This window comes from Rhododendron vialii, chromosome 13a (assembly GCF_030253575.1).
Source record: "Rhododendron vialii isolate Sample 1 chromosome 13a, ASM3025357v1".
Taxonomy (NCBI): Eukaryota; Viridiplantae; Streptophyta; class Magnoliopsida; order Ericales; family Ericaceae; genus Rhododendron; species Rhododendron vialii.
In genome coordinates, this window is record NC_080569.1 from 27,863,420 (window position 1) to 27,932,500 (window position 69,081).

General features: G+C 37.2%; 5 protein-coding genes across 9 annotated transcripts; 4 read left to right on the top strand and 1 right to left on the bottom strand.

Annotated features, from left to right (window-relative positions):
• Positions 1–3,207: 3,207 nt before the first annotated feature.
• LOC131313309 (protein IQ-DOMAIN 9) lies at positions 3,208–9,903 on the top strand. 2 transcript variants are annotated; one of them, XM_058341545.1, is made up of 6 exons: positions 3,208–3,454; positions 5,193–5,305; positions 6,349–6,459; positions 7,741–7,968; positions 9,062–9,175; positions 9,259–9,903. In XM_058341545.1, the coding sequence occupies exons 2-6, from the start codon at positions 5,231–5,233 to the stop codon at positions 9,601–9,603; spliced, it is 873 nt and encodes a 290-aa protein (XP_058197528.1). In that variant the 5' UTR covers positions 3,208–3,454; positions 5,193–5,230; the 3' UTR covers positions 9,604–9,903. The 2 variants fall into 2 exon arrangements, with proteins under 2 accessions (XP_058197528.1, XP_058197530.1); XM_058341547.1 differs by lacking the exon at positions 3,208–3,454 and adding an exon at positions 4,605–4,711.
• Positions 9,904–17,002: 7,099 nt separating this feature from the next.
• Positions 17,003–22,398, top strand: LOC131313310 (nudix hydrolase 15, mitochondrial-like). Of its 3 annotated transcripts, none has more exons than XM_058341548.1 (5): positions 17,003–17,664; positions 18,370–18,512; positions 21,293–21,412; positions 21,525–21,710; positions 22,060–22,398. In XM_058341548.1, exons 1-5 carry the CDS (start codon positions 17,154–17,156, stop codon positions 22,150–22,152), a joined length of 1,053 nt encoding a protein of 350 aa, XP_058197531.1. In that variant the 5' UTR covers positions 17,003–17,153; the 3' UTR covers positions 22,153–22,398. The 3 variants fall into 3 exon arrangements, with proteins under 3 accessions (XP_058197531.1, XP_058197533.1, XP_058197532.1); XM_058341550.1 differs by lacking the exon at positions 22,060–22,398 and adding an exon at positions 21,914–21,992 and having other exon boundaries at positions 17,139–17,664; XM_058341549.1 differs by lacking the exon at positions 22,060–22,398 and adding an exon at positions 21,923–21,992 and having other exon boundaries at positions 17,139–17,664.
• Positions 22,399–28,092: 5,694 nt separating this feature from the next.
• Positions 28,093–37,962, top strand: LOC131313311 (nudix hydrolase 15, mitochondrial-like). Its single transcript, XM_058341551.1, has 4 exons — positions 28,093–28,452; positions 35,068–35,210; positions 37,354–37,473; positions 37,563–37,962. Exons 1-4 carry the CDS (start codon positions 28,197–28,199, stop codon positions 37,734–37,736), a joined length of 693 nt encoding a protein of 230 aa, XP_058197534.1. The 5' UTR covers positions 28,093–28,196; the 3' UTR covers positions 37,737–37,962.
• Positions 37,963–42,709: 4,747 nt separating this feature from the next.
• On the top strand, positions 42,710–45,864 carry LOC131313313 (nudix hydrolase 15, mitochondrial-like). Of its 2 annotated transcripts, XM_058341555.1 has the most exons (4): positions 42,710–43,047; positions 43,657–43,799; positions 45,223–45,342; positions 45,433–45,864. In XM_058341555.1, the coding sequence occupies exons 1-4, from the start codon at positions 42,792–42,794 to the stop codon at positions 45,634–45,636; spliced, it is 723 nt and encodes a 240-aa protein (XP_058197538.1). In that variant the 5' UTR covers positions 42,710–42,791; the 3' UTR covers positions 45,637–45,864. The 2 variants fall into 2 exon arrangements, with proteins under 2 accessions (XP_058197538.1, XP_058197537.1); XM_058341554.1 differs by having other exon boundaries at positions 45,223–45,864.
• Positions 45,865–46,139: 275 nt separating this feature from the next.
• On the bottom strand, positions 46,140–48,458 carry LOC131313312 (fatty alcohol:caffeoyl-CoA acyltransferase). Its single transcript, XM_058341552.1, has 2 exons — positions 47,538–48,458; positions 46,140–46,844 (listed from the first exon to the last, which is right to left on the bottom strand). The coding sequence occupies exons 1-2, from the start codon at positions 48,347–48,349 to the stop codon at positions 46,310–46,312; spliced, it is 1,347 nt and encodes a 448-aa protein (XP_058197535.1). The 5' UTR covers positions 48,350–48,458; the 3' UTR covers positions 46,140–46,309.
• Between the last annotated feature and the right edge of the window lie 20,623 nt (positions 48,459–69,081).

Consider the following 69,081-nt stretch of genomic DNA (forward strand, 5'->3'; position numbering starts at 1 on the left):
TCCTAGGCGTATTGCACATTAGATAGGAGTGTAACTTCGTTTACTTTTCACAGTAGAGATATTGTTTCCAGATTTTTTATTTATTTTTTGACAAGGCAACCAAATATTCGCGCATATATAGTCGTTTTTCGAATTAATTTCTTTTCTTTTTTTTTTATAGAAGTGGCCCTTGCAAGTCACTTGGGTGAAAAAACTTCTTAAAACTTCAATATGTGAGCTTTTGAAAATTTCCAAAAAATTTTAAACTGTTAACCATTTTGAAGTCACATTTATAAACTTAACTGGTTTCTACGCACATCCACACAATCCTGCTCTTGGTTGGACCTCGCATATAGCAATAAAAAAGTGTGAACTATATTTTTTGCTATCACTATAAAAATACATTTGGATTTGGCACCTGCAAAGTGAGTAATTCTACATCCGCCAGTTGATGAGTCTGATGGGGTTTGAACTCTCGCCTTGTTAAAGAGTACAAGGATACTACCACTTGGTTGCCACTGAGCAACTTGCGAATTTAATTTCTACTTCCGGACGGATGAAATTGTGCTAACATTTTTTTAGGAGAGAGGTGTTAATTCAATGATGTCGTGAAATAAGCATCCATTCAAAGGGTACTTCTGTGACATAAGAAAACGAACAAAATTACCAATCCTCGTCGTAATATGGACTTCCATTCCAATTTTGTCCCCCTGTATGGAAATGGGCTGGCCCATTAGAGAGAAACTTATTCATGACTTCGCACAATCTCGGTCGTTCATTTCTATAATCAATAGTTGAGATCCGCTTTTCAATTTTGACCGGTAACAATTAATTTTTACCGGTCAAAATTGATTTACAATCCAGAGCGTCCTAAACACTTTTGAACGCGCACAATTAAGCGCCGTAAACTTTATTTAGTATTTACGGATTGCTCGTAAAGAAGTTTTTCTGGGCCCATTAACCTGAGTTATGACCCATTTTGTTTCTACGTACCCAGTACCCAAGTTCTTAGTTCTCTCATCAACGGGAAAGGAACTTGGGAGCAAAAGTAGTTTTGCAATAATGATTTGACCCCTAAACCACTGCCCCAGCAAGGTCCATCCCAACTAACACAATGATTCATTCAAAATTATTGCAAATACGAAACCCCATTTGGCTTAAACTAATCCCACATGCATGTATTGTCCATAGTATTATTGCAATTAAAGTACTAGTATTTGACTTGGAAGGTGAGAGAGGAAAGGCATCGCCATCCAACATCGTCCATCGTTTGTTATGATGTCGCTAGCTGTAGCATCGGTTGTTGAATACACTTCGGCACTCTACGGGGCCGCATATGCTCTGGAACCGTCGGTTAAGGCCTTTCATTCAGGAGGAGGGTCATAGGAGAGAGAAAAGTATAGAGAGAGAGAAAGTGATTTTCTACATATAGAAAGAGAGAGTCTTTTTGAGGGTGAAGCTGTGAATAATTGTTCACGGAGTCAATTGCGACCCTTTTAAAATTGTTTTGGACTGTCCGAATGTTAATAAAAAATTTCTGGGAAAGAGTTAAACTTCATTAAAATCCAGACCGTTCACAATATTTTTAAACGGTTGCGATTGGTTACTGCTGTAAAAAACTTGTTAACGACTGAACCATGAAAAAGTTATATACGTAGAAAACAACTTAACAAAGACTTGTATAGTTGTCTGTGCAGAGAAACAAGATCCTCTCAACTGTTTCTTGGTATTTTATGCGACGTAAAATTTGTCATCATCCGAGGTATTATTTTTTTATGGGTTTTGACGTGTTTTATTCGTGCCAAAATAAATAGATTAACCGGACGTTGATCTTCACTTGAATGAAGCATATTTTTTGTTAAAAGAACGGACCGTGATACTCTGACTATTTATCTTTAGATAATAATTAATAAGATTAGCCTTGTCTGCAGTTTACATTTGTACCATAGAGGTGGAGTGTTCACAACGGTCGGATAATGTTTTTAATGGTCGAGATTTTAAAAAAATTTCCGGGCAAAAGTAAAATAAATTTCCAGGAAAAAGTCCCAGAAAAGTTTTTTAAAAGTTTGGACCGTTAGATGTAAAGATGAGCGACTGTAATTGGACTGCAAGGACTCTCTGTAATCTAACTGCAGAGAAACCGCTTCCTAATAATACATAATCAAGTCTTTTCTATATTCAATATATTTGATTTACAATGCTTTCATCCCATCATCTTGCTACTTCAGAACTGTTCAGCAAACACGTGGATTGTGCAATTAACACATTAAAACCTACAAAATACGGAGTAAACAATTCGAATTGTCAAATAAGAGTGTCATAGGTCTCATTTTGCAAGAAATAAGGAATCATCATATGACGAAAATCTCGACCCTTAGGTAAACTTTGGGGTTCACCCGAGTTTGATTGATCTCGATCATTTATTGGATTGGTGCGTTCGTTAAAAAAAAATTAACTTTATCTGTTAATATATTTGATAATTTATGTATTTTTTTTAAGGAAAATAGACTACTCCTATGTATTAGCGTAAACTATGATGAAAATCATGAAAGAATAGACTACTCTAGTGTCGGATCAAATTCATCTTTTGCATTTTGTTATTTATCCATTCAAACATAGTATAAAACAAGAATTCGGTTTGTCTCCACTCCAGAGGGCATTTTGCGGGATCGTATCTATTTAAAAGTATTTTTAATGTATAAGAAAAAGATAAGAAAACGATAAATATCTTAGCTGTAGCTTGTAGGAAACTTATTTTACCTATAATATAAAATTCATTCACGAATTTGAACCATTAATCATCAAGATTAGCAGTTGTAATTGAACTGCATTCGCTTCTCTGCGTTGATCGCAGAGAATGCAAAGAATTCGGGTCGTAAAAAATAGTTTACTTATAAAAAAAAAAAACAGAACCTAAGATGTACTTTGAAAATCCAGATACTTCTAAAAGGGTTGGAAGTTGAGAGACAGAATTCTATATGTCGAAAATCGTAGTGTCTTTATGCAAAGGAATTTTTCGACAATTGAATTTAAAATATAAAAAAAAAAACACATACAGAAAACTCCTCATTAAAGAGGCACAAAAAATTTCGGAACGGAAAAGATGGGACTCCGAAAGTTGGAACATCAAGCGAATTGGATAAGTTTTACATTTTTATGGTAGCATCTCATTCTTAAACAAATTGATACTCCCATTTGCTCCTTCCCTTTTTCCCTTCTGATAAAAAAAATGGCCGGTGATACTCTGATGGGGCCACCTGAAATCTCCACCCCCACCTTTTGTTTGTTTTTTTGTCTCACCACCTTCGAGTATTTCTTGTCTTTCACTCATACACTCCTTTTACAACTTCCATCTCCTCTCTCTTCTGCACTACCACCTTGATTCTCTCTCTTCTTCAAACTTGGAGATTATACAATTCCCCACCCCTCCTCCCCCCAAGGGTTTCTACAAACCCCATGTGCAGGTTCCTCCAAGGTATGACCTTTCTACCCCTTTCTTGATCTTGTTATTCATGTTCTGTCCTACTGTGATTCTTGGGTCAACCCATGGTTGATTAGAACTTGGAAATTATAGATTGGATCTGGGTGTTGACTTTAACAAAATTTTAATTTGCTCGAACTGATGAGACGAGGCTCCCCTTTCCCCCCCCACCCCTGTGATTTTAGCATACAGGTATCGAAATGTAGTTGAATTTTCCTGGAAATCCTTTTCTGTTTTTTTGTATTTCATGCTCTCCATATGTATTCTTTAGTTCTTGAATATCTTTATTTTCAATTTTGTAAGTGATGCATTGATAATATTGGGAAACCCGGATAAGTAATTCTGTGGCTTATACCAGTAAATGCATTGAGTTTCCTCTTGGTCATGATTTCATCTGTAACATTAGAGACTGAAACATTGTATCACTTGTAGCTGTTCATGCATTTGGATGTTTTGGAACTTGAATGAAAACCTTTTTTTTTTTCTTTGTTTGCATAGCTTCATATGAGTGGTTCAAGATGAATGTATTTGGCTTTCGTACAATTAGGCTCGGTGGATATGTTGACGGGCTATGTTTCTATTATGAGGAGAATCCTAATTTGAGCCTTAGTTTAGGAGCAGAGTGATTAGATCCTCTTTCTATGCAGTCAACCGAATTTTGGATTTAACTACTTCATATCATAATTGAACGGGTGCCGTTGGATCTTAATGAGCCCTCTATTGATTTTTGAATGGAGTGATATGAGGTCAGGCAATTAGAATGGTCTTTCTGATCTTTATGCACGGTTAAGCTCCTAAAAATTTTGATTGCATTCCTTGGCCTTTTATCTGTGCTTCAATTTCTCTTCCTCGTTGAGTTGGTCTTGTTATCACATTTGTCTTGTTTTTCTATGTTATGGTAATGGAACTGGTTAGTGTCTTTCATTGTGTATGGTTGACAATGTGTCCCCTAGTTCAGTCGCCTGATTAGCTTTGATTTAAGAATGGACTAAGTAAAACTCTGCTACTTTTGTATTTCCCATTAGTTTGATGGTGGTGGTATCGTAGTGCTGGGGAAGATATGAAATGGAAAGTAATGGCAGGTTAACGTGGGCGGGTAAATCTGTAGATTTATGGGTACCTAAATTACTTCAATTAATTTCAGTAAATCTGCTAGATCAGAGAAATGGACGGCATTATTTTTGTGAAAGGAGATGTCTTGCTGACAACCTCAAGCCTGAGTTGGCCTTGGAATTTAACTTCTATATGCAGGTGTATAACTGATTTTATCTGTTAACATTAGTGGTCACTGGTCTCAGCCAAATTCTGCCATTTTATGGGGTTTGTAGTTTTTTTTTTTTGTCACTCATAGAGCATGCCAATCTGATTTTTGTGAACGATGAATAGTGACCTCTGTTGTTTGAGCATTCTGGTTTCTATTGGTTAGATGTTTGTCTATGTTTGAATGTCATCATTTTGCAATTCTAACTTCTAATTTCATTTTCTTCTTTGCCTTCTCGATCGTTACTTGATACAATTCTCCTCGTTCTAGTACTTATAAGGTGGAGTATGATTTAGTTGTGTCGGAGTTGCTAATCTCTTCTTCCAACTTCGCATGGTATAATAATGATAGCTGAACATTTAGAAGTTAGAACATACCATCATGTTGGTGCCTGAACAACAACACTGTTTGCTGATGGGATCCTTAGTCACGAGGCTGATTATCAACTACTATATTGAATTTCTTATGCAGGGTTTTGTTAATTAAAAATTAGCAATTCAAAATCAGTAATGGGTTCTGGAGATTGGTTTAAGAAAGTAATTCGCTTAAAGAAAGCAAAGGGTGACAGATCAAAGCAATTAAAGGTATGCTGCTCCTTCAATGGTGTTATATTTGCCTAATCTAGTTAAAACCGTGTCTTTGTCTCATCTTCTCTTTTTTTGATTTGCAGTTTTTAACTCCCTTCTTGTTCTTCTTCTTTTCTAAGATCGTCTTGGTTTTTATTCCCCTAATTTGTTTTGCAACTAAGATTTTTTACTAGTTTGTCCTACAAAAAAAGGTTTATGAGGTTTCCACTGCTTTTTGGTGATCATTGGGGACAAGGAAATAGAAAAGTAGGCTTCTCAGTTGCCCTTGAATTCAGGTCCATAATGCAGGTTGCATTCATTTCTTTTCTTTGTTTTGGTGAAACAATGTGACATAGATTTCATAGGTGGGGCATTTCAGTTGGCACTTTGCGGAAAATAGTTTCTCAGGAATATGATAGAACCTATTAATCCATTAGCTATACCTACTGGTAAATGTTGGAATTCTCAAATTGATTAAACATTTTTTTGTATCCATTCATCAAATGTTGTTCGGGTTTATGTCCAAAAATTTGCCTGTACACTGATGCTCTAACACACACAATCATATTCATTGTTGAGCTTCGGCTACTATCTCATGTCAGTGCCACTGTTGGGAAGTACACGCACTCACACATTTGCATATACATACAAACGCATTTTATGTATAAATAAATCTGGATAAATTTTATGGAGAGATAACAGGTTCTAATATCAAGTGATTGTGAAACTACTGTTCTCTGATGAATACTTCTAGTAAAGCTGAAGACCAAGCTATTGTTACGGCACTTTACGAGTCTTTCCAAGTATAGGAAACTCCATTTCAAGTCCATACAGTAGCTTGCCATAGTTAGCGATTTTCTCACTATTCATCAACACTAACTCCCTACTGATTGATAATATTTCTTGAGGTACCAAGTGAAGAGCAAGAACAATTTCTTGTAATGTTTTCATAGCATATCCTTCTTTTCAAGGCAACAATTAGGCACCTATTCTTTGTAACTGTTATGCCATTAAGGATTGCTTTTTCAGAGTTTTTCTTATCTGTTTCTTTTCTGAGACAGGGGTCTACTGAGTTTTCCAATGGTGCTTGTAATGGAAAACCAAGATTTCTTGGTATGTCTGTTGAAGACATAGCAGCTACTCGGATTCAGACTGCATTCAGGGCCTATAAGGTATAGAAACTTACCAAGTTACTAGCCAGGGATTATTTTTACCAAGTCTTCCACATGTCTATCTTCCACTATTAATCCTGATATTGGCTTGAACAATCTCTGTTGCAACCTTCCAATGGGGACTTGTAAGGTTGAATTCCGGTGGGGCTACAGATTGTATTCTTGTCTTTAGATTCAGAATTATCACCTCTTATGATTTTGTTTCAGAATTCAATTCCTATTTCAGAGATTTCTTTTTCCTTTTCTCAGAGTTCAATGGGTCATTTTGTATTGGGGAAATGATTATTCAATCTAGAACATGTAGTTCTGAATTTCTGATTGATATCTTCACAGAAACATGCATGCAAGCATTGTGCTTGATTGTAACTATCTTATGCGGACTCTTAAAAAAATGTGTAAGGTACCTTAGTGAAATAGACGACATTAGGTTAGGATGAACATATGTTTGGCATGTAGCCAACAAGCATGTCTGGCATTACTGTAGCTTACGTTAAACGAACTCTTTTTTGCTGTAGCTTACATTAAACAGACTCTTGTCACATGTCTTCTTCATGCTTAACGCTACGTGTCACTTTCAAGGAACATTTTTACATATTGTTGAATGAAAGAATAAACAATAAGAAGATGAAAATTTGTTATAGCTCACCATCCTTTGACTTGGGACTAAAAGATTAACTACCTACTTATGCGCATATCCACAGCCAACAGGGCCAATGCAAACATCAGACACGAAGTAACAGAAACTTTCACTCCATTGCAAACATCAGACACGTGATAAACTACTACATTGTAATGTCTGGTATATGGGTGCTGTTCTAAGATCTTAAGTAATTTTTTTGGACTTGCTAGAATGGGCTATCTGATAAATCAGTTCACTGAAAGTTTGTTCTTGTTGAACTTAATTTGTAGTTTTGTTGCATCATAATTAAGCTAATTGAACCAGTAGCTAGTAATATTAGTGGAAGACCAGAACAAAGATGACAGGTGGATACATCCTATGCCTAGCCCTTTTTATCCATAGAATATGAATCATTGTAGCTATTCTTGTTCAGTTGCAATTGAAGATTTGCAAGGGAAACAGTTCTTGTTTTTCGAAAGATGTTATGTATTAGAAGGTACTTATAATTCTCAATTTTATGTAGCAATAGATCAAAAATGTTTGCTTGGGTACAATTGCGACATCTTAATTTTCAAATATCTTGGGACAATGTTAGATTTTTAATTTGACAATTCAAACAAAAAGTTGCAAATTCCTTGTTGACTTTTTTTTTTTAACCTCAGGCTAGGAAGAATCTGCGTCATTTGAAAGGGAAAGTGAGATTGCAGATACTGATCCAAAGCCATTCTGTAAGCAAACAAGCTTCATCTACACTGATCCATCTCCATTCATGGAGCAGGATACAATCTGAGATTAGAGCTCGCAGACTTGCAATGGTTACTGAAGACCGGATCAGACAGAAGAAATTAGAGAGTCAATTAAAGCTCGAGGCAAAACTTCACGACCTGGAGGTATGACATCCTATTATCGTCATATCATAGTCAATGATATTATTCTGCCGTCCTTTTTGCTAACCTGGAAATTACACATCATGAATCATTCTACCTCACCTTGAAAAATTCTCAAGTTTAAGCGGGTGAAAGTTCTTCATTCGGGATGTTATGGGAACACTTTTTGTAAATCTAGTCACTGATCTTATGATACATGAAGTCAACTATTTATCACCTTTGGCAATTCTAATCAAGAGGCTACATCAATAGCTGAAACTTGTTTTCGGGTAGGGTAGGCTTGGAGTCAGAAGTCCTCTCTTTCCCAACCAAATGAGCACTTTTGCAAAATTCACCTTCCCTCGGTCAAAACAAGACTTGCAGATAACAATCAGACCTTACTAGGGACTGGGACCAGACTATAGAGCCTAATTCAAAAAAATGCGTAGCACTCATTGTAAAGCATGATAGATTTGAAAGCTTTTGGAATCCCAAAGTCAGTTCCCAACGGGGTTTGATCATGACTACTGGGTTTTACCAAAACTCCATAATGTCTTGCTGGGAAATTTTTTCGTTTATCCCTCACTATACGATATTGTTTCTAACTGCCAAGTTTGTAATTTTTGCCGATCAAACAAAAAAAATTGCCAAGTTTGGTAATGAAATGGGATTCCGTAGTATGGATTCCCCATTTCATATGCTTCACCAAAGTGAAGCAAAATTTCCACTGCGTTTTTATTTGCTGTTCCACTCAACCACAAAAAGTTAGTGAATGGATCAATGGATCCAGTTAGCACGAGTTTCTTGAGTTGTTAAAGTTTTATGATTTTTGAATCATTTTTTGGTTCCTTTATTCTGAATGTTAATCTTCCTTCAGTCTTGAAGTTCTTAAAGTTGGATATGTTTTATTCATCGGATATGATGTAGAGAAATTAGATACCGAAGCCTGACTTGTGTTTATGATATATCCGAGATCCGTAACTTGGTCCATCAATTATCCCTAGAAGTCCTAAGATAAGTCCACTTGATGCGCAAGGTTTAAGTTTAAACATGTTCAGTACCTCTCTCTCTCTCTCTCTCTCTCTCTCTCTCTCTCTCTCTCATGAATTCCTGGCAGGTGGAGTGGTGTGGTGGCTCTGAAACAATGGAGGAAACCCTTGCACGGATACATCAGCGGGAAGAAGCAGCAGTTAAACGGGAGAGGACTTTGGCATATGCTTTCTCCCATCAGGTATGTCATTACCAAACAACTATACATCACTCTCATGAATTCCACTTGCTCATATCAACTGAAAACCTATATATTTATTGCAGTGGAGGGCAAACTCCGGTTTGAACCTTGGGCCTCCTGAACTTGGCAAAGCTAACTGGGGTTGGAGTTGGATGGAAAGGTGGATTGCAGCTCGACCATGGGAAAGCCGTGTTCCTGCCCAAAAAAGCCCTGTGAAACCAATTAGTCGGACTCCAAGCAAGGCTTGTAAAAACACAACTACACCTTCTATTAAACCACCAGCTTCATCAGCTAAAATTATTTCGCCAAATGGGAAGGGACCCACAAAGGCCCGGAGATTGTCTTACCCGGCTGCTGAGAAACTATCTCCCCAATCCAACGTTAAAGAGGAACCTGCAAAGGTTGAAACAGGGCAGGAGATCTCTTAGTGCCAAATGGACGCAACATTTGAAAGACAAATCTTTGAGTTTCAGCTGTTTATGGAGAGAAGTTGATGACAAGGCCATTCTTTGATTACGCGGGTTTTTTTTATGTGACTATTTATATGGAGTGGTGTGAAATTATTGTGATTTGCCATGGATTACAGAATAAAAGGAGACTGGGTTGGAGAGTTACTCAACCTGCTCGTCGTTCTTTTTTTTTTTACCACTTCTTGGATATGTATATGCTTTTTGTGACAGAATCCATTCATAATGTAAATAGAGAAGCTCTCTTTCTTCTTTTTTTCACTGGTATATGTACACTGTGTTTTCTATGGCTTTGATTCAGCTGAATCAGCTGCATGCATGCTTGAATATAATGGATTAATGGATCAAGATTTCTTGGGTCGGTTTTGGGTCGTGACTAGTTTTGGGATTTCTGACGTCATTTTCGTGTAAAACAACCCCGATCTGGAGGCTTTCAACCAACAAGAATAGTTATTTGAGGATGTGGCAATAGTGATCACTAAAATATAGCCATTCAAAAAGCGCTGGTAATAATACCTTCTGTAAGGGCGAGCCTTAGTTAATTGGAAGGATTATACTGAAATATAGCCGTTCAAAGTGCTGGCAATAATACGAGTCATATTGGTTGACCGAAAGCTCAAAGCGCTGGTAATAATACGAGTCGTATTAGTAGACCGAAAGCTCAAGAAATCAGCGAAAATTTGGGATTTTGAACTTCACAACCCTGATGTGGCGATTTTTCTGGTTTAGGAGGCTGTCAAACCGTGATTAAGTGCAATGTATGATATGTATCGTTGTCGTACCTCAAAAGTAAGGTTGATCCCAAATCTTAATTCATGGTTTTTTCCAGCTATATATGCCAGTTCTCACTATGAACCAAGAAGAATTCTTCGGAAAAATTTGGAATCTGTTTCCTCGTCGCATAACACTCCTTAGCTCATGTTGAGCGAATTTAACAAAATGTTAACTTGTGACGGTAAGATGGTAGGCACACCTATTCAACACCCCGACACTCTTCCGTTTACAGACTGCCTTGATACTTGTCACATGATTGAATATTGATCTGGGTTTCTCTGGCCTCGCTATATCCGGCTGAACCATCTCGATAGAAGCTGGAGTAACATTCATTGGCAGGTTTTATAGCCATATACTACTGTTCACCTTTTCCGTACCCATTTGAACCATTGTCCACACTACAAGAAAAAACAACTGTGATCTCGACAGTGATCACCGATGGGTTTACATTTGGGTTTATGTTTATAGGTCTTCACCGACAGTGATCTCACGACGCTTCACACAAGCGCTGGTATAATCTTTCGGGGTCTCTAGCAGCTGTTTTGATACTTTTGACAATGTTTCTGGTCGCTGCTACAGACAAGATTCCTATAGTGCCAGCTTTGCGAAATACCGTCCCACATGTTAATGTTGGTTCCAAATCGCTTTCACTTTGAATCCATATAGTTTGAAGATCCTTCTATTCGGAACAATTCCAGGCATGATTCGTAGTTGAGAGCACAATTTCTCACCAGAAGAAACTCGCTGAATTCTGCTGCCTATGTGATTGATTATATATCTTGCCGGACTCGCCTACGAGTTCAGCCCCAAAACTGATTAATTAGTGTTGGACCTTAGCAGTTAGGGGATGCCCTAAATTAGTTTTTGGATCTTCTAAACTATGGGGTGATTCCATAACCAAAAATCCACCAAAGAGTTCAAACCTACTACATTCCTCCATAGTTTTATTAGTCCAAATAGATTCAGGATTGTGCATTACCAACGTCAACATTTTTATCCTCGCCAACACTTTTCAGCTACAAATCTTGACTTACACTGAGGATAAATATTTATTAATGCAAAATTAAATGTGTTTAAATTTTAGCAAATGGTTCCTACAACACTTGACTCTTTGGTAAATCTTGCTACGCGATTGTGATCCATGCAACCGTGAACCGTGTTAGTGCCACTGCATTTCTACATGCCGCTTTGACGCCGAAACGAAGATTTGAACCCCAGCCCCTACATGGGTTTCCCATAGTAACAACATGAAAGTTGAGTACTGCTGCAGCCTGCATATCGAAATTATGATTCAAGATTTCCATCAACCATGGCATCAAAGCAGAATCCTTAATTGAGAATTCTTCCAACAACGTAGGCACGTCTAGAACAAGCATATACTAATTTCCATATAATTTGCTAACTAAAACTCCTTCTATCAGTAGAGAATTCTCAACACCACCCCAAAAAGTCCTTTCTCTCTCTACCTTATCCAGAGAATAAATCCTCCGAAATTTGGTTTGGCCGGGGAGGGGGCGGAAGCCTCCTCTTTTCCCTCCTCCCCTCTATCTCTCACCTCTCCTTCTCCTTTACCCCCTAATCTGGTAGCAGTGTCCGACGGGCAACAGTGGTGGGGTGGTGGTGGTTGTGGGTGGTTGGTGAGGTTGGGCTTTGGGGTTTTTTTTCCTTTTTCCATTCTACTTTTTTCTGCCGATGTTTTTCCTGTTTTCTCAGGCTGGTTTTCCCAATTCGGATTTGTACCGGTCTGGTTTCCCCAGATCCAGTGGGTGGTTGATAAGTGCATAAATGTGCCTATTTACACCCCTTAATTTACTCTTGTTATGTCCGTTTATTATATTATTTAGAGTTTGATACTCGTTTTTAATTATTTCAGAACCTACGGAGTCGTTGGATAATATTTGAAGCTAAATCGATATAAAAATAATTAACGATGCAAAGCGAGCTCGATGTCATGCTTAGAGAATGTTATCCTTGCCGATCAAAAATCAATAAGTTGGACCAAGGTTATAATGGATGGAAAGAGAGAAGCACCCAATAAAATTCCTACAAGATGAATAATTATGTGCATAATGATGGGCCAGTAATTAAAAAGGTCGGCGCCTCCTTTCTCAAGAAGATTATTTCAGCACTTATAAAAGGGCAGCAAGGGTTTTTGCTTGGGGATCCGATTGTCACGCAGAAACGGAAACAACGGGGGCTGCCATCATATCATATCTTTCCCACGCAGAAACGAGAGAACGGGGTGGCCATCAGGATATTATTGCCACGACAGAAACAGAACGGGGCTGCCGTGAAGCTTCTTTTCCCACGCAGAAACAAAGAGAACAGGGCAGCCATCACCACGCCTCGCGGATCACAGCCAAACCAGCAGCGGCTTTGGGTTTTATTCATATGTTATTCATTCGAAAGCTTTTAGTTTGTTATTCAATGGAGCTTTATTCTTGCCTGGTTATTTGTTCTAACTCCATGAGTGGCTAAACTTCTTGACTAGGGTAATGAGGAGGTCTCTCCAAGTAGCGTAATTGTTAGATTTTTAGGGTTTTATATTCAACTTGATTGTGTGACTTGATCAATTCATAACTTTTTATGAAGTTTTGTATTTTTTCAATATTCAAATGTGTTTGTATTCATGGTTTCAAGCACAGTCATGCAATGATTTTGAATGTTTCGAAATAGGCTTTGAGATAAATTATACGACGTGAGACGGATCGTGCCGTGGTTAAATTCAATGAAACGATCCGTGCTGTGTTGAAATAGCCTATACGAAGTGCGAATCTTGATTATCTTTTTGGGAATTATCGATAGGAATTGCTACCCTACGGTAATCTGGTTGAATGTTGAATATGAACCCTAGGTTTCGAAACAATTGCATTATAGAGGGAGACTGAATCAGAAACCCTAATCCCTTCTCTAATCAGTTTGCAACTCCTTTAATTTGCATTCTAGTTTAATTTTAGTTTAATCAAATCCAAAGCAAAATCCAACTTCTCTTTACTTTCCGAATTAAATTAGAAATTAATTGAAACTATTGCAACTCAGCTTTTTACTCCCTGCGGACGATCCTGGACTTAACCACTGTTCTTTGGAATACTAGTTAATTCCTTGGTTTTATAAATTATATTTTTGGTACGAAAACGACAGACCAGTGGTGATGGTGGGCAAATAAGTTTTGTGTGTTGTTTGCTGCTGTCTCTCGTTTTTTCTGGTGTGGTGCTCTGTGGTGGCTGGATGGAGTCGGTGTTCGACGCTTAATCCGATTGCTTGGTGGTCCTGCGGCAGTTGGAGCAGGTGTTGGTGGGTGACTAAATAAGGTTCAGGAGCATGGCCCTAGGCCATGATTCGTCGTTAGCAGAGGGGGTGATCAACAAGGCAACTTCCACGGCCATCGGCACCGTATGACCGATGATCGGAGATCCTGCTCGGGATTCCTACTTTGATCTCCGTGTCCAGAGTCTGTTGTGTCAGCGTAGGCTTGCCGGAGATGTTTTCTCCATTCCTTCGGTTCGAGATCAGTCGATACTTCCATCGTCGGCACCAGCCAGTTCCTCTTGGCTGGAGGCAGCCGGCGTACTTGTGGATTCCATCCATGGTGGTCGTGTTTATCTTTCTTGTCTGTTTATTACTCCTGTTTCCATCGGCTTGTATAGTTTATCTCTGATAGGGTTCCTTTATTAATGTGGGGCGGCTAGTGGTTAGATGACTGGCCCTTCGTGTTCCGACCCTTCGTGGCGGTGAGGCATGCACAGGTCTAGTTACTAGCTTTGCGATTTTTACCGCTGCTCCTGGGTCACCTGTGCTTAGTGTTTTTCCTTCGGTGATGGTTTTGGTGTAGGTTCTTTTTCTCTGTAATAGGATGGATTCGCTGTATTTAGCCTTTTTTAGCTATTAATGAAATGTGCTAAAAAAAAAAAACTCCTACTATGGTTAGTCTTATATTCAACTGACTAGCATTGCAAGCGAAGCTTCTTACTCGGTAAGTGAAATTTGGTGGTGGAGTATTATTCAAGTACCCTTTGCTTTTGGTATATATCTAACATTTTAATCAAGGGTTTTACTCAGCACGCACACTTTGTTTAAGAGGAAAGAGTCACTGCAGAGTTTGTTTAAGAGGAAAGAGTTTTGGTCTAGTCACTGCAGAGTTTGTTTAAGAGTTTTGGTCTAGTCACTGCAGAGTTTTGGTCTAGACTCTGCAGAGTTTGTTTAAGAGTTTTGGTCTAGTTACTGCAGAGTTTTGGTCTAGTCACTGCAGAGTCACTTCAGAGTTCGTTTAAGAGTTTTGGTCTAGTCACTGCAGAGTTTTGGTCTAGTCTCTGCAGAGTCACTGCAGAGTTTGTTTAAGAGTTTTGGTCTAGTCACTGCAGAGTTTTGGTCTAGTCACTGCAGAGTTTGTTTAAGAGGAAAGAGTTTTGTTTAAGAGGAAAGAGTATTATTCAAGTACCCTTTCCTTTTGGTCTAGTCACTGCAGAGTTTGTTTAAGAGGAAAGAGTCACTGCAGAGTTTTACTCAGCACGCACACTTTGTTTAAGAGGAAAGAGTCACTGCAGAGTTTCCTCAAATTAGTTAAACCACTGCGAGTCTCTGATGCACGTGGACTCATGTGGTCTTTGAAGTCTCAGAAAGCAACTGGACCCTCATTTTGATAGGAGTATTAAATGAGTCTTCACTGCCCGCCCGGCCCCTTTATTTAATCTTAAATAAAGTGAAATCAAATCAATAAAGTGAACAACCCAACCTCTTTTTTTGTTGAAGCTTTATTTTTCCTAAGAGATTTTACTCCTAAGTACAGAAGTGACACTTAATTCATATTAAGAAGAGATTGAATACTTAATTATTACTAGGTTCATTTTTACAAAAATACATGGGTGCCTTAGGGATTAGGCACTTTAAGTGTTTAGGATTTTAGGCACTTTCATAAAATTTTAGTATTTTGTTAATTAGAAAAAACTTGGTGGAAATTACTTTATCTTTTCTGGACCTAGAGGTAAATTGCCCATTATAATTCCGAAACACAACAATAGACTTGCAACTATAATAATGGTCTTAACATATACGGCCGGACTCTTTCAATGGAATAAAAATATGCTTCATCCGTTAGCATACTCCTAACGGGACTGACGAAATTGATACTGAGACTGATACTGATAGGCACGCCGGGTTTACTTCGGGTCTTGCATAAATAATTCGAGCCGTTCAATAATTTAATAAAAAAATAAGTAGGTCTTGTGAAAAATTAGCTCAATTTGATATGTGTAAATCCTCAATCCAATATTCCATTAATTTTCATTCAAATTTTAGGTCCTGAAATGTGTAGATGCTCAGTACTCCATCGGTATCAATTTCGTCGGTACGTATAGACGGGTTCCATCCGTTATTAAGGTTAATGAGTATGTGTTTTCCACAAGGTTCGATTGAGCCAGCAAAGTTCGATTGTTCATAAATCCTAACCTTTGCCTAATCCACAAAGCTGTGAAAACTGAAACCTGTGACAGTCAATAATTTTACAGAAATGCTATGCGTAGAGATAGGAGGTGCGCAGATTGTCGTAGATGAGTCGGGGCTTACTTTTGTATTTCACACAAATGATTGGAACTTATTTTTAGATTTCACACAAATGATTTTTACTGATCATTAATTTTAAAATAATTTTCTTAGTCATTTAGTAAAATTTAAGCCTTATTGGATAATGCCTTGATCCAATCTTTCAATTTTTATTTAGAATTTAGGATCATGTATTCTGAAAGTAAAGTTAGACAATTGGATTAAGCATTTATCGTTATCCGATTTAGTAGCTAATTTTTCATGAGTTGATTCGAAAAATTACTCCCTCCACTCCATTTTAAATGTCCCCTATGACAATTTGTGCATTTTCAAATCCCAAAACTTTAATTTGGTGTAATAAAATAAAATAAAATAAAAATATTTTTTTAAGAAAAATGGTGAAGGGAAGAGGAGAAATAAGTATGTCATGTTAATTGTTGTGATTCACATGAAAAACAATAAAAAATGAGAAAAAAGTATGACGAGCTTAAGATGATTTGTACAAGAAACTAATATATCAACTTACACATGGGACCCTGAAAAAATGGGATGAACTTACACATAATAATTACGTAAACTCAGTACATTCCTTATTTCCTATGACTTTCAAGGACTTTCTTTACTGAGTGTACACAACAAAAAGATATATTTTTATCTTTTTAATATTTATTATCATTATTTTATTAGTCAAAAGCGGAACCTAACGGATTGCTTGACGATAAGATTGCTTCTGGATAGATGTAATATGAAGGAAGACATATGACATAGATAGCTTTCTTGAATAACAAATAGATGTGCTATGCATGTGCTTGATTTGTTTTGAGATGGATATGAGTATATTGATATTAAGTTAAAAGATTATTCTGACATTTTCATAATTAAGAAAATAGATATGAATGCGATATAATAACATCACCTCGTCTTCTATTTTTATTATATCCAATATGGTGGTCTCCTATTTTTATTATATCCAATATCTGGGGCCTATCGTGGTGGCAAACATCCAATATAAGTACTTGGATTATATTATCCGAAGTACTAGCATATCCACCTCTTATATCCTGTCAGCAACGGGCCAACAGTGGTGTTTTTCATATCAAACGAAAAGAAAAAAAAGTTCAAAAAAAAAAAATTTTTCTACCCCGTGCGTTTTGAGAGAGAAAAAAAGAAAAAGAAGAAAATAACAAAACCAAGTTAAAATGCACAGTGAAATTTTGCTCCCAGTTTTCTCGGATTTTCCTTTCCTACCTCCCCCTGACTTCCAAACAGAGCGTAAATCAAACCACCAAATCACCAGAACCCTTTCTCGCGAATGCAATGGTTTCCAAGAAATGATCTCCGTACTGAGACGTGCATCAGTATCCCTGTCTATATCATCGAGACCGTTTCCGCCTTCTAAACTCCTCATGGATCCAACCAACTGCTTCGGGGGATCCGAGAGGCTGACAGCCTTAGCCCGACAGCTCCGCCTGTACAAGCCCCCTCCGTCAACGTCCGATCAGAGCGACGACGAGGAGAAGAGAGTGGAAGAGAGCGGAGGGAAGGTGGTTTCTCAGGTGGGTTTTGTGGAATCCGCGACCCCGATCGACCGCCGGCCCGAAACGTTCAGACCCAAGAGAGCCGCCGTTCTCGTTTGTTTGTTCGAAGGAGATGGTGGTGATCTTCGCGTGATTCTCACTAAGCGGTCCTCCAAGCTCTCCACTCACTCGGGTTAGTGTAGAAAATTTGCAAATACTGATTTTTATATGCAAGTTTCTTCTCTTTTCTGGTTTTTTTTTTTTTTTTTGGGTGTGTTACATATACTGCCGATGGTGAGGTCTGTCTCCAATCCTCCCCGCTCGTATCCCCAATGATTGGGGACTGATGGGTTCTGTTATTGTTGTTGTTGTTGTGTGGTGGGTAATTTAGTGGTTTCTTTGGTTTATGGTGATCATTGTGGTGTTCATGTGGTGGGATTTTTGGGCAATTGATCAAGTTGGTTTTTGTTGATTTTATCAAATAATGAGTTTTTGGCTGATTTTTTTAATAAGTCAGGTGTCTGGGTAGCATATGCACATCTTGACTAATATTGGCTCAATCCCACCATCAACTTGCGGGGAGCCCAATTGAAGTCAGAGAAAAGCTCCGTAGGGATTGGCATAGACTGAGACCTTAAGGGGGTGCAAACCGCTAAGTCCCAAGCCTTGACCACCACCAAGGGCCTTGGGGTTGTGTGTTGGTAGCTGATGATTGTGCTGTGTATAAAGCTTTGTTTAACCAACCTTTATCATGCATTGGCCGTGGTGTATGTTTGTTTGTTCAGTTTCTAGAGTCACCATGGTTTATCGTTTGTCAAAGGTGAGTGAGCTCTTTGCATGCTTGTAAATGCTTTAAAGTATTTTGGTTTGTGGAATTGAGCTATGTCTTTGATGGCAGGTGAAATTTCTTTGCCAGGGGGGAAAGCAGAGGAGGGAGATGCAGATGATGCAGAAACAGCTACTAGGGAAGCAAATGAGGAGATAGGGTTGGACCCTTCTCTAGTGAATGTTGTGACTGTCCTTGAACCATTCTTGTCTAAGGTATGTGATGGCATTTCTTTGTTGGTTTTTCCTTATACCCCCATATTCATGTTCATTTTTTTACCTAATGACAATCTAGTTGAGTAAGTGTAAGATCCGGACGATAGTTGAGTAAGTGTAAACTTGGGTCTGGATAATTAGTTAAGTAAATCTTTTGCCTATTACCGCTGGAGAGAAAAACCGTTGCCCATGGGAAGAGGAGTCATGAGATTTGGTGTTTTGCTTCAACTAATTAAGATTTAGTAGCAAGTCATCCATGAACTTCCAGTAGTCCTTATCGTTCATGGTTGTTTGAAATTCTGATAGCACAAAGTTTGAAGTTTTCAAATGTTAGATGGAATCAGGATACAGGGTAGAAGAGCTGTGTGGATCATAAGTTTAAAACGTTAAGGACTTTTTAACATCTATCGGTGCTAAAATAACAAAGCTTGTATCAAATGCTCAAATTTTTAGAACCATTGATGGTTTTTTGTCCTTGAATTCCTCAAGTATTGGCTAGAGTACTTCATGATCACAGAGTCATAGGTTTTTGCACATTCAAATAGCATGGAATGTACACATTCAAATAGCATGTAATTTAACCCTGTGATTTGTGCATTTTGTCTGTAAAAGATCTCTTCAGTATTGCTTGACCTTTTTTTGGGATAACCTCGATAGCACGAGGTGGAATTATGTCGGTTAGGAAAAAAAGACTACAAAAGGACTAAAGGAGATGGTTACGTAATGAGCCTTGACTTTCAAAAATGGAGATAGTGGTAGCTTGAAAGAAACCAAATGGCGAATGCATGCAATTATGAAAGACCTTTCTCTATCATAAAAGACTCAAGTGTCCTTCACATGCCACGGGACTACGGGAGAGCTGAGAACTCGAGCAAAGTCTGAGGTTGCCCATCATTTCCCCATGTTTCTATACTATCACCCTCCATAAAAGCGTGAGATCTAAGAAAATGCTTAGTGACTGTCATATCTGATTGACCATCTTATTTCTGCAAGACTTTGGAATCAGAATCAAACTGTTTACGAGACAAACCATAAAAAATACACGACTTCATGCCAAGATGAAGAGCTCGAACTTCAGCCAACAAACTAGAAGATCGGAGCGTAAATAATACTAGCTTAGGAATGTCTTGTTTTGGGAATGGCAGCTTTAGACCCTGAGCAAAAGAAATACCAGACCCCTTCAATTGGCAGCCATATAGAATCATGGATCTCTAGTGACCTAGTGTTACTTGCCTTGAAATTTAGAAATGAATTTCAACAACTCATATGATGTCCTTGAAATGTGGTGTTTATGAATACTTCTTTGTGGGAGTAGTATCTGGTGTATAAGAATGTAAACAGGCTGGCCCATATCTACCCAGTCCAGCCCACTTCAATGCAGGCTGCTAGTGTGAGCGCATGCACTGGACTCAGTGCTCCCCCATTCTTAAGACATGGGCAGTTGGGCACACCTTGGGGCCGAACATTTTTCCAAGGAGGAATCCTACATACACGAGTTTCCGTACTTGGCCATGTGGCTCCAAATAGTTTTTAATCATTCTTCAGCCGATTTTCATTTAGTGACTTTTGGAGTCAATATCACTCCTAAATAGTTTTGATCAAACTAATTTTCAAAGTTTATATTCTAATGAAGGAGAACACATTTTTAATTAATGCGCCTAAGAAGACATGCCTAAGAAGACATGTGGTTGCACATTTGTTTGGGCTCAAAATTAGCCAAAAGTCATGCTGTCAGAGCCCATCCCTTTAACAAATATGGGCTGGTTGGTTATTGAGGTTTGAAGGACTAAAGCTTTCTCACTTCTTAACTTCCTGAAGGGGATGACAAGTCTAAAAGTACAGAAAAGATTAATACAAGCAGGTGGAGATGAAACTAAAGACTTTATTGTTTAGCAGCACTACTCTCAGTACAATGGCAGAAAAGGACATACATGTAGCCAGCCACAATCTACTGGAAGGTTGGGAGTCTTGGGACACATGGATCGATAACATTGGGCCCTTTCACATGTATACATGATCATTTTATTTCTATGATAATCCATTGCAAGGAAGTTCGAACTAATTGGAATACAGCCATGCGATTGGATCTTTACTCTTCTATGTATGCGCACAAGCAACCTGAGTATTTGATAAACTTGATTTAAGGCCATTGTCTAAAGTATATTTATTATTTTGATATACGGAAAACTTGCAAGGTGGGTATAAGAGGTTGGATTGTCTGTTTATCACCAAGAATTTTAGATGTGGAGAGGTCAACATTTGTTGAAAAGCCCGATATGATCCTTGTTTTTCTTAATATTGTGGTCAAAAAGTTCCTTTACTCAGTCAGGTCATGATCGATGCTACTACCTATGTTAATATTTGTGGTATTGTTGTCAAAACTTCCTTTAATTGGTCAATTGATGTGACTTCCTCCGAACGTATTAAGGACTAGTTACAATTACGTAAGTGGGACTGCCATCTATGAGCCTAATCAGGACTTGCTACATTTCTAAGTGGTTTGGGTTTAGATGATTAGAGTGCAGATTGAACTAGCTTGCACTTAGTTTAGTTCCAGTTCATAGATCATTCGGTTTCTATGCTAGCCAATCTCGAGATGTTACCAAAACTGTCTGATTTCAAACAGCACAGTAATTGGATCTGATTTATTGATCCTAATGACTGCTTTTAGTCTTTAGCATGCTTATGATTCCAAAACCAAATGGTCTCATAAGTTTGATCATAAAGTTGAATTCAATCCTACTTTTTTTGCTTTCAGTAACATGTCCATTTTTGTGCAGCATCTCCTTCGAGTAATTCCTGTTATTGGCATACTTTCCAACAGAATTGCATTCAACCCTGCTCCTAATGCTGACGAAGTGGAAGCTGTATTTGACGCTCCCCTGGAAATGTTTATACAGGTACTGCTGCCTTGTTCATGTCTGCTTCTTTTATTTCCTAATCTGTTTTCCGACTTCCAAATTGAAATCCGATGTCGTATGACAACCTGCAACGTCTAATGTTTTGATTTAGGATAAGAATCGGAGTGAAGAGGAGAGAGAGTGGATGGGTGAGAAGTATCTGATTCATCACTTCGACTATGAAACAGAGGGTAAGAAGTACGTGATATGGGGCCTAACTGCTGGGATTTTGATTAGGGCAGCATCAGTTGTGTACCAAAGACCACCAGCTTTTCTGGAGCAGAATCCCAAATTCAAGGTTCCTAGAGTTGTGGACAAAGATACCATTATGCCTTAAATTCAAGTTATTCAACACAACTGTAACCAGAGGCTGTATTTTGCTATTCCTTTTTTTCTGTTCATCAAAACTACTACCAATATTGTTCCAAGATGAATGAACATGCTTCAAAAGAAACCGACAATTATAAACCATTTGTACATTGAAGTTTTTCTTCTGATTAGCATATGTAGATTGTGAAGTGCAGCTCAAAAATATGAGAAGTGACTAAATTCGCCATCCTGTCCGGATGAGCTTCCTTCAGCTGAGTCATTTTAGATGGCTTTGAAAATTGTCTCTTCGACTCGTAATTGTTTGCTTGTTTATGCAGGGCCTGCTCCATGTTCAGAAAGCTTATTGGGTTGTGTGTACATCAACTCTACATGCCACCGTATCCTCTTTATTCTTTTGTGCTCTTGTTTAATTGTGTACGCAGAAATTGGGAAATCTTTGAATAATCTCTTAACGTCGTCTATGGGAAAATGCTAAACTACCATCTAAGATAGCTCCCATATGGATGTAAAAGATGTACTGAGAAACCTGGAAACGTATACTGTCTATGATCTTTCAACTGGTATTGTTAGAATTACGCTTTGTCGTTTAACATCATCTTGTCTATCACGAGATCTCTATATATTCGCTGTGCAATACAAGTAATTCTGTACTGCTAGGGATGTTTCAATGGTCTTTTTTTTTTTTGGTTCTCTGTGCTATTCTCATATTGCATTACCGTCTGTCACTACTTCAATCCTACTTCTGACTCCTGCTTGTGTCTAGATCTTGGCTTTGCGGAGTGAAAGTAAAAGAAGCTTGTACTGTGATTAAGGCATATGCAATGAAATTTTTTGTGGCGACGGATCTCACAAAGATCACATGCACACATTCATGATATAGAAACTGTCTGATAATGAAGTTTGAGAAAGATGGAATTCACATCAGTACCAACACTTGCATAAATGGAGCAATATAACCATTAAATGGGGATCGGAGGGGAAGATGGTAAACTTATATGGGTAGTCCTATGGTACACACCCCTTATTAAGGGGTGTACCGTACGCATCATGATTTTAAACCCTTGGATTTCAAAGTAAATAATCCGGACCATCCATTTATTAAACCAATTAATAAAATAAAAAAATGGCTTAGCAGGTAACAAATTGTTCTCTCTTCTTTGACTTTCTCTCCCTCTCCCTCTCCCTCATGTGTAAAATACTACAAATTATATAACATAACCACAATTGTTATGACAACACAAAAAATTGACACTTTCTTACCACAATGTGTCGTACCAAAAGAAATCGATCAAAAAATACTAGATACAAGACCAAAATATATCGTTGCACAAACAATAATTATTATACCCAAACAAAATACATGTCTAAAATATCACAAATTAAATATTGTATAACTTAACATCCTAACAGTCCTGATCGATCATTTTAAAAATACACTCACTAACGACATTTAGATTATACAGTCAATTTATATTTGGTATGAAACCTAGTCATCTATTGTAGTTGAATGTAATGTAGCCATGCGACTGTGACACAATAATGACGATCAAATCCGTTGAATTTTTTATGTTTGTTGATTAAGTCACCTACGTAATTTTTTGTCTCAATCAAGTTTAGGAAGCTCCATCATCGGCACGCAAATTGAATAATAGAATGATATTTTCCATCCAATTAAGTGTCTAGTTATAAGCCATCAACTTCATTCTTGATACGAATGACCTAATTAATATTATGTAAAAGATACACGATTTTGATAAAAAAAAAATAATAAAATAAAAAAATACCTTACGTGGGGCTCAGATAGTGCATTATTATATTTTAATGTTGTATTGAAATTGAACAATAAGATTTGTTGAAGTATGAAACTTCAAGGACTAACTATGTGATTTATTCTAAAAAATAACATTCTTTTAAAAAAAAAAAAAGGAACGAAGGGTTTAAGACTTGAACCCTAGATCTTTTAGATAAATGTCCAAACTCCAACACCTTATCACTATGGTACATAATTGAGAATTTGTAATTCTAAAGGCTATTAATTATATAATATTTTCTTGTATGTAATGGCTTTATTTTCAGGCTGAAAATTTGAGAAGACAGAGGCCTCAAATGCCTCCGTCTTAGTGATGGGCCTGTACTTGTAGATCATATTATAGCTATGTCGTTGGTGTAAATCAAAATGTCGACTATAATAATTTTTTTTGAAAGAAAGTACAATGACAATAAATTTACAAAATTATTAAGATTTTACTTCCACGACCTAGTTCCAAGGACCACCATTAAATTTGGATTGGTACGCATAGGGTGAAGGTTTGACACCGATCCATGTGTTAAATATATAGTGCCAATTGTTAAGTGCACCGCCCTAAATATTAATTTCACCGATCCATGTGTTAAATATATCGTTTACTGAACATTCCGATTGAATTTTTTTTATACGACACGTTGTGGGTATGAAAACGCCAATTTATGGTGTTGTCATAGCAAATTTGGTTATATTACTGAATTTGCGGTATGGTATTTTGCTAATAATAACTATCGTTAACTGAGCATTTCAATTGAATTTTTTTATACGATACGTTGTGGGTATGAAAACGTTAATTTATGGTGTTGTCATAACAAATTTGGTTATATTACTGAATTTGAGGTATGATATTTTGTTGATTATAACTACCATTAATTGAACATTCTGATTGAATTTTTTTATACGACACGTTGTGGATATGAAAACGTCAATTTATGGTGTTGTCATAACAAATTTGGTTATATTACTAAATTTGTGGTATTTTAGACATGTGTTATTACGGAATATTTTAATTAATTTCCTTTGGTACGACACATTGTGGTAAGAAAACGTCAATTTATGGTATTGTCATAACAATTATGGTTTGTTATAAAATTTGTGGTATTTAAATATGTTTTCTTTTGATATGACACGTTGTGTTAAGAAAATGACAATTTTAGGTATTGTCATAATAATTGTGGTTATTTTCTAAAATTTGTGGCATTTTACAAATATTTTTGGCTTGGGTATAACAATTGTTAATTCTGGTACGACATATTTTGATTTTGTTACGGAATATCATACGAGTCAAAAAAATTTGGTACGATTCATTGTGGTAAGATAATGCCAATTTATGGTGTTGTTATAATATTTGTGGGTAACATTATTTAATTTTTGATATTGTACGCATATATTTGGTTAGGGTACAAGTATTATGAATTTCAGTACGAATAATTATGGTTACATAATAACAATATTTTTTAATTATGGATAACCTGCTCATGACCTGTTCAACAGGTAAATTTTAATGTACAAGTCGTAACTAGAATCATAAATATGTATTAGAAAACCAAAAATTGGCATAATGAAAATCACAAATTGTCATAATTTAGGCATACGGTATACCCTGTGTACCATAGCTTCCTCCAACTTATATCTAAATTTAGTCAATCAGGAGGAAGCCTTGATTTATGTGTTGCGAGTTCAGCCGAGGTCTTAAAAATACGGAATCATACCTTGGGCTGGATTTATATGTAGTGTTCAGCCAAGGTTTTGAATATTGTACCATACCAGCCGGAAGCAGTACCCGGGTGAGTATCAGTTGGTTCCAGCCCGACATATTTTCGGTTGGTTCTAGTGTTTCAATACAATTTTTTTAATCTCTTAATATATGGTCTTCATAATCACTACTATTTCCACTTTTTAGTACATATATTCATCCTAATCGAATGTCTTAAAATTTTAGGCGTACATATAAGCATAAATATGAAGATATAACTTCAATAACAAAAAGTTAAAAAATGTACTGTACCCCGTATGTACTGTAATTCGTTACTGGTATGTATGGTAAAGAAATAAGAGTAATAATTTGAGAAAAAAATTATGCTCTATTTGGATTGCTTTTTAAAAAAAAATTCTCAATTCGAAAAACATTCATTAATTATACTTTCAATTATTATACACTCTTATTTTCGATCATTATTCTCATTTCTCTCTAATCATTACATTTACTTTCAATTATTGCTCTCATATCTCTTTCCATTCATAATCCTACAAAATTTCTCAAAAATTTATCCAGACACAGCATTATGAGAGAGAGAGAGAGAGAGAGGCTCCAGCCTCCACCCATGAAGGCAATTCCACTCTAACCTAGTCCCACTTTTAATCCACCCCACCCATGTGCATAGTTAAATGCTAGGAAGAATGCTGCAAGGGACCATGGTCCCATAGCTAGCCTGGAAGGGAAGTGTTTTAGCTGCAATGGGGGCCTTTAAGGCAAAGGTCGGCAAGGAGAATCATTTGCTACAGTGAATGATAAGGGCTTAGCCAGCTAATGACCTTTATTGCAGCAATGCTACCAACAAAATTTTAAAGCACAACTCCGGATACAATTACGTTTGAAGCCGTTCAATGCACATAGATTTATTATACATTGAACGGCCCTGGATATAATTATGTTCAGAGGAGTAGTTGTTTCTTAAAGTTGTGGTAAGTATTTGTAGACTTTTTAATGGAAATTCAATGGAGTAATTTTTTAATGGGCTAAATTCCATTGACGCCCTTTAAGGTTTTCCCTATTGACAGACATCTCTTCGCGTACAAAAAATGACTATAAGTTTCCTGCAACTGAGCAAACGAATTACGCTTTATGTAGTAAATGAACAAATAGGATACAAAAATATACACCAGAATATTGTGGTTTGTTTACTAAGCTAATGACGTTCGATCAACTTAATTTTTTTTATAAGACTGTTAAATGTGTCGAATTTTATAAAGTGAACGGTTCGTATAGGTGGCACAATAATCCCTCGTATTGGCCTATGACTAGAAATGAACCGAGTTGCTCGTAGCTCGACTCGTTTAGTAATCAATTCAAACTCAAGCTTTGCGCTTGTTTACTAAACAAGCTGAGCTCGACACTTAAAAACTCAGCTCGACTTGGCTCATTTAAAGAGGCTCGTTAAGTAAATTAACTAGGCTCGTCTTGTTTACAAACAAGCCAAGCCTGAACTCGAATTTTAGGCTCGTTTACTAAACGAATCAAACTCAAACACTAGAAAGCTCAGCTCCGCTGGTTTACACCCTTAGCACAAGAGAGTGTCACAAATAATTGTATCCCAAAAAAATCGAGAAAGACACGTAAGCATAAAGCACGCGTTGTGGCCAGTAGTTTAAACAAATGCTCATGTCATGTTATGGAGTGATTTTTCAGTGCCGAGCCGGTATATCCTACATGGTATTTATTTGGCGCATTCAAGTCATTCAATACACTTTTGGACGACTCGGATTGAGGCCCCGTTCCAGAACGGGTTTAAGTTCTTATTTTTTGTCTAATAAGAAGGGTTGTTCCACAAAAGGGTGAACAATTACTTATTTTTTAAGAAGATAATTTCAAGTTCAAAAGTGCTTACGCAAATAATTTTCCTATTAATATGGATCTTATTTGATAGATCTCATTGAGATCTTTAATACAGTGCAAAAAAAATTGAAAAATTATTTTTCATTTTCGTTATTTTTGAGTTTGAAAATATAAAATAAACTGCTTATTTAGGTTTTGTGGAACAATCCTTCTTATTTTTCTTTGAGAAGTTCCAAAATAAGTACTTATTTTATAAGAAGGTTTCTGGAACGGAGCCTAAAACTCTCTCTCTCCTCTCACCCCAACACTTTCTCTCTCTTTTTTCTCTCTCCAAATCTGAGTCGTTCAAACACGTAATGGACGATTTGGATGCGCGAGCGGACATCACGTGATACCCACTCGGTACTGAAAAATTTTCCCATGTTATGCTATGCAAGGAGCACCTAGCAAGGGTTCGAATGGATACCCACTATTTATGGAGTATTTTCTTTTTCTCATTTTCATTGTTTATTATTTTGTTTGTCTCTTTTATATCTTTTACTTATATTTTTAGTGTAAATCTTGAAAAATATGCAATATGAATCTTGTTGGATAAATCTTGATTAATTCTATAATGAAAAGTTTTCAAAATTATGAACAACATTATAAATTGAAAGATATAAACAATTCAAAAATGACACGCAATTCAAAAATGGACAATGAAAATGAAACGGATGGAGTATTCCCCTCCGTAATATTTATCCGGTCTACAAAACGAGAATTTAAATATAATACTATATTTTTTGCAAGAAAAATTTAATTGTTTTCAACAATTTATTATGTATCAACAGGTTCTTTTAATTTATGCAAAAAAAAAAATTGAATTTTTTAATTAAAAAAATACATTATTTTAAATTATCGTTTTACAAATCGGATAAATATTTTTAGACACATGTAATTTCTGCGTTCCCGTTATATTATTTGTCTTCCATTTGTATTTTATATACACAGCCTCTGTTGATCATCTGACCCCAGACAAACGACCAGTAAAACCCAAGAAAGTCCTGCTCTCCACCAACCTCTCTCTCTCTCTCTCTCTCTCTCTCTCTCCCTTCATGGATTCCAACGGCTTCGGGGAATCCCAGAGACTGGTTGACTTAGTTCAACAGCTTCGACCCTCCAAACCTCTTTGCCCTCCCAGCAACACTAACAACCACCCAAAAGCAGAATCTGAAACAAACCCAATTGCAAAACCTTCGGAAAGAACCAGACCCAAAAGAGCTGCAGTTTTGATCTGCCTTTTTGAAGACGAAAATGGGCATCTCAGAGTAATTCTCACCAAGAGGGCTTCAACACTGTCCACGAATTCAGGTCAATTGCCCTTTTCAATTGAGTACTCATGCTGAGTTAACCGTAACTTTTGGCATAACAAAATCATTATGAGTATAACCAAAACTCATTACAAGTATAATCGAACCATAACAAGGCATAACTTGTTTGTTAGAACTTGGTCCGTTTTTTGAATATTTCATGGTTATGCCTTGTTTGGATTCTGTTATGCTTGTTAGGGGTGTTATTCGGTCGGTTCGGTTCGGTTCGGGGCGGATTGGCGGAAAACCGATCGGGGTCGGGGTATGTAAGTCCGGAACCGATCCCAACCGGTATTGAATTCGGTTCGGTTCGGTTCGGGGATGTCGGGGATTTCGGGGATTTCGGTCCACCCCGAAATGGGCCATTTGGGCCGTTTGGGCGGTTTGGGCCATTTGGGCCCATTTTCAAAACCTAAGTTACTTCAACTGTTGGGCCATTTTTCCACTCTTATTTAGGCCATTTTCAGCCACTTTGGGCCCATTTTTATAAGGGGCTATTTTCACCTATTTTTATATGGGTCATTTTGTTCACCTAAATTTGAACCATTTTTTTATGGACTATTTTTTCCAAAGCAAACAGTCCAGGCCCAAAGAAAACCACTTGTCAAATGGAGTGGAAGGCATAAAGAAAAGAGGTGATGCATCTGTTCCATATTCAAAAAATGTCGATAAAAAAAAATCATTCACAATCACCAGTTCACCACCTGTTCCAGATTCACCAAAGCAAATAGTCCACCTGTTCGACTGTTCCAGATTCACAAAATGCCGGAAAAAAAAAAACATTCACAATCACCCTGTTCCAGATTCACTAAATTAACTCAGATTTTAACACATACACAGTCCAGATTCACCACCCACCACCACCTGTTCTATGCTAACGCAGTTACACAGTCACAATCACCCTTCACTACATTAGTTTCATTACAAAATACATCACCAAATTAACATTAAAAGTTTACAAAACATTTCAAGTTCACTACGAAAACATCACCAATTGAAAACATTTCGCCATCACCACCTCAACACATCAAGTCATACCCTGTGAAGGAAAACATAAGAAAGAAATTAAGGTGGTTCAAAAACAACCCGATAAATTAAAACAAGAATTTGTAGACAAACAAAACAATTACATTTGTGTACCCATGACAAAACTTCTCAATCCAAGCATCAACTCTTTAGTCCTTATCACTTGATTCCAAGACAACTAAAAACATAAAAAACAAAAAAAAAACAAAGAAAAACAAAGAAAACATACAAGTAAGACATTAACATAAAACATATTTAAGAACCATAAAATACTTGTTAATAAAAACTAAAAGTAACAGTAGTACCCGAATCTAATGCCTCCAATTCATCAAGTTGTTCTCTTATATTGATCTTGGTTGGTTTCCTAATCCATTGTTGTGTGCAAATTAGTGCTTCCACGGTCTTCGGAGAGAGAGAACTTCGATAAGAATCAATGACACGTCCGTCGGTGCTAAAAGCGGATTCGGAGGCGACCGTGGACACGGGAATTGCTAGCACATCTCGTGCCATTTGAGAGACAATTGGATACTTCAAAGAGTTTAACTTCCACCAACGAAGTACATCAAAATTGTCACAATCATCCTCACTAGTTTCTGCAAGATACTTTTCCAATTCCGTTTTGCTTGCCATGTTGCTCTCCTTTTGCTTATGCATCTTAAATTGAGATTTCAAAGATGTATGATTACCTATATCCGTTTCAAGTCCATCCAAATCTCCGGTGTCCAATGATCCCCCAACTTCTTTATTACGTACAATCAAGCTACCATTATGCTTCACATACCATCCAAATAAACGGGTAATTTCACTTTTCAACTTATCCATGAACGCACTAACAATTGTCTTATCATAGCCCAAGGTATTAAGCAAACAATACTCAAAAAATGCAACTTTGCATCGAGGATCAAGAACAACCGCAAACATCATCATTTGATTAATCTTATCAAAATCACCCCAATACTTGTCAAACTTGATACGCATACTCATTGCCAAATCATACAAATCACTATCCTCGTTTTCACACAACTTCATAATGTCTTGTTGAATCAACACCATTTCATCAAAAAAAACATTGCAAGTGACGTACAAAAAACCCGAAAATTTCAAAGTTGCAACGTAAAACACTCGAAAAAACTTTACGTACAACTTAATCTTTTCCCAATCACTTGAACTTGGAGGCCCAACGTACTCCTTCCGCCCTTCCCCCCCCCCCCCTCTTCTTCTTTCTCTTCTCAATTTCAATTACCCTATTTATACCCTCAAAACTATCAACATCATCAAAATCCTCGTCCATCTCCTCCTCTCTTACATTTAATTTAAAGTTCGGGTCATCACACAATCGATCAAAGGCCTTTTGATAAATTAAAGCTCTCTCCAACATGAAATATGTATAGTTCCACCGAGTAGACACATCCAAACAAGGTTTAAGCCTACACACAATTTTCTCCTTCTCAACACATGACCAAAACTCCGCCATTCTAGATGGGGAAGACCTCACATATCTCACCATATTGCGCACCCTTGCAATCGGGACATCAATCTCTTGCAATCCCTCACGTACGATTAGATTTAAGATGTGTGCCGAACATCTCACATGCAAATACTCGTGATTTAAAATGATAGTCTTCCTATCTTTGGTCTTTCTCTCCAAGTATCTAATCAAAAGATTGTTTGAGGATGCATTATCAACCGTAACGGTTAGAAACTTGTCAATTCCCCAATCCAATAAGCATTCTTCAACCATTCTACCAAGAGTATCACCTTTGTGATTAGGAACTACACAAAAATTCAGAATTTTCTTTTGGTACCTCCAATTCTCATCAATAAAATGACCCGTAAGACACATGTAATTCAGATTTTGGACCGAAGTCCAAGTGTCCGTTGTAAGACAAACCCTTTGATTCTTGAGTGTATGTTTCAATGTTTTTTTCTCGTCCTCATACATGACCATAATTTGTTTTGCCATCGCAAGCCTACGAGGAGGATTCCACATTGGTTGAACAACACTAATAAAATCTCTAAATCCTTCACCCTCAACAAATGAAAAAGGCAACTCATCAATTATTATCATCCTCGCTAGTGCTCTTTTACAAGCGTCAACACTAAAGGCCATAGGCACAAGGTTTGCACTTGTTTAACCATTGTTTTCTTTCCTTTGAAAACTAAGGAGTTTTTGCCTAGAACCCGTAAATTTCTTACTTGCTGGATATTTGGTACATTGATGCGCTAGATGATGAGTTAGTGATTTAGTACCATTTAACTTCGAATGACAAGCATAATCTGTCCCACACCAATTGCATGCAGCCCTAGGTTTTGGATGACCTTCCGGTGTAATAGTTGTAAAATGCTTCCAACACGGAGCCCTTTTTTTTATACCAACAACCTTCTTTTTTTCAGACTCGTTATTAATTTCAGGCATGAGATCATCATCTAGTTCAGCATTTTGAGGGATATCAAACTCCGCACCTTCATCCATAATGTCATCATCCATATCATCCATCTAACACAACAGAAAATTAAAACCAACATAATCACAATCTAATTTTCACGTTGTTCGTGCACTAATCTGATTATCGATCCATCACTTCGTGTTCATGCCAAAATTAAGCAGTATGTAAATTGTAAACACTAAACCCATTAAACTATTCAACAAAAATCTGATTTTGAAGCTAATATAAGGTTTTGAGATTGAATACCTCATGCTCATGGTCAGACATTTTGCCGGCGTTGTCGAGGACGTTCTAGCGGAGATGAGGGATAAGAGATGAACCTGAGAAGTGAATTCGATTAGAGAAAAGCCAAAAAAAAGAAAATTAGTGCTGAAAAAAGCTTAAGATCGTTATTGTTTTTAGAAATCGTTTTACTCATTAGCTCAAGATCAAAAGCCCTAAATCAGAAATCGTTTTACTGTTTTTCTGATTTTATACTATTGAAAAAGAGTTTTTTTTTTTCTTCTTCAAAGGCAGTAGAGTAATTGTTTCAAATTCTGATTTTATAATCTAAAATGATGCTTCCAATAACAGTTCGTATTCTGCAAATGTATTCTCAAACATTAGGGCATGAAAGTTTTTTTTGAAAAACAACAAAAATCATTACTTATGAAGAAAAAAACACAGTAAATGAAAAAAAAAACTGTAAATGGAGAAAAAAAAATCACAGTAAAAGAGAAGTTTTGAGTCAAAAGAAGAGAAATGGTAAAAGTAAAAAACTGTAAAAGTACGTATGGTTTTGGATATTTCGAATAGCTTTTCTCGTGCCTAATCTTTTTGCTCTGTATATTCCCTGACAAATCCACGATCCGGATACAACCTCAGGCGGAGTCATTCGGTGGGGGAATTCTGGAGTCTATAAGCAACTACTGCTTACAAAGTACAAAAATCTAGCTATTACCTAAACATCAGTTCATTAACAGAAACAATCCGAAGTTAGTAATACATATCATCGGGCAAAAGCTACAACTTGATACTCTTGTATGTTCTCTGTATCAAAATCACTCAAACAAGGCATCAAAACCTAAGTACCAAACGTCAGGACTGAAAAAAAGAGCCTGTTCTCACATAATTCACATCTATTGTTACAACTAAAAGGAAAGTTCACCACAAAAAAAAAGGCAAGAAGAAACGTGCTATTGGTTACCCAGGTTTAGCCCACCCCTGCAACTTTATATATATTTTCTCCCCTCTTTTTGCAATAGTCCTTGTTATAGTTGCCAACTTCCACTACAGCATTTTTTGGGTGTTTTTTTTGTTTTAAATTTTCTTCCATGATATAACATTTTACTTGAGATACCGGAAGGTAAGTTGTCCACAAACATCATCTACGGCAGAAAAACAACTAGGAAGATTACAACCTTAGGTGGAGTCTCTCTTCTGTTAAGTTATTCTCCTGTTAACAAAAAACCCAAATCGGGCTCAACGAGAGTTGTAGTGGGTTAATCCACCAAAGTAATACAACTAGTAGAACTCATTTAGTAGATCAACAATGAAATTTGCAGTGTAATTAACTTGTACATCCCCTTCCAGTACTATTTAACGAATTATTAGGAACGGATTTGTAGGATTTAGGAAAACAAGTAAATGGAAAAACACGGTAAATGGAAAAAAAAGAGAAAAAAAACACACTAAATGGAAAATCATTACTCTACTCTACGTTGTTCCATTTCAACAAGTCAACAACCACAAATGAAAATCTCCTCCAACCAGGAGTAATCAGCTCACTCGCGCAGAGAGAGGGACAGGGAGAGAGAGAGAATCGGAGATACAAGATACGAACCTTATCAGCTGACAGAGGAACGATCGAAGGGACGAGGCGACTCGTCAGATCCGTCGCCGGCGAGGGAGAAGTCAGTGCTGCATCTGCTAGGCTTCTTCTTTAAGGCGTTGGCAGTGGGGCCAGCTGGGGGTGGATTGGAGTGCGAAAGGAAAGAGTCTGAGAATGGAAGAAAGCGGCGGAGATCGTGATTCGTGGACTGGAGGCGAGAAAGAACTAGAGAAGGGAAAGAAGAGGTCTGCGGTGTGGACTCTGGAGTGAGAATGGGAGTGGACAGTGGAGAGTTAGAGATAGGGTAGGGTTTGGATTGTTGTGGATGGTGTAGATTTAACCACCAAATAAATTGACGGTCAGGATTAAAACGATTTATTTAAATATATATAATATATACGATTCGGTCGGTCAGTTCGGTTCGGTCCAAAATAGGTTCGGTCGGTTCGGTTTACATTCGGTTCGGTTCGGTTCGGTTCGGGGCGTATTGATTTACAGAAAACCGAGACCGAACCGAACCTAGGTCGGTTCGGTTCGGTCCACCCCGAACCTCGAAAACCCGCCCCTTAACCGACCGAAGACCGAACCGATCGGTCGGTTTTTTCGGTCTTTTTCGGTCCGGTCGGGTTCGTAATAGCCCTAATGCTTGTAATGGGTTTTAGTTATGCTCGTAATGGTAAAGTTATACCAAAAATTACGGTGTCCCCAAAATGACCGGGACATCATAGCATCATCCTAATATGCAATGTGGCTATGGTGTCACCCTTATGGTGTCACCCTTATGGTGTCTCCGTTGTGTCTGTTGTGCCTCTTGTGATTTCGGTTATGTCTCTTATGATTTTATGTTATGCCTCTTGTGATTCCATGTTATAAAACACACAATGGATACATGAAACCACACATGGCATAACATAAAACCACAAGAGGCATAACGGAAATACCGTAAGGGTAGACACCATAGCATTTGCCGCAATGGGATGCAATTATATAGGTGGATCCACATGGACAGTAGAAACAATCTCACAATACAAGAGTCGGCAGTGTCAGTTTGGAACAAAATTTTTCTAGGAAGGAACTAACTCGTATCCCTGACCTTAGCCTCCAGGCCAACCCTTTGGGTTCTATAGTCTTCGTCACAAAAACATTACTTCAAAAATTCTCAAGTACCTCCAAGATTTCTGGCCGGGGGCTGGACCTAACATCCTAGTCTTCTTGCTCTGGCCAGTGGCTCGGGTGCTCCTTAGGCCTGTATAACAATTATGAAAATAGAGTAGTAAAATGCATGGCACTTCCCATCATATTCAATTACCAAATCTGTTGAATTTGACAACAGGAGATGTTTCATTGCCCGGTGGGAAGACAGAAGAAGGCGATGCCAATGACATAGAGACAGCATTGAGGGAGGCCAAGGAGGAGATTGGTTTGGACCCTTCACTTGTGGATGTTGTCACTGTTCTCGAACCCATTGTTATTAAGGTAGAGTTTCTGGGTTTTTTTCGCATTTCAATGTATACAAAATTTTGCTTTCGGTGCTTCGAAAGTGTTGGCAATCTATTCCAGCTTTGGTATGCCTTACTTCTTTTGTTAACTTGCTATGATTATATGATGAGTTATGATCTGCCAACGTTGTGCATGTTTTGCATTGGCTTGTCTAGTACTGAATTATTTGGCCTGGTTCAGCCTGTGCTTTTCATCTGGCTCTGTTATGAGTTTCATTGCACAATGGATGCGGATGATGTCCACAACAAATAAGACAGCACAAAGCAACTCAAACTACTAGGGCTCGCCTTTTGAACTTGGATTCCCAAAACATTTTATGAGCATAGTCATCAAGTGGTTAAGATTTACCAACTTTTTGTTGATTTAAGATCATGCATAAGAGAGTATTGACAATTTGACAGAGAGCATGCAATTTTCCAACCTTCCACCTTTTCCTTTAATCCAAACCCCATCTGTTCTTCTACATTTTTAGCAAGTTTTGCTTTTTGGCTTTCACAATCACTGGGGCAAGTTTTGCTTTTTGGCTTTCACAATCACTGGGGAAGGGGATTCAAAAAATTATGGCGTTAAATAGACACACATGCGTGCATATAACATCTATATGAAACACCAATTTCAGGGTATTCAAATGTGAATATCCTGGGTGGACGGTAGAGCTTCCATCAAGGCCAGCTGTTAGGTTGGGCCGAACCAGGCGATACTTCTAGGTGGGGTCTCGGCCTTGCATGTTACATGGTATCTTACATGGTATCAAAGCAAGGGTCTTCAAAGGGTCTTTTGCTTGCATCAACGTGGGGATATGTCCCCTGCAGCTGAATCCTAAGGACACATATGGAGTAGCGAATGCGGACCATGCCCATGATGGATGTACAACACAACGGATCCCACCTCCAACTCGGTGCCATCCTTTGGGCTTAAACCTGCGAGGGACGAACCTTGATGCCAGCTGTTGCTCTGGGCCAAAGTAGACAACACTTCCTGGTTGTCCTCGCGTCGTACAATCTTTGAGTGGCATCTTTTCAAATTTTTTTTCCCTGAAATGCTTTACTTTTTCAGGTCCATCAGATCATATACAAAATATTGAAGTTATGTTGTAGTGTAATAATAAATAACCTTAGGAGTTGGGACTCATCTGCCCCATACATGTCCCTTGTACTATGCATTTCTTGTTACGATATCCATCTGCATTGCACATACTCAATCAACTTCAGCTTCATAAAATGCTGTCCGACTCAGTGGTGTAGCCAGGAATATTCTTCAGTGGGGGCACTATAAAATAAAAAGTCCAATGACAACAAATCTCAGACATCCCACTACGCACCGACCCACGACTTGATGCTTTTTGGCAATATGATGGTGGCATGCGTGTTACATCACGAGAAACGATGGGATTTTCCAGATATTGGAGTAGTGTTTTATTCACCCACCTATTACGAATCCTAAATAAAGTAGATAAAGTCATAATGTTAACCCTATTTTTGAGTTATTGAACAGAATATTCTTTACATGTGCGTATTTGGGCGGGTTGGTTGAACATATAAGAAGCAATAGCTGTTTCGATTGAAGTAAAATTAAAACAATTTTAAAAAAAAAATGCAATGGGGGCCTGTGCCCCTGGTGGGCCTACATTGGCTCCGCCATAGTGTCCGTGTCAACCTGAATTATTGTACCATCTATGAAGCACCGACACTCTAAAAGGGCGCCGTATCCATGTATTGGACACAGGGACACGGCGGAGACACATATTGGACACGCCACATGATTTTTATTATTTTTTATAGGGGACATGCGGGGGACACGTTGGGGACACGGTTGGGGGTCAAATTGTAATATTTTTAATTTTGAGGGGTTAATATGAAATTATTCAAAACATTTGGGTTAAACTATAATTATGCCTTTGAAAAAAAATTATACAATTTGTGAAATTATTCATATAAAATGGTTCATAAAAAAAATTATATATATTTATTTTTTAATTGATTTATACACGTGGCGTGTCCCCTGCCATTCCGTATCCCCAACTTTTTAGAATTGCCGTATCCTATAGATTTTGGCATGTGCAGCTTTGGTATTAAAGTTAGGAATTTGTTTTTGGCTTCTTTTTTCCCCCCTTTTGCAGAATGGTATGGCTGTAGTTCCTGTGCTTGGCATACTTGCTGACATTAGACAATTCAATCCAACTCCGAATGCAGCAGAAGTAGAAGCTATATTTGATGCACCTTTAGATATGTTTCTCAAGGTATTACCATCCAAAAGTATTCCTCATTTTTGCTTTCTTCGTCTAAATTTCTCAGCCATAATTTCTCTTTTCATGTGCCGTGGCCTCAGGACAAGAATCGACGAGAAGAGGAGAGAGAATGGATGGGGAACAAGTATCTGCTCCATTTCTTTGATTATGAAGCTGAGAATGGGAAATATGTCATATGGGCTTTAACAGCTGGGATTTTGATTGCAGCAGCATCACTTGTGTACCAGCGACCACCAGACTTTCAAATAGCTTAATTGTCATACCCTAGTCCAAACCCGATGGAGTTTGTTTTTTTCCTTTGTGCAATCCATTTCATCCAAAAACAGTGGTCTATTTTATTTGACAGGTTTTATTAGGTTTTCATTTAGTGCGGCTACTGCAATAAAATCTTACCAAGGCGAAAATTCTTGGCGGAGAGCCGAAACCCGTAATCCCCATTTTTATAGTGGTTTGACTTGATATAATAATGGCTTTTATTCACTTTTTTTGGGAAATCCTTGTACAAATTATCAAACACCCAAGGAGCAATTCTAGTAACAATGCTCAATCCACAACTAATCAGTAATCAAATCTCTTTGGTGGATTCAGAAATCCTTATCAATCTGGCACCTGGTTTACAGTTTCTCTAATAAACACAAGAATGTAGCAAACCAGGAGGCCCAAAGGCCATTCTTTAATTATTTCATGCCTCATTCCAAACAACGCTAAATTAAATAAGAGTGTTGCTACAGGGACCGAAATTGGGGGACCGAATTCGGACCGACTATACATATACACACGAAAAGGGGTGCTCCGATCAAGCACCCTACACACCTCGGATGACGTTGATTCCCGCGTGGGGCCCCTCGGTTTTTTTTTTTAGAATTTTTGGACGGCTCGGATCGGCCGTCCGGTGGCCGGAGACGGCCCGCCGGCGGCCGTCGGTCCGAATTCGGTCCCCCAATTTCGGTCCCTCTAGCATTTTTGATAAAATACTAGAGCGTGCATAAAACTTAAATCGGTTCAAAACGGGAGTGACAATTTAGTACTTCACCAAAAATACAAATGGGTGGTGAGAAAGAACCCTGAAGCAACAATATTGATATTGCCACTCCCCTTTTTACCAATGACACTTTCCTTTTTGTCTTGTAGTGTATGAATTTACAAAATAGTCCATTCATTTTTGTGAAAATTTAGGGATTTGATATTTACACTCATTTTTTTTATATTCACCCCTTTTTTGTTTTTTAGTGATGAAAGGTGTGTATTTTTTTCTTAAAGACAAAGAAGGAAGTGTGGATATCAAAAAACGGTCTTGCTAACCACAGCCCACTGAGCGGAGGATAATATGCCAATAATTCTAAACAAGTTTGAATATCAATGCATATCTCACGAATATCAAAACACTTTCACGAATATCAATATACCTATTATCCACATTTTATCTATTATCCCATTGAGCGAAGGTTAGAATAATCCATCAAAAAAAGGAATTGTGAATATCAATTCTCAAAATTTATTGCATTAAGGGGTAATTAAGTAAATTCACCTAACTAAAAGACAAAATGGGAGTGTCATTGGTAAAATAAAATGACTGACAAAAATGTAGTGTAACTATGTAGTGTAAAAAGGTAGTGTACCTATCTTTAGTGTTACACTACATAATTACACTACACGTTACACTACATTTATGTGGAGCTCATTTCAGGCTTCAAAAAAATTTAGAAAAATATTCATAAATTCTAAAATATTATTTTATAGGGCTCTGTAAAAAATTAGCTTCAACGGATATTGGTAAGTATTATTTCTAGATTCGTAGTGCCGAAACTGCGCAATTAAACAATTCCACCCCTATGAATCCAAAAGTAGTACTTACCGACATTCATTGGAGCTAATTTTTTATAGGACCCCATAAAACAATATTTTAAAATTTATCGGTATTTTTTTAGATTTTTTTGGGACTCAAAATAGGTTCCACATAAAATGTAGTGTAACTATGTAGTGTAAAAATGTAGTGTGCCTATCTTTAGTGTTTCCTTTATTAAAGCATCTGCTTCTGGCTAGTGTACCATCCTCGCTCCGTCAAAGTAATGAGAAAACCCAAGTTTATCTCCTCCACCAGCCTTGCTTCATCCCTCGTTACTTTCCAAAATATGTAAGTTTGCTACTGTCACTCTTTTCTTTAGAGCAAGTTTACCAGCTCCTTTAAAATAGCTATAAAGCTATTAGAGCATGTACATCAGCCTAGCAAAACAAGCCATTTTAGCCATTTTACCTAGTCAAGACACCAAAATCAGCCTGCACCAGACTCTGTAAAGCGGAAGCTATTTTAGCTTTGGAAAAAACGCTCTCTACTTATACCGATGTACTATTCACAAGCAATACATTAAATTATTATTTCTTTTCTCTCTCCTCCCTACTACTCCTTCTCTCGTTCTTCCTCTCTGCAATGAAGTATCCCACCGACGATCGACGAAGAAGATCTAGGACAAGGAGGGTATCTCACTGGATCAGTTCAAGATTTTCTCAGCACCCAAACACCCAAATCTTTCATACCAATGGAAGATACCCATTTCAGCACTCTCGGTCAAGACCCAGAAACCCAAATCTCACAGACCCCTCTATTGCTATTGTTTTCAATTGGGACAAAGACAAACCCTTCAACGAGGAAAACCAAGAATTTCCCATGGATGAGGATGGAATCTTCGACGGATTGTATGGTTTTTCGAGTGCAAGGCTGATTTGGGGTTTATATCCCTCTTTGTGTTCTGGCCATGCTATAGTTTTGAGAATTTGGTCGTTCGGGTGGACGTCGTCGTCACCGTCCCTGGTAAATCTGCTGCTCCTGCTGTGTCTTCGCCGCCGAGTGATGCCGTGGTGGCCGCTGCGGGGGCGGTGGGGAGAAAAACAGACGTAGCAAAATTGTAGTATTATTTTATCTTGTTAAATGGGAATAGAGAAAATGGTAGAGAGGCTGCTGCAGAGTGGAAGGAAAATATGACTAGGTAAAGTAGAAAAGGTACCTTTTTGGCTAGGTATTTCACATATCCTTGATGTACATGCTCTTATAGCTCATAAAAAGAGGAAAAATGTCCAGCAGAGGAGCTAAACAGGCAGCTAATTTGCCTCCATCAACAGTTGTAAGCTAAAAATAGCTTACAACTATTCACAATCAATCCATTTTTTTATTGTTTCTTCTCTCTCTCACTCACTCACTCACTCACTCTCTCTCTCTCTCTCTCTCTCTCTCTCTCTCTCTCTCTCTCTCTCTCTATTAATATTTTAATAAAGAATAGTTAAAATAGAATGTATTGGTGTAGTGTTAAAAAAATATGAGTATGTAAAATGAAAAATATGTACTGTTCAAGAGCTTTTTTAGCAAATGACTGGTAAACTTGCTCTTAGGCGAGGCACTATTCACACTTTATTTCTTATTTTAATGTTTTATTTTAAGGATTATGTTTGGAGCACAGCACTAAAAAAAAAATGTTCCAATTTTCGATCCATTTGAATCGGTGAGAAGATATTTATTTTTCTGATCATTTTATTTTAAGGGATCATAATTAATTTTTGATTTTAGGGCACTTGTGTACGAGCCCTAAGATAGTCATAGAATCAAATAAAGAGCAAGTACTTAATTATAAGAGTTCTAAAGACAAAAATTAATTGTGACCTTCAAGATAAAATAATCAGAAAAATAAGATTTTCGCACTTATTCAAACAAATTGAAAATTAGAGCATTTAATTTTTTAACCGTATTTTTTAATATATAAACCGTATTAAGGATGAACAGAGTTGAAAAAAAAATGTTAAATTAAGAGATGAAGTGTGGACAAAAGTATGAATATTTAATTGAGTAGAGAATGAGAGTAAATAGTCTGATGCAGCAGATATTTTAAAAGTGAATAGCTAAAGTAATAAACTGGCTTTTTAGGTGTTAATTTGGTCCAAAATGTAGAGAGTGCAATGCGGATGCTTTTACCGAATATCAATGTGTTCTTTTAATTTATAAGAAAAGTTGAATTTTTTCTTGAAAGAAATGCATTATTTTTAAGTTCGGATTGAACAAATATTTTAAGACGGGTGTAAATTTTACGTTCCCTGTTTACATTTGTCTTCCAATTGTACTTTGTATAAGCATCCACACCTCCCTCTCTGCTCATTCTCTAAGTTAAAGTAGCAAGCCAACCCCCAAAAATATCCCTTCATTAGCTTCGCTTGTAGCTCTTTACTTTAATCAAATTTCAACAAATGCTATAGTGCCTCGTGCAAAGTCCCGAGCAACTATTCATTTGCTTCTCAGTATTTATTTTTTATTTCACTGTTCACAGTTATTTTAATATTTTTATTACATTGTCCACGTACATTGTCCACACTAGTCTTAATATTAAAAAATATGGCAGAGAGTGAATAGAAAGTGAGAGTAAAGAGTGTGATACTGGGTTGGTGGAGTGGGTGACCGATGGTGGGGGGCGGCTGAGATCTAGGGTAGGTTTTGGTTTTCTTTCGGGCTGGGCTGTATTGTTTTATCTGGGCTTTTTGACTCTTTAGGTGTTTTGTGCTTCATTGTATTATCTGGGTTTTTGAGCCCTTAGGTGTTTGGGCTTCGGCCCTTTGGGTGTTTTTTTCAACTTTTGATTGGAATCCTCTTTTTTCTTAATTAATAAAATGTTGCTTCGCCTTTCAAAAAAAAAGAGTGTGATACTGTATAATTGTGAAAAACTAAATAGCTAAAGTAGAAAAGTGATTTTTCAAAATTAATTTGATCCAAAATTAGTGATGCGGATGCTCTTAGCTTCTGTTGAATATATACGGGGTATAAACCAAACGGACGTGGGGGGTTGCTTTCCCAATTTTGGGGCCCATCCTGTTCTTGCTCCGATGATCTGGATCGTTCACTTTGTAGAGCTCGTTGAGTAAAACAACTATGCATAAAATCAGCTTAATTGGATATCATTAAATATCTGATTGGAGCCTATATAATTCTCAATCAATGGGTTACAGTGGATTTGATCCAGTGTTTCGGATCTATTATTTTTAAGATAAAAAGGTTCCGATCAGGTACTTAATGATATCCAATTAAGCTATTTTTTTTATAATTGTTTTACTCGACAAGCTCAACAAAATGAACGATTTCGATCATAGACCGGAATGGGCCCCAAAATGGGGCGCAGCAGCATGCTGCTGTCCCCTTTGGGGACAGCCGCCCCCCTCCCTCCAAAGTCCAAACCAAACCACCAATGATCGTCTGACCCCAGACAACAACCAGTAAAACCCACGTCACAGTCCTGCCCTCCACCAACACCCTCTCTCTCTGTCTCTCTCTCTTCATGGGTTCCAACGGCTTCGGAGGTTCCCAGAGACTGGTAGACTTAGTTCAACAGCTTCGACCCTCCAAACCTCTTTGCCTTCCCAGCAACGCTGACAACCCCCCAAAAGCAGAATCTGAAACAAACCCAATTGCAAAACCATCGGAAAGAACCAGACCCAAAAGAGCTGCAGTTCTGATCTGCCTTTTTGAAGACGAAAATGGGCATCTCAGAGTAATTCTCACCAAGAGGGCTTCAACACTGTCCACAAATTCAGGTCATTGCCCTTTTCAATTGAGCACTCATGCTGATAATTTGGGTGTTTTTAAGCAAAAAATTTTTTTTACCGGCAAGGGGTTGTGCAGTGGTTAATCAACTTGCTCAGCGGGAATTACCACTCCAAGGTTGCAGGGTCACCTCCTGCGCATGCGTGAAAATGACTGTGGGAGGGGCCGGAGAGATTTGTCCGATTATTGAGATACTTTTCATTACCAAAAAAAAAACTTGCGTGTTTTTTAAGCAATTTGTTCTGAGTCCGTTATGCAATAACAGTATAGGAAACAATCTCACAATACAAGAGTTGGCAGTGTCAGTTTGGAGCAATTTTTTTTCTTCCTAGGAGGGAACTAACTCGTATCCGGAGACCTTAACCTCTGGGCCAACCCGGGGTTCTATTTTGGTCTTCGTCACAAAACTTTTATTTCAAAAATTCGCAAGTACCTCCAAGATTTCTGGCCGGGGGCTGACCCTAACATCATAGTCTTTTTGCTCTGGCCAGTGGCTCGGATGCTCCTTAGGCCTGTACGACAACTATGATTATAGAGTAGTAAAATGCATGGCACTTCCCATCATATTCAATTACCAAATCTGTTGAATTTGACAACAGGAGATGTTTCATTGCCCGGTGGGAAGACAGAAGAAGGCGATGCCAATGACATAGAGACAGCATTGAGGGAGGCCAAGGAGGAGATTGGTTTGGACCCTTCACTTGTGGATGTTGTCACTGTTCTCGAACCCATTGTTACTAAGGTAGAGTTTCTGGGTTTTTCGCATTTCAATGTATATTGTATACAAAATTTTGCTTTTGGTGCTTCAAAAGTTTTGGCAATCTATTCCAACTTCGGTATGCTTTACTTCTTTTGTTAACCTTGCTTTGATTATATGATGAGTTATGATCTGCCGACGTTGTGTTTTGCATTGGCTAGTTTAGTACCTAATCCTTGGGCCTGGTTTAGCCTGTACTTTTCATCTGACTCTGTTATGAGTTTCATTACAAAATGGATGCGGATGAGGTATACAACAAATAAGATTGCACAAAACAACTCAAACTACTAGGGCTCGCCTTTTGAACTTGGATTCCCAAAACATTTTGTGAGGATAGTCATAAAGTGGTTAAGATTTACCAACTTTTTGTTGGAAAAGATCATACATGAGAGTATTGACAATTTGACCGAGAACATGCAATTTTCCAACCTTCCACCTTTTCCTTTAATCCAAACCCCATCTTTTCTTCTACATTTTTAGCAAGTTTGGCTTTTTGGCTTTCACAATCACTGGGGAAGGGGATTTGAAAAATTAAGGCGTTAAATAGACGCACATGCGTGCATATCTATATGACAAACCAATTTCAGGGTATTCAAATGTGAATATCCTGGGTGGATGGTAGAGCTTCCATCGAGGCCAGCTGTTAGGTTGGGCCGAACCAAGCAATACTTCTAGGTGGGGTCTCAGGCTCTCAGCCTTGCATGTTACATAGTATCTTACATGGTATCAGACCTAGGGTCTTCAAAGGGTCTTTTGCTTGCATCAACATGGGGATATGTCCCCTTCAGCTGAATCCTAGGGACGCATATGGAGTAGCGAATGTGGACCAGGCCCGTGATAGATGTACAAGACAACGGATGGCACCTCCAACTCGGTGCCATCTTTTGGGCTTAGAGCTCTGGGGGACAAACCTTGAGGCGAGCTGTTGCTCTTGGCTAAAGTAGACAACACTTCCTGGTGGTTCTCGCGTTGTACAATCTTTGAGAGGCATCTTTTCGAAAAAAAATTATTTTTCCTGAAATGGTTTACTTTTTCAGGTCCATCAGATCATATACGAAATATTGTAGTTATGTTGCAGAGTCTTCATGTAAACAATAAATAACCTTAGGACTCATCTCCCCCATTCATCTCACTTGCACTGTGCATTTCTTGTTACTATATCCATCTACATTGCACATGCTCAATCACCTTCAGCTTCATAAAACGCCTCCGTGTCAACCTGAATTATTAATGTACCATATCTACCTTCACTTCTGTAATGCCTTAGCATATCAACTATCTTTAGGCCATGTAAATAAATGTGCTTATATGGGACACAAAGCCTTATAGGTTGCGGCATGTGCAACATTGGTATTACAGTTACGACTTAAATACTTTGTTTTTGGCTTCTTTTTCCCCCCTTTCGCAGATTGGTATGGCTGTAGTTCCTGTGCTTGGCATACTTGCAGACATTAGACAATTCAATCCAACTCCGAATGCAGCAGAAGTAGAAGCCATATTTGATGCACCTTTAGATATGTTTCTCAAGGTATTACCATCCAAAAGTATTTCCTCATTTCTGCTTTCTTCGTCTAAATTTCTCTGCCAGAATTCCTTTTTTCATGTGTCGTGGCCTCAGGACAAGAATCGACGAGAAGAGGAGAGAGAATGGATGGGGAACAAGTATCTTCTCCATTTCTTTGACTATGAAGCTGAGAATGGGAAATACGTCATATGGGCTTTAACAGCTGGGATTTTGATTGCAGCCGCATCACTTGTGTACCAGCGACCACCAGACTTCCAAGAGCGCAAGCCTCAATTCTGGTCTAGAATTTGCTTATAGAGATAGCTTAATAGTCGTACCATAGTCCAAACCCAATGTAGTTTGTTTTTCCCTCGTGTAATCCATTTTACCCAAAAAAGAGGTCTATTTTATTTGACAGGTTTTTATTATGCTTTCATTTAGTGTGGCTACTGCAATAAAGTCTTACCAAGGCAAAAATTCTTGGCCGCCAAAAAACTGTAATCCCCATTTATGTTAAGTTATCAAAAACCACTTACTTTCTTGATCTGTAATTGTCTAGTTAAATTTATCGAAAAATTGAAAGCATTCCACGTTACCAACCCCCCTTTTTCTCTTCTTCTTTCCCCCATTTTTTTCTTGGCCGAAGTCCACATTGTTAGTCATAGCTAGTGAGATTTGAACCTCTGTCAAATGTATGAGAGTATATGGTGCCTACCACTTGGTTACCATTTTACATGCTTCTTTTTCCCCCTCCGACCAAAATCCAAATTTTTTTTCAAGAAATTTGCAACCAACGTCTTTGCATAAAGAACTCCCCAAAATAATAGACACTTCCAATTTTATTAGCAACAAATGTTGCAAATCCAGCTGACCCAAAGGCCATTTGTTATTTCTCTTTGGCTCGATACAATATACAAATAGTAATAAAAAGTACACAAAACACTTGCTCCATCGATCAGTACTTGGTCAAGATAAAACTGGATGAGTAAACTCAAACCAAATCAAACTCCTGGCGACTAAACTTAGCCACATCTTCCCTAAAACCCTCCACAGCACTCTCTCTCAAATACACAAGTACTTTGAACCCATCCTTGCTCCCCCCTTTTGCCGAAGAATATGGTAAGAAGAAGCAAGGCTCGACGCTGCCAAGGAGGTGCCTGGATAGAGGCAAGACGGTCACTGGGCCACCCCAACCAAAATCCACGGTCGAGTGGCCCAAGTGCCTCCAGTCGGTGAACCCGCTCACTCCCTTACCAGCCGTGATGCCTTCTGCGAAATGGAGTTCTTGAAAATCGATGAACGAGCACACGTATTGGTCGGTGGAGTTGCGTTTGCTTTTCTTGATTAGTTCGGCTGTGGACCATATGGGTTGATGGACTAGGTCTTTGGCAGTGGTTTGGGCATACATTGCTACACAGCCATTGCCCCAGTAGCCTGATGGAAGTGGGGGGTTCAGTAGCTTTCTTATGTTTGTGGCATACGCAAATTTGACTTGTTCATCCCCTGGAGTTCCGGAGGCTTTAACCCTGCTCATCAGTGACAAAGATGTTCCAGATCAATATAGCATAAAGATGTGTTTGAATAAAGGGATTTGAGGTTGAACATTCTTATTTCCTAAAAAGCACGGATACGGACACGACACGTAGACACGACATTTTTTTCGAAAATTAAGACACCGACACGTTGGAGACGGTACAGTTTATAAGGTTTATGAATTCATATAGAAGTTGAAAACATTATTTCTGGCAAATTAAGAACAATACTATGATGGTACAAAGTATACAGGAACTATACATCTGTGGTCATTTTACTCAAGGTGGTCATTTTACTCAAGGTCAAGTTCAAAATTAGATTTCAACTTTTTACGTGTCCTTAGCATGTTCCAAGAGTGTCATCAACGTGTCTTCTAGTTTTCACAACCTGTCTTTGAGGACAAGAATGTAGGCATATCCGAAACAAAAAAAATTTGTTCACGTCAATATTTCAAGGAAAATGATAATAAAAGCTCGATGCGTCGTCAACAAGACTTGCAAAGAGACATTATAAACACAATTTTCTATGTGTTTAAGTGCCTTGAGAGATGTTAAAAATTTATTGACCTTTGTGTTTATTTATATTTCTTCTTGCCGTAATGACAATTCATTAGGCTGTCAATAGCTAGCATAACCTATAATTTGAACTATGGAGGTCCAAAACTAAATTGATTGCAGTATTATTACCTCGCTCGCCAAATGAAAGAACCCAGAGCTTCAAACGTGGTGAAGCTTGAGCCGGAACGCTCCCGCAAGAACCCCTTCAACCGGTCCAACCACTCTTCCTTCACATGAAAGCACTCTCTGACAACCGGTTCACCCGACGCCGAGTACGGCGAAAAGCCCTCATCCAGCCTCAGAAACTCATGAACCGGAAACTCCACCCGAGGCGGCTCTCTCGGTCCCAACAACCTCGCCCGGTCCCAAACCGGCTCGACCGACAGCCGACTCGCTCCCCGAGCCAACTCAGCCACCCCGTTAAAAAACTGAGTCGCACCGAGTCCGTCACACATCGCGTGGTGCACCATGGCCCCGAGACAGTACCCGCCGCACGCGAACCCCGTGACTTGCAAAACCATCGGGTTCGCCAGCCCCTTTTCTGGGTCCGGATCGGGCACCAGATTCTCTATCCAAGTCTCGGCCGGGTCGTCGAGATAATTCACCGACTCTAACGTGCAGTCGACGGAGGCGCGGATAACTGGCACGCCTTTCCCAGCTTGGCAGTGGAGCTCGAGGCGGTTGTCTTCGCGGCGGCGGAGAGTGCCGGCGAAAGGGTAGTAGTGGCGGAGGGCGGCGGAGAGGGCGGCGGTGATGACGTGGAATGGATCCGTCGTGGTGGTGGGGTGGTCATTGGTGGCGACGTAGGCACGGAGGTAACGGAAGGTGACGTGGAGGTTGCGATCGTTGTCAAGGTGGGAGAGAGGGAGGTGGTGGTCGACGTGGAAGGGTGACGGAGGAGAGGGGAGGACGACAGTGGTCTCGAGGATCTTGACCTCCATTATTTTATTCTGAAAGAGAGATGTGCGTAAGTAAGTTAAACCAGAGAATTAAGCTGTTTAAAAAAATACTGTAGGGGGAGGTGTTTTGGGTTCAATGGTGGTCCCCGATTAGAACGACTGGTGGCTTTCGGTGGATTTAAAGGATGTGGACTACGGTTGTTGCACCAACCGAATGTGATTAGTCAAAGCTTGGAATAGTTTTCGACGCCTTGTTTATATATCTGTACGTTTGTTTTGGCCCCTTCTTCTTTTTTATTTTTTTTAATTTTAAACGGTAACAAATTTATTGACAAAATCTCGATATATGGTACATCAACAACGTTTGTTTTGCCTTTAATCGTACTGATTTAAAAGATGGCCCTTTCAAATCATTTTAAACTGTTAAAAACAATACAGTATTTTAAAAGTAAAAAAAATGGCTAGTCTGCAGATGATAAATAGGGAAGTATGAAAAAAATAAATTTTTTATTTACCTACGAAAAATAATTCCATGACTGTGGAACTCTTTATGTACTTTGTTTTCTATTCACATTCCCTTTTTTTTTTTTTTCCCCTTTTTCTCAACCTTCTAAAAAAGTCATTCGCCAATCTGATTTGCCCCAAGTATACTCCAATTTGTGGTGAATTATATATTTGACTGTATCTAATGTGACATTTTGTCTTGACAAACTCACATGTGTTATGCAATCTTTTTATCCATCAGAATCATATGAAAGAACTTCTAACAATCGGATGGCGATTCGATTATTTATTTATTAATGTTGATGAGCAGGACTACGGTCACCGCACGGATTTCGCAGTGACAATCTATCACACGCCTATTGGGGCTCACTTCGGACTCCAAAAAAATACATAAAAATATTCATAAATTTTAAAATAATATTTCATGGCATCCTGTAAAAAATCAGCTCCAACAGATATCGGTAGATATATTTTTAAATTTGTAGGGATGAAACTGCAAAACTAAACAGTTTCGTTCTTACAAATTCCGAAAATCATACCTACCGATATCCGTTGGAGCTGATTTTTTACAGTGTCTAATAAAATATTATTTTAAAATTTATGAATATTTTTCTGTATTTTTTTGAAACCCGAAGTAAGTCCTAATAGACATGCGGTGGACGGTCACCGCATTTTTCATGCGGTGTACCTAGACTTTCCGAATGTTGATAAGGGGGTACTGGTAATTCGATGAGTATACCAATTTCTACAAAAATACTTATCTTTCGTCATTATCGTTGGTGAAGTTATGGGGAGCATGTAAATAACATAGGCCCTCTGCCAGTTAAGTACTTGTGAAAATTAGCTCTGGGCCCCATACAAGTGCATTTCCATGATTAATTGAATAATCAAATCCATGGTTTTTGGGTGTTAAAATTTAATACTGTAATCATTTGGTCAAATTAGCTCAAGCTAGCCGCCTACTAGCTTTTAAAAAGGTTTGGTAAATGTAGGCAACTTTGGATGCCCGATAAAACACAAAGTAATTAGTAAGTATTATTTTCATCTGATTAATTATATCTATACTAATCACGTATGTTCAACAAAATTACATTTATCATAAATCTATACATCAACCCTAGTGCATTAGCACACTACGGGATGTCTGCCTCTTTCCTTCCTCATCGCCCACCATCTACATTCCGCTCGTGCCCCCCTTTTCAAATTTTAACCTCCAAAGCATATGTCTCTTTTTGGGGTATTTTGGTAACTTTGTCCACGGATTCTATAATTAGGAAATTCTATTAGAATCTCTCTTTTTTCTCTGTACCCACACACCTATCAATTATACAATTATTCTTCCATGTAAAATTATCTCGAAAGATATTTTAATAAAATGAGCACCCCTGCTTTTCCCACCACACACACACACCCCCACCCAAATCATTACACCTACCCACGGTCATATATTCCCTACAAAACACAACGTATCTCCTATCGGTAGCGGATCAAAAAAAAAGAAAAAAAAAATTCTCCCATGGGTCCAAAATCTACACCTCCATTGCTACACAACGTGCATATTCACCATACTCAAATATAAAACCTAAGTCTTCTCCACTGTACACAAATTTAATGGTTTCCATAGCCATTCTACAAGAAGCTACCTAGGAATTAATACAAAGAAGAGAAAAAAGAAAGAGCAAATGTATGACTGCTATAGTATGGAATGAGAGATTTTAACTTCTGTCAGATATTTTGGCACTTTCCGGGGTTGTTCAAAACCTTCAGTGGTGTTTTTATTATATCAACTCCATTTGATGTAATGGGTAGGTTAATTAGGGGGTAGTTGCTCGCTCGATGCTCCTCCCTTTATCTGAGCCAACTTAACCACTACGGAATCAAGCCAATTGCGTGAAAGGTAAAAGCATTACACAACATATCATGCATATTATTTCCAAGATTAGAAACGTTATTTCTACACGTTTATCTTTCCTATAAAATCTCTCTAAAAATTCGTTTCCCATAAATGTGTATCCTAAATCAATTTTCTTTAAAAAGGTCCGAAATTTTGCTTTCCATATGATGCATAATTAGAAGAACTTTGCTGTAAGGGAAAATTGCAATATAAAAAGGGTTGATTACCATAGGGAGGTTTCGACCCCCAGAGAAGAGTTTTTATTATTTGCTTATATATAAAAAAGAAAAGAAAGGGTTGCTCGACTGATTTTTCTGTTTTCGGTGGAGGCGAGAGTTTTTGTTTGTTCATAAAAGAAAGAAAGGGGGGGCACGGCTGTGATAGGTTTTCGACGCAAGCCCGTATTCCGTTTTTCGTTTATATTATTCTTTCCTCCCCAGCCGAGGAGTGTTTTAAGGAGAAAACCTTATTTTTCCATTACGTTCTCGGTTCTAAAATTCCTTGAATGTTTTTGGATTTTTCAAGATCACATTACACATCATATCATTCATTCACTGTTCGTGGTTCTTTGTGTTATTTGCTACTGTGGCCGAATCTTTTGGAAATTGATTCGGAGCCGGTTGAATCTGGAGATCGGGCGTGAAGTCCGTGGTGCATCTATTGGATCTTGAAGAAGCTCTGGGAGCATCGGAAATTGGCGAGAATAGGTAAAGGCTTGGGGTAAGGTTTTTGCTATTTCGCAATCTGTACTTCTTTTCGATTAATAGAATAAAACAGTAGTATTAGGCCGTGGTTTTGGCTTAGGGTTATTCAGGACCCTAAGTTTTTCCACGTAAATCGTGCGTCTCTTGTTATAATTTTTATTCTACTGCAGTACTTTATTTTTTTGGTTTGGATTAATCAAGACTGTTAAATTTGAAAATTGGTATATTTTTATTAAAACTCCTATTCACCCCCCTCTAGGAGTAGATTGAACGCTTCCGCATAATTTCAACTTCTTTACATGCCATATCAGTCCGGCCCAAAGGTCCTCGGCCCAATGTGCTACAACATTCATGGTCTGCCCAATTCCATCGAGTTCGGCCCGCCCCGTCTTCTTTCGGAGATCTTATGTCCTGCGAACGAAACCCGGTTACCACATCGGGGCGAATAGAAATCAAGAAAGAAAGTAGATCTACTTTTACTTTGTGAGATTGAACTCAATCTGTTAGTGGATTTCACTATTAGAATTCCAACCGCAGAATCCTACTCTCTCCGTCTCTTTTTTTGTGTCCAGTATTTCATTTTGGACTGTCCCTTAATAAGTGTCCATTTTGTAAAGTTAGGGGGGTAAAAGTTGGTGTATTGTCTATTTTGTCCCTAAAAGTAGATTTTATTTTGAAAAGTTAGTGAGTAAAAGTGTAATGATGATGGGTAAGTAGGGAAAGTGGAGAAAAAAGTTGATGTGAAAGGTGTAATGATGATGTCTTTTTAATAAGTTGGAGTTACGAAGCAGGACACTTAAAAAGGGACGGAGGGAGTAGTATGAAGCTAAAGTTACTTTCTTATTCTTCTTTTTGGGTTCCATCGTTAGGGGTGTTTGAGTCGGCTTATATGCATCTCAATTAATTTTGTCTCCGATCCAATAAAAGATAGACCATTTAAGCCGAAACTAAGAAAGTCACAAAAAGTGACTTTCATATGGCCTGACCTCAAGAATATCAACGAAGCCTAATCATTTGTGTGGGAAACAAACAAACTCCCCAACACGCGTGGTTGGGACTAAAGCTAAAGTTACTCCATGGACAGTATCTTGGATATTGATCACTAATGACTAATGAATCATGTGGTACGGGCAGCACTGCGGCCGGCCATTTTCTCAAGTGGATTTCTTGCTAAGATCACTCTTTTAGAAAGGGGGAATTACATTTCAGAGGCCGGTGGAGCAATTATTTCCCAACTCATGGACACGTTTTTGGATAATTACTCTAGGAATGAAAAGGAGAACAAATAATTTCTAAGACATGAAAATAGAAAGCTAAATGACTAAGATACCCCCTCCCAAATCAGACGCAAAGCTCTGCTGCCATGGAGGGCACAGCAGCCACACCCAGCACGTGGTTGTATTATTCTTACTTTCTGTTTTTTTCCCTGACATCCCACCCCGACTCCACAACCCCATTTTCACATTTAACCCCCCTTTCCAGTTTGATTGTTTTTTGTTTTTTGTTTTTTTCTCTTTATTTCCTTTTCTTTCTTTCTTGTTTGAAATTTTTTTCTTTTTTTTTTTCTCTTTATTTCCTTTTCTTTCTTTCCAGTTTGAATCTTCATTTTTTTTTTCATTTTTTTTCTCTTTATTTCCTTTTTTCTCTTTCTATCCGACTGTTTTTTTTCCTTTTTTTGTCCTTTACAGATTAAAAAATATAGTTACAAAAATAAGTATTTCAATTTTCAATCTGTTTGAATCGGTGCAAAGATTTTTTTTTATTTTATCATTTCATCCTAAATGGTCGTAATAAATTTTTCACTCTAAGGCCTTTCAATGTGCACCCTAAGAGAATTCTAAAATTAAATAAGGAATCTTAGGGTGTTCGTTGAAAGGCCTTAAAGCCAAAAATTTACTACGATCATTTAGGATGAAATGGTCAGAAAAATAATATCTTTGTACCGGTTCAAACGGATTGAAATTTGAAACATTTTTTTTATACCATTTATATATTAAAAATATATTTAAAAATTATGTATTTCAATTTTTTAGTTAAAAAATATAATTGAAACACAAAATCCTCCTTTTATAGCCTCCAGAAATAACATTTTTGACACACGAATCAACACTCTAAGCATGAGATGTAAGTATTGCCTCTAATGAATCCGACTGTTTTTTTTCTCCTTTTTTTTCTATATACATATTAAAAAATATAGTTAAAAAATAAATGTTTCAATTTTCAATCCGTTTGAGCCGGTGCAAAGATGTTATGAAAATAAGATGCACCTTGTATCAAGATGTGTTAATTTAAGTTGTCCCATGTATGAATCTAAGTTGTCCCGTATATGAACCTAAGTTGTCCTCTAAGTTGCCCTGTGTATGAATCTAAATTGCCCCATGTATGAATCTAAGTTGCCCCGTGTATGAACCTAAATTGCCCTCTAAGTTGCCCCGTGTATGAACCTAAGTTGTCTCCTGAGTTGCCTCGTGTATGAATCTAAATTGCTCCATGTATGAATCTAAGTTGTCCCGTGTATAAGCTTAAGTTGCCCCATGTATGAATTTAAATTGCCCTATGTATGAACCTAAGTTGCCCTATGTATGAACCTAAATTGTCCTTTAAGTTGCCCCGTGTATGAATCTAAATTGCCTCATGTATGAATCTAAGTTGACTTCTAAGTTGCCCCGCGTATGAATTTAAATTGCCTAATGTATGAACCTAAGTTTCCCTATAAGTTACCCCGTGTATGAACCTAAGTTGCCCTGTATATGAATTTAAATTGCCTCGTGTATGAACCTAAGTTGCTCCTGATTCATGACAGAAGGGAGGGGTATTTTTGTCTTCAATTCCATGTCTTGGGAATTATTGTTTTCCTTCCCATGATTGAGCAATTCTTCCCATGATTGAGCAATTCCAAAAACATGGTCCATGAGTTGGGCATTTTTTGCCCTACTCTCCACTGAAATGCAATTTCTCCTTTTAAAAATACCAAAAGGACATGCAGTCAACAGATCATGCGTTGGATTTTCTTAGAGGCGCTAAATTAGATAAGGGTAGTCCTATGGTACACACCCTTTAGTAGGGGGTGTACCATACGCACCATGATTTTAAACCATTGGATTTAAAAGTGAATAATCCGGACCATCCATTTATTAAATCAATTAATAAAATAAAAAAATGGCTTAGTAGGTAATAGGTTATTCTCTCTTCCTTAACTCTCTCTCCCTCATTTGTAAAATACTGCAAATTATATAACATAACTATAATTGTTATGAAAACACAAAAAATTGGCATTTTTTTACCACAATGCGTCGTACCAAAAGAACATTTAGAATTGTGCATTCAATATACTTGATATAAAACCAGTTTCTCCGTTGTAACTAAATGTACGGGTGACTTGCAACCACGACACAAATAATGACGATCAAAACCATCGATTTCGTTATATTTGTTGATTAAATAATCCAAATAATTTTTTGGCTCGATAGGATTTAGAAAACTCTTTCATCGGCACTCGAATTCAATAGTAAAAAGATTTTTTTTGTCTGATTTAAGGGTCTAAGTGATCAACTTCATTCTTGTATCTGGATACATTAAATTTTTTCGATTATACAGTTGTCGATATCTAATTTTGGTGACAATGCTGAATATCGTATGACTTGATATTTTAATAGTTATGATCGATCATTCTAAAAATATACTCGCTAACGACGTTTAGTTATGGTATGGTATTTTGCCGATTATAACTATCATTACCTGAATATTCTGATTGAAATTTTTTTATACGACACGCTGTGGGTATGAAAACATTAATTTATAGTGTTGTCATTACAAATTTGGTTATATTACTAAATATATGATTTAGTATTTTATTGATTATAACTATCGTTAATTGAACATTTCGATTAAATTTTTTTCATACGACACGTTATGGGTATGAAAACGTCAATTTATGGTATTGTCATAACAAATTTGGTTATATTACTGAATATGCGGTATGGTATTTTGCTAATTATAACTATCATTAATTGAACATTTCGATTGAATTTTTTTATACGATATGTTGTGGGTATGAAACTGTCAGTTTATGGTGTTGTCATAACAAATTTGGTTATATTACTGAATTTGTGGTTTCGTATTTTGCTAATTATAACTATCGTTAACTGAACATTCCGATTGATTTTTTTTTATATGACACGTTGTGGATATGAAAACGTCAATTTATAGTGTTGTCATAATTTGGTTATATTACTGAATTTGTGGTATTTTGGTCTTGTTACGGAATATTTTAATCAATTTCCTTTGCTATGACAGTTGTGGGCATGAAAACGTCAAATTATGGTATTGTCATAACAATTATGGTTTGTTGTATAGTAGTATTTAAATATGTTTTCTTTTGATACGACACGTTATGGTAAGAAAATGACAATTTTAAGTGTTGTCATAATAAATTTGGTTATTTTATTGAATTTGTGGTATTTTACACATGTATTTTGTTTGGGTATAACAATTGTTGATTCTGGTACAATATATTTTGATTTTGTTATGGAATGTCATACGTGTCAAAGAATTTTTGGTACGACTCATTGTGGTAAGATAATGCCAATTTATGGTGTTGTCATAAGATTTGCGGGTAACATTATTTAATTTGTGATATTGTACACATATATTTGGTTGGGGTACATGTATTATGGTTTCTGGTACGAATAATTATGGTTACATAATAACAATATTTTTTAACTATGAATAACCTGCTAATGACCTGTTCAACAGGTAAATTTTAAAGTAAAAGTTGTAACTAGCATAAAAAATATGCATTAGAAAACCAAAAATCGTCATAATGAAAATTACAAATTGTCATAATTTAAACATATGGTACACCATAGCTTTGTCCATAAGGTAATCACTAGAGACAGCTTCTGAAATTCTCTCTCTCTCTTACAGGGAGGAGTTGAAGATATACCCACCTCCGAGCTCAATTAAGATGGTTAGTCTTTAGAGAAATCTCAATTATAAAAAGCTAGACCCACCTCCGAGCTCTCTAACTTGTCAGTCCTATGCATATAGCCAAAGCATCCATGAAAAGACTATTTCCTTTGTGCAAAAGGACCCATTAAAGACTTTTTCATTCTAGACAAGAGATCCATTAAAAATATGATGAGTGATACTAAACTATTGATCACCACCAATTGATCCACACGCTTTTATGTTTATGGAGGTATATATGTATGGATATCTACTGTTTGTATTCCCAATCTTAAAGGAATTAGGAAAGCTAAGGTTATTGGACCCGGCTGACGCCATCGTTATCTGCACCTCGGGATCTAAGGATCCTAATCCTAAGGGGTTCTACCTCCAAAATGCTTAGCACAAGGGGCAGGTACGTTCCTCTAGCTACTAAACTGCTTGAGCCTTCCTTACTCTTTAACGAAAAATCGACTGACTTAGGCATCACAAAGAAGGGTGTTGGTTGGTGTCACATCGGTGTACATTCTTAGTTCTTGTTTGCTGGTCATTGCTCGAGATCGCTAGAAACCGATTCATCACTGTACTTTTTGGCTTTTCTTCACTGGAATTTATGACCTTGTCAGTTTTATTTGTTTACTTTGTGACACATGAAAGATTAACGTTGAAAATTCACGTCAACAAGTAGAAAAGAAGAAGAAGAAAGGACTGCACCCAAACGATAAAAAGGATCAAGAGAGAGAGAGTTTTCTATTAGAGACTCCTGGCCTTTTCGTACTAATCATTTTTCTATTAGGAAGTCCTTTTGATAATATTCTTCTGGATTGGTCGACATTGTTTGTCATCCTATGATTAGCAAAAGGAGAAAATAACAAAGAGAGCAGGACACACAGAACATCCAAAAACAATTAGCTAAGGAATATTGTCCTATCTGATGCCGCGCCCTCACCCACTTCGATTTATTTAAGGAACAATGAACAAAATTTTGCTCTATATAACATACCCTTCTACTCTGAATCTCTAGAGGCCAAGCATTTCTCCAATCTCTAGAGGCCAAGCATTTCTCCAATATCTTAAGATGCATATCAGATTCTGGCTGGTATGCCTAACAGCACTACTGGTCTTGCTTCCATTTCCAGGTTCCGAAACTCGCCCTCTTCCTCCGTACGCAGACGGGAGGAAGAACCTTACCGCTCCGTTCGAAGCCATGTTTAGAAGTACTAGAAGCGAGGTGGCAAGATATATAGAGCCGCAAAGAAACAGCCCCGGGGGACCCGACCCACAACATCACTCCAAAAATGACAAGTAAGAGACCGTGGCGGAGTAGCTAACACGGTACTAAATCTCTTGTATATACTCGAAGCTCTTGCGCCTGGATTCAACCACCCTCAGAACTACGATATGATAGTGTATGTTTGCCTTGCCAGAAGAGAGAGGAAGAGAAAAAAAAAAAAAAAAACCCAGTTCGGGCTAGCTTCTCTCATTGTCTCTCTCGCGGCACTAGTACTTCAAAGTCTCCCGATGGAGGAGAAATGTTTTGTAATAGTAGTAGCTGGAACTTTGACACTTTATGAGTTCCTTGTATTACCAATGGGAACTTACATTGGACATTCTCATCAGCATATATAGTTTTGTGTTGAACTCTTCGTTTGGCTAATGCATGAAAGTTCATGCACTATGTATCAATGGCAACTCGTCTACAGGTGTGATTCGAGGCCTGCACATGAATGTAAGTGTCTCTGTAAAAAATTTGCATAACTGAGTGCATATGGACTTTTTGCTATCAGTGCTTCTTCTAATTAAGAAAGAAATGTGATAAAGAGCCGTACAAGTCCATGCTCTCACTTTATATTAAAAAAAAATAGATCACCTATTCGTGTAACTCAGAATCCGTACACATGCATGTGGGCCAGTTTCGCTAAGGTTAGCTTATTTTCTAAGTACTCATTTTTTGCTTTACGAGACAAGTCATTTTTTCACAATACATCATTTTTAATTCAAAAATAAGTACTTATTTTAATTAGCAGAACGGGACCTGAGTGACTATGCTGTGTTTGGTTTGTTATTTGAAAAGTTTTTTGAAAAATAGTAGGGATAATAAGTGGAGAGATAGAGAGAGAAATGTTAAAAATAAGGAAAATCTAGAAAGAATTTTTTAAAAATTGCTTTTTAAAAAAGAGAGAGAACAAGGCATTAAGTATTTGTGTGGACTCTACACCAGCAGTGTGGGCTGAGAAATTAAGATGTACTACTACTCCAAGGAGCACTGCTCTGGGAACACTGAACAATCTCTCGGAATTGTGATGCAACCGTGCATCAGTACTTTCGTTTGATTTATGCGAATGGGACTATTATATGTGACTAAAGTGACTGCACAAGCACAAAGTGTATGATGTGGAGAGCCCACCAGGATCAACTATAGTACTAGTGATGTCAAATTATCCTTTTGGACCTTTGCACTTTTTGACTAGTATAAAGCAGAACAACTAGCAAATGACATGGTTAATTATATACACTAATGCATGCCTCTGCCTTCAGGCACAGCTCAAATTTGGTATTTAATAAATTATTCAGTTTTGTCTCTCTAACCTCTAGAAAGCCAATACCCTATTCGTAAAATTCAAACTACATAACAACCCGTGCTGTACATCGATCCTAAGTTGTATTGGGGTTAACATGCATGCACTCTTTTTATGGCGACTACATAATGCATAATAGTACTTGAAAAAAATCTAATATATCAAATGAATGTTATTGACCACCTCGCCAACCAAGCCGACTAATTAATTGTTAAATACGTCTTAAACATAGTTTATCTAATCAACTACATATCTAATCAACTACATAAATAATCGTGGCACACATCAATTCAAAACACCCTTTAAAAATGTATAAAAGTTGTAGTAAAAATACTTCAAACATAAGCAAATATGTCATGGGAATACTAACAGGTAGTAAAAAGAAACAAAAATAAAATTTGGGATGTAGGTCATTGGTTGTAATGCCTCCTTTCCCGTTTCCTTTTTTGTTTTTGAAACCGTGTCCTTTCAGAGAGTAATAAGAATCTAGATACATATCTAGCCGTTCTCAACACAACTCATGATTGTAGTTTTTTACTTTTTAACAAAGAGAAACTTATTTTCATTCACTACAAGAAAAAGTATGTTTAGTGACGAAAAAGTGGCGACAAAATTTAATTTCGTCGCTAAATGAGTATATTTGGCGACAAAAAAATAAATTCGTCACTGTTTTGATAACTTCCTTGACGAAATTATTTTGTCACCAATTATAACTATTGAGCGACGAAAAAGATATTTTTGTCACCAAAGGCTCCTATTTGGCGACGAAATAAAATTTTCGTCGCCAAAAGAGTAAAAAAGGAGACGAAATTAGTTTTTGTCGCCAAAGATAACTATTCGGTGACGGAAAAAATATTTTGTCACCAAATGAACCAATTTGGCGACAAAAAATATTTTCGTCTTCTTTTTACGTTTTTAGTGACGAAAAATTTATCCTTTGGTGACGAAATTTATGAATTACGCTTTGTCACCAAGTATATTTCGGGCATAACTCTTTGCTCAGAACTCCGATTGAGATCATTTAAATTGGGTTTGAACAATAACATAAAGAGCTACGACTTTCATGTTTATTAAAATTGCTAATTTTAATGTTTAATAGTTCAAAATGGCGTTCAAAATATATTTAATGTTCAATGTATGTGTTATATATTAGATATTTGAAACATATGCTGAAAAGTTTGTGTGGTGTAGTTGGTTAAAGCTTGCATGCAAAACTTAAGAGACTTGGGTTCGAAACCCCGCAGGAGCAAGAAAGTGAGATTTTTTTCACATATAAGAATGTCTTTCGCGACAAAAAATTTTGTCACCGATGGGTCACCTTTGACAAGCCAAAGGGAATAATTTGTGACGAAATTTTTTGTCATCAAAAAAGCACAATAGGTGACGAAGAAAATTTCGTCACCAAGTCATTTTTCCGTGACGAAATTTTTCGTCACCAGAAGGCACTATAGGTGACGAAAAATAGATTTCGTCACCAGGTAGGAATCCTCGACAACCTTTAGTCGACAAATTTTTTTTCGTCACCTATATTATTTGTGACGAAAAACATACAATTTGCGACGATTTTCATTCGTCACCCAATGCAATTTTTCTTGTAGTGATTCATGAAAAGCCTAACACATTTGCAAAAGAATTATGTCTAAGTACCACCCAAGAAGCAGGACATAAACAAATATCACCAAACTAAAGAGATTGCATTCATTTCTGGTAGACGAAGAATAGAATGTGTATTTAGCATTTTTTTTAATTAGCGCAACAATGAGTTAAAGGTAACAAAAAGTCTCGAAGGGTAGTAAAAAATCTGAAAAGTCACTTTTTTACTTGTATATTTTGCATTTAGATCTGAGTTTAAGAAAATTGATGGAGTATATAACAGTGAGGTATTGTACGATGTACACAAATGGATCAATCTAGTGTGAGTGATTTTTCCATGGACAACACTGTCGCAGAGAGGGATTGAGTGAGGCAGTTAGAGAACTCAGGTACAAACGTCACAGATAATGCCACTGCTAAATCTGTGCACTATGCCGAACGTAAATCAACGTAGAGAGAGGTCGTGAAACTTGCCTACTGAAAAAAGGGTAAGGATATAACCTTTTTTAAGAGTTATTAACGATCTTTAATTAATTGAACAAAAAACACTTATGGAGAAAAAGCTTTCTCACCATTAGTAGAGTGTCTTCCAAACTAAAAAGAAAATGAAATAAAACTCAAAATTAGACAAACAATGAGATAAATAGAGAGAACGTGAGATTCAGTGAATAAGTCAAAAATGCTATAAATACCATAGTAGTTACTGTTTATTTGGAGCTGTGGTCTGCGGCTCCGGTTGTGGAGGAGCCAACGTTGGTAAACACAGACGGGTAAATGAGAGACGAATGCTCTGAGTAAATACTACGGTCAAAATAAATCCCTAATGAAATCAACACAACTCAACTCAAAATAGAATAACGCAATCCCCATTAGAAAAGGTTGAACTCTTTGGGTGTTCCAGACTTTTACCCTTGAGGTGTATCTTCTAACTCTTTGTTGGATCTCCTTCCTCTTTCCCCCGTTTTTTAATAAATTTTAATTTTGCCGATCAAAAAAAAAATGTTGAACTTATCATATCAAAACTTACATTGGGGTATTTTTAAGTGAATCAAACCTTCTTGTAGAGTACTACAAAAAGCACCCAAAAAATTACAGTTGGTAGGAATCAAATAGGAAATTATTTAGAAGTAAGAGAAATCGAGGAAAAAAATTTGTACTAAAAAAAAATAATTGAGAAAACGACCAACGATGAAGGACTTGTGACTGTTGTTGCCGATGACGGTGGTTTGTGGTTTGCAATGGTGTATGATGGTGCTGGTGGCGATGGTTGTGGTAGCTTCCGAAAAGTGCTGCATTTGAACCACAGAGAGAGAGACGTGGTGATGAGTTGTAAAAATCAATTGGTCAATTAGAAAAGCGAACGGAGAAATATTTCAAAAATGTTTCCAAACGTTTACATTATTGAACATGGTCAATTGATTTACTCCAATTCGGAAGAGGAAACAAAATTAAGGAAAGGGATATATTTAAAGATTTATTAGAAAACGTGTAATTAGGATATAGATTGTAGGTTTATAATTAGGAAATATGCATTCGATCTGACGGATACAAAGTTAACGGAAAGTACGATCGAACGGTTACAGAGGTAACTCTGTTTGTATGCATAGACATTTTCAATGGAAAACCGCTCTGTTATATATATATACTAGTGGATACCCGTGCCTGAAGGCATGACGCAACGTATTTTTAACCCAAAAGTGAATGGAATTAGAGAAAATAGAAAAGTAATAGATGACAATAGGTACTCCATTTTGTTAAATTTCAAGTGAGCCCGTATACGTTAAAGCACAATCAAAGTCCAAGAAAAATCAAACTCAGTGTAATAATTTATTAACTCCAACACGTGCAATAAGACCACATGCGCGCCCCTGCACGTTTTATAGGCACAACACAAACAATGATGCCAAAAGCCCCAAATTACCTTGGTAGAGAGGAGAGGAGAGTCGGGTAACCCATAGCAGCTATATCAACTACAACTTCACGGCAATCATCAATAAAGTAATATATTCATATCATAAGATTGTTGGGGCTAACATATTCATATCTCTTTGAGGTATTGTCAGTGTTGAGTACTCTCTGCAACTCCCTGCAAGTGAGCGGTGAAGCCCCCAGGATTCGTTGGGGTGCGCGAAAATTGACATGAACATCTGAGTTATCAAAAAGGAAGTACATGAAAGGAAAATAAAAATGTTCTTTTTTTTTTTTTTTCTCCCATTAACTAATAACATCTTAGACTACAAAAAAAACTTCAGGTCCTTACCCTTGAATCCTTAAGGGTTTGACTAAAACCAACAATGGGTCAGAATTATAATCAGAATCTCAACTATATTTGTAACGTCCCAATTCGGGTCATTACAACATTGATCATAATTTGGCGAATCAAAATCTAACCGACAACCGGTCTCACAAATTTTTTATCCCACGATTAACTCATAATAAGTAGTAAATCCTTCATTGTGGATAAGCAAGATTTGTATTAACAAAAAACTGGTAGACATGTACAATTACGCAGGTCATACACCAATCCATACACATTTAGGAATATAAAAATCAATATCATCGCAAACCAAACCACTAATTCAATTAACACTAATCCTATCATGACCATAGAAAAGCTCCAAAAACAGTATCGTGGATTTCGTGATTGCCCATACCTAAAGGCACGACACAATACGTCGATAAAAAAAAATGGCGCGACATAACATTTTTTATTACAACTTAAAAAAAATTATCCATGGAGAGAAACAGTGTACTACTCTAAACAACATGACAAGAAATTGCCTCAAAACATCTAACCTAGAGAGAGGGAGAGAACGTGTACGTAGAAACATTAGAATACAGGAAAAATAAAAAGATTTGATTACCTCTTGTTCTGACAAAGTAGAGGTAATGACCCTCTCTCTTTCTCCAATCAAGGTAGGAAGGAAGCTGATTTCTTCTCTTCTTGGAGAAGCTTACGAATTAGATTATTAAGAAAAACGTAGATTCATTGTTAAAGGAAAACGTATGTACATGCTACTCCGTTTTGAGGAAACAACGTAATTATCAACTTTAAAAAATAAAGAATGTTTTCTTTTAGCATATGAATCAAAAAATGTTTGTTTCGTTTTTTAAAGAGGAAAAATCAACCTAAAAGGAAATTATTGAGTTGGATGTAGGAAAATTAAATAGGAAAACCTTTTTAAGGAAACAACGTAAAAGCAATCAATTGAAAGGATTTACCGGTCATAAGGTTAGGGGAGTTTATATTAGGAAGTATATTAGAAAGTATTCTCTCGATTAGATGGCTACAACTAACATGAAATATTGATCGGACGGTTGTAAAGGGTGCTGGGTTTATATGTATAGACAAAAACCACTCTATTTTATAATATAGATATACTAGTGCATGTCCGTGCGTTCGTGCGATCAACACACCCAAATCAAACCTGATAACTCTCAATTAAAATTTCATAAAATCTAAACACCCAATTAACAGTGTATGCCCAAAAAATAGAAAGAAAATCTAGTAATTGCGACGCTGTATATTCTGATTCTATCTAAATCAATAATCCTTCCTTGATAATCATACTCACCCGCACACTCAACTCCTCCCAAAGTCTGTTTTTTCAATGAAGTGACAAATAAGGTCCATCTAATAAATTCCAGCAAGTGAACTAAAGAAAAATACGATAATATACAATAGGAGCCAAGATGCATGTCATGCGAGGGAGAGCCTATACTCTATTATGTAGGTAATTGATAATTGTCTTACTTTGTTGAAAGAACCTTGTTACATAATTATTTATCCTTCCATGCCACAAAGTTGCTCGAGCCTTTCAAATTATCTTGAACATTATGACTCTAACATTCAAAAGACACACACGTGCATAAGGGATACTTGAATCTGGATTCTCCTTGACATGTAGCAAGAAAATAGAGTACAAAATGGTATAATTTATGAATGATCCTTAAATTTTCGAAAAAAATACAAAACATAGGAAATGGACTCATGCCACCAAAATATGAAATAAAATGAGTAGAAGTCTTCCTTCATAGTAACTTATTCAAGTGTACATTCATTGGTGTTCAACCAAGTCCTCTCTTCCCAAGGTCAGTATATATAAAGCACAATGTTATCCACCTTGATTTATTTGTCTCCAATACTTACTTTCGTCTCATCAAGGGCCAAACAAACCCAAATAAAGTACCCAAAAAAGAAATAAGGAAAAGGCATCAGTTTATATCATAATCAAATGAAGAGAGAAAATGAACAGAGCTAGAGTCAGGTAATTAAAAAAAAACCAAATAGTACCCACATAATTCAACATTGGATGTGTCCTTACTGCTTACTATATATAGAGATGGCGCAAGAGTCTAAGCTCTCATTTGTCTCGACGCCCAACTGAAGCCCTTCTTCTATTAAGAGTAAAACATTGATCATTGCAAAACCTTTTCAAACATACATAGCTTTAAATTAAGATTTTAATCGTGTTAATCTTTATATCCGTAGGCATGGGCAATTCTTGAATCATATGAAGAATAAGTGCCAAAATTGTGAGGAGTGCATTTATGCATGAGCAATTTGTTAGTCTAACTAAAAAGATGGACAAAGTTAGGAACTTAAAGTTATGAAATTAGCAGAACCAATCAAGTTGCTTATAATTAAAGATTTATAGTGAGCTGATCGAGTTACTCATTTTCCGTTTCTAGTCTTTTAAAGTGGAAAAAATGCTAGCTTGTCTTGTAGTTGAATGTGATTGACTTAATTGGTACTCCCTCCGTTTCTTTTTACGGTCTTGCTATTGTCAGCCCATTGGGCTGACGATAAACACACTAAAAGACAAGAAAAACACGTATTTTGTGCACTTTTTACATCCTTTAATACACATTCACACACCTACTATCGTCAGACCATTGGGCTGATTTTAGAATTTTCCTTCTTTTTAAGTGCCCGCTTCGTAACTCCAACTTATTAAGAAAACATCATCATTATACATTTCATATCAACTTTTACCTCCATTTTTCCTACTTACCCTCTATGGAGACATCATCATTTCACTTTTACTCACTAACTTTTCAAAATGGAATCTACTTTTAAAAGCAAAATGGGAAATGTACCCATTTTTACTCACTAACTTTACAAAAATGGACACTTATTAAGTGACAGCCTAAAATGAAATACTGGACATTAAAAAGGGGACAGAGAGAGTATAAGATTCACTCGTCATGCATGTTTTTCATGCTTCCAAATTGACGTAAAAATCACAGGAAGAACGAAAAAGAAAAACACTACCAAGTGAAAAAGGGAATCACTGACAATTCGCCCTAGTGATGATAATTGTGCATAGTCATCACCCAAAATTAATGACATACAAACAACCATTATAATTAGTAGAAGAATCAACATTACAAACTGATGAGGCAGCAATAACTTACTTTATCTTTTGTTTACACACTTGGCAATCAAGGAGAAAGCGAGGAAAATGGATGTGCAGGTCTTCTAATGATCTGATCATCAAAAGAGGATCAAAAGTTCATAACAAATAAACACCCACAAAAGATATATTAGGGATTAGGAATATACCAAAAAACACAAACAGATGAGATCGTGGGAACCTGCATTGATTCGGCAAAATCGGCAATAGTAGTCGATGTTTTCTTGAGATTCACATCATGGGCACCCATCCATCTCTTCATCCCACCACACACCTGAGATTAGAATGTACACAAACTAAAAACTAAAAGTTTGAAGTTACACGCATAAAAAGTTTTATTTTGAAGAAGGAGATGAAGAATGGAAGTATTACTGTCTCCTCTACCTATCTCTCCCTCAAGGTCATCACCATGAGAAATAGCTGCCCATTCTTTTTTTTCTGAATGGAACAGAACTCGTGATATGATTTTTTTTGCTTCATATGGAGAAGATCATCCCACAATTAATGGAGTGAAAACTTTCGGTCAATCTTCACAATTTTCGTAATCTATTTTCTCGTTAAAGGATTGAAAATTCAAATGAGATTGGGAGGGTTGTGATAGATATTTAATTGGGTGAACTAATAAATCAACGTTGATGTACTAGTAAAAAAAAGAAAAAGAAAACGTCGAAGAGAATCTAATACGAATGGAAGGATTTAATAACTGAGCATTCTTTAAAAAAATTTCAAAGAATCTTTTTGATAATGAAAGCCAATAATATACAATTCACATGCATTTCTTAGCTATAGTTTGGAAAATCTGTAACGACCCTGATTTTCGGTAAATAAAAATTTCGTTAAATATTTAAATTTTATTTTAATTACTTGTTTTTACTTTTAATTTTTTTTAATTTCTAATAATCCATCATGATTAGATTTAAGTCCTTTAAATTTCATTTTCTTAACTAGAAATCCTACATGGTAAGTAGGGTTAGTTTCTAACCGATTAGTTGGAAAAATCGAACTACCAATCTACCTAGTTACAATTTCCTAACCCTAGATGGACCGTCTTTGAGTCTTATGAACCTCTCCAACCCTAATTGAACCTTTTACACCTAGAGAGGTCATCATTATACTCCGTGTATAATCATTTCAACCTTAGTCATCATCATTATTCCTTTACCCATTGGATAATAAATGTTAGGGGAATTTTTGTCCCTTGGATAATGGAAGCTAGATTTGCCAATGTGTGTATGACTTGGACAAGACAAGTCATGACCATCATTTTGCTTCCAAAAGTGGTAATCTTATGCATGCCATGCATGCAATCCTAGGGTATAGCCTCAAGCCTAATTTATGCTAGGGTTACTTTCCTAGACACACATATATACTTATATATATGTATATAAGTACCTCATAAGCTATATTATACATACCTATATGAGCCTACACATGCATAGGTAAACTTTCAAGAAAAATCGTAATCATTTCCTTCCGTTGAATTGTCACTTGCAAGCTCTCCATGACTTTTTCTCTTTCAACTAGACTTAAGACTACCTAGACCTAAAACTATTTAGTTTTACATATAGAAAACCATATATGTAGATATATATATATATATATATATATATATATATATATATAGTACAAGAGAGAGAGAGGGGGAGAGAGGGAGAGAGAGAGCCGTGAGGAGAGAGAGAGAGAGAGAGAGAGAGAGAGAGAGAGAAAAGCCAAGAGAGAGGAGAGGCCGAGAGAGAGAGGGAGATGGAGTGAGGTGTGTGTTGTGTTTTGTACACTTGCACAAGCTACCCTTTTTAGCCTTAAGCCTATTTATGACTTGACAATCCATTTCTAGTCAATTTCAAGCACATTACCTAGCCTTTAATCATCCTAGAAATTGACTACAACCTATCCTAGGATTGACTAAACATGGAAAGACTACACATTAGCTTAGCCATCATTTCTTTCTTACCTACAAGGCTTGCCAACCTAGGGTATAATTACCTAGGATCTTCTTTAAAGCCATGGAAAATCTCCATGATTACTTAGCCTTACACCTAAGATGCATTGACAAGGCATGGGCATTATTAAAGGTGAGATTTGACAACACAATAGAGCAAATCCATGGGAGAGAGACAGAGAGAGAGATATGGCCGGCCAAGAGAGGGGAGGGAGAGCCCAACATTTTCTATAAATAGGACCATTGTCCAAGCATTCAACTCACACTTCACCCATTCAACTTATCTCGCTAAGAAAGCTTGTGTTCTTACTTTATTCTTGCTTAGTTTTTGAGTTGTTCTTGAGTTCTTCCTAAGTTCTTTAAGAAACTCATCCTAAACCACCATTTCGATCCATAAAGTTTAGTAGTTTTAGTCACGAAGTAGTTTCGAGATAAACCTTTCTCTTTCGAAGCTACCTGAAGCCAACCGTAGGAAGTTACTCCGCTCGATCGCCAACTTACTTTCCGTAGTCGTCACTACCGCCAAGAAGAAAGGTAGGATCCCTTGTCCTCTAACTCAACGTATAGCATAGAACCATATGTTGGAAAGTAGAATGTCCTTGCTCTCTAGTTCAAAGTATAATATGGAATATCCTTAACCGTTTTCTCTAAGTAGATAAGGTTATCTATCGTAGAGTCCCTTTGTCCACCAACTCTAAGTATAACATAGAGTCCCTTGTCCGCTAAACTCCAAGTATAACGTAGAACCATATGTTGAAAGTATAAGTAGAATTTCCGTATATAAGGTTATTTATCCCCTATAAGTTTGAAATGCATGAAAATTTGTAAACTTATTCTCGCTAATGGAAGTATGAACTTGTTGGAATAATCAACTTTTACTCTAATAAACATGTGTTATTTTGAATTTTCCACAAAGGAAGAAAGAACGGTTTTTCAAAAGATAAGACTTTATCGTTGATAGAAGTATTCGTATTTTGATCTTTAGATGGTTATGAGCATGTATTATGAATTGCTTGTATTACTTGTCTTGTTGCAAAGCATAAGTGATTATCACTCCAAAGGCGTCCGTACATATGACGTTATGCTTTAAGTTATGATATTAACATGATAGAATAATATAGAGTTGGATGATCTTACTAGTTTAGTTTCAAGATTACAATAAATGATTTATTGTTACGTATGTGAAAAGTCCTACCG

Excerpts from the sequence above, each read along its gene's own strand:
- LOC131313313 (XM_058341554.1), top strand. The coding sequence starts at position 42,792 with ATGGGTTCCAACGGCTTCGGAGGTTCCCAGAGACTGGTAGACTTAGTT. Across the intron at positions 43,048-43,656 it reads AACACTGTCCACAAATTCAG|GAGATGTTTCATTGCCCGGT; the intron begins GTCATTGCCCTT and ends ATTTGACAACAG. Across the intron at positions 43,800-45,222 it reads TCGAACCCATTGTTACTAAG|ATTGGTATGGCTGTAGTTCC; the intron begins GTAGAGTTTCTG and ends CCCCTTTCGCAG.
- LOC131313309 (XM_058341545.1), top strand. The coding sequence starts at position 5,231 with ATGGGTTCTGGAGATTGGTTTAAGAAAGTAATTCGCTTAAAGAAAGCA. Across the intron at positions 7,969-9,061 it reads CAAAACTTCACGACCTGGAG|GTGGAGTGGTGTGGTGGCTC; the intron begins GTATGACATCCT and ends AATTCCTGGCAG. Across the intron at positions 9,176-9,258 it reads CATATGCTTTCTCCCATCAG|TGGAGGGCAAACTCCGGTTT; the intron begins GTATGTCATTAC and ends TATTTATTGCAG.
- LOC131313312 (XM_058341552.1), bottom strand. The coding sequence starts at position 48,349 with ATGGAGGTCAAGATCCTCGAGACCACTGTCGTCCTCCCCTCTCCTCCG. Across the intron at positions 46,845-47,537 it reads TCTTTCATTTGGCGAGCGAG|GGTTAAAGCCTCCGGAACTC; the intron begins GTAATAATACTG and ends ACTGATGAGCAG.
- LOC131313311 (XM_058341551.1), top strand. The coding sequence starts at position 28,197 with ATGGATTCCAACGGCTTCGGGGAATCCCAGAGACTGGTTGACTTAGTT. Across the intron at positions 28,453-35,067 it reads AACACTGTCCACGAATTCAG|GAGATGTTTCATTGCCCGGT; the intron begins GTCAATTGCCCT and ends ATTTGACAACAG. Across the intron at positions 37,474-37,562 it reads CTTTAGATATGTTTCTCAAG|GACAAGAATCGACGAGAAGA; the intron begins GTATTACCATCC and ends CCGTGGCCTCAG.
- LOC131313310 (XM_058341548.1), top strand. The coding sequence starts at position 17,154 with ATGCACAGTGAAATTTTGCTCCCAGTTTTCTCGGATTTTCCTTTCCTA. Across the intron at positions 18,513-21,292 it reads TTGAACCATTCTTGTCTAAG|CATCTCCTTCGAGTAATTCC; the intron begins GTATGTGATGGC and ends ATTTTTGTGCAG. Across the intron at positions 21,711-22,059 it reads AGCAGAATCCCAAATTCAAG|GGCCTGCTCCATGTTCAGAA; the intron begins GTTCCTAGAGTT and ends TTGTTTATGCAG.